General features: G+C 44.5%; 1 protein-coding gene across 1 annotated transcript; it reads right to left on the minus strand.

Moving 5' to 3' along the window:
* Positions 1–23,197: 23,197 nt before the first annotated feature.
* LOC138603189 (inactive phospholipase C-like protein 2) lies at positions 23,198–60,735 on the minus strand. The gene is made up of 3 exons (XM_069674892.1): positions 60,004–60,735; positions 24,472–26,958; positions 23,198–23,227 (listed from the first exon to the last, which is right to left on the minus strand). Exons 1-3 carry the CDS (start codon positions 60,304–60,306, stop codon positions 23,198–23,200), a joined length of 2,820 nt encoding a protein of 939 aa, XP_069530993.1. The 5' UTR covers positions 60,307–60,735.
* Positions 60,736–67,072: the final 6,337 nt, after the last annotated feature.

Genomic DNA, 67,072 nt, shown 5'->3' on the forward strand with positions numbered 1-67,072 from the left:
ACCAGGTTCTAATCTGGAACTTGGAGGCTGAAAAGGGCGTCATTCAGCAACAGATGGCGGAGGAGATCAACACCCTGCAGCACAACATCGTCGTGAAGGAGACCAATTATTGTAGAGAGCTGGAGGAGCTGAAAACTGGTCTTAGCATCCAGCTCGCACGCAATATGCAGCTTCAGAACGAACTGCAGGCGAACAGGGAGGACAACCAGCCGCCAAAACGAAAGAGGTCGAGGTGTGAGGAGCCTGAGGAAGACCAGCAATGCATGGAGACCAGCACCTGTGCATCTGCTGGAACCTCAGGAACACAACCGCAGCCTGTTGAGGAGGAGGCCAGAGTGTCTGCTGAGCAGCCACAAGAAGGAACGCCGAAGCAGCCTTCTTTGTGGAAGCAAGCCAGACACTTCCTTGGTTTGAGGAAGCCTGAGAGTTGGAAGAAAAAGTAGTCTTCCCCTCTCCCCCTCCACCCCCCCCCCCCCCCCCCCCTCCTTTCCTATCTCCCCTCCCCTCCCTTCCTAACCCCCCTCCCCTCCTCCTCCTTTCCTATCCCCCCCCCCCCCCCCCCAAACCACCAACCAATAGACCTTCTACACAGCAGACATGTTGACTTGCTGTAGTTTCAAGTCAGGATGTCTGCTGTCAAAAGGGTTTATTTCATAATGCGGGCATGGCGGTTGCAGTGGTTAGCACTGTGACCTCACAGGAAGAACCCGCCGCCCAGTGGGTAACTTTCTGTGTGGAGTTTGTATGTTCTCCCCATGCCTTCATGGGTTTTTCCCCGGGATGCTCCGGTTTCCTCCCACAATTCCAAAGACATGCAGCATAGGTTAATCGGCTACTCTAAATTGTCACTTAATTGGCATAAAATAAAATAAAAAATCATAAATATAATGTAAAATGTCACATTTCTTCATATATAATTGTATTTTGTGGTTGAAGTTGTTTTACATTAAAGTTATTAACAACATGTTAAATGTGTCTGTGCAAGTCAGTGGTAACCATCTTTACATGTGTCATGTCCTGTCTCTGTAAGTTTTGAGGTTTGCTCCAAACTTTAAAGAGAACAAAACAAAAACCTAAAATGAGTTCAAATATAACATTTTTGAAAGAAATATGTGTTTCTAACAGCTGAATGAAAGTGATGGAATAGTAATAAAAATTGCAAAGGTCATTTGAGCCATGTTGTTGCAACAGGACCTACATTACTGTGTCATATGAACCAGTCACTCATAATGGGTTCTGTAAAAGTATTATGAATATAGTTGAATTGAAATTTTGGAACTTCAAAGCAACATAGCCATTTCAATTCAATTCAAAACAAAGGATTTTGGAACTTCAAAGGAACATAGCCATTTCAATTCAATTCAAAACAAAGGATTTTGGAACTTCAAAGTACCATAGCCATTTCAATTCAATTCAAAACAAAGGATTTTGGAACTTCAAAGCAACATAGCCATGCCTTTGATGACATCATAAAGTTTACACAAAGTTTATATATAGGAGTGAAGCTGTGCAAGCAGTCATATCATTTCAAACCTTTCAATACCACTGTGAGAAAGAGAATTGATATAGACCTCAGATACCACTATCTTATCAGAGACATTCAGCAGATTTAGGCAGCATTCATTTGAGACTGAATAAAACCAGCCAAAAGATGCCGCAACCAAGAAACCAAAAAAGGAACAGGAGGCTCTTCAGACAGCAGGCTGCAGGTGGAGCACAGCAGCATATCCCGGGGGAGCTTGAAACCCTCCGTCGAGATGTGCGGCAGCTCACCGAACTGCTGGAAAGAGAGAGGGCTCATTGTCGCCGCGAGAAGGACCAGAGACTCCTCATCAGCAATGAGTTGGAGGATATCAAGCAGCAGTTGGTGAAACAGAAAACCCTGAAAGAGATGTACATCAACAGGGGAAAGGACACTAAGAGAGACCTGGAAAGGCTGGAAAAGTACAGCAAGGAGGAAACTCTCAGTGTAACCAAGATTGCCACAATGGTGAGGGACACCACTCGGCAAAAAAAGAAGAAACATCTTCATGTCGACTACGAGGAGCTGCAAGTGGCACACTTGGTAAGCACGGAGAGGTTCTCTGCAGAACTCCAGGGGGAGAGGGAGCAAATCGAGGTGCTCCAAAAAGAACTGGAGAAGACGGAGGTTTCTAACCATGAGCTCAGCCTCAGGTATGAAACCGACGTCCTTAGTTCCAGACAGCTGGTGGAGACTCTCAAGTTTGAGCTTCAACAGCAAGTTGAAGCTCACTCTGAAAGAGTGTCACAGGACCAGCATGTCATAAAGACCTTGCGAGCTGAACAGGACGCCCTCCGGCAGACAATGGCCGAGGAGATCAGTAACCTGCAGAAGACATCTTTCGAGAAAGAGAAACAGTTCTGGACCGAGCTGGAGGAGTTAAGAACTCAGCTCTGTGTTCATAAGCTCATCGAGAAAGATTATGAGGAGCTGCAGTCGGCACATAAAATCTGCCAAGAGAAGTTCTCAGCTGAGCTGCAGGAGGAGAAGAACAACACCAAGCTTCTCCAGGAACAACTGGAGAGCCTGAGAGTGTCGAAGCAGCAGCTCAGTCAGCGATACCAAACTGATGTGCTCGCTGTGAGACAGCAGGCTGAGAGCCATCAGCGAGAGCTTGAGACCCAAATCAAGTCTCTCATGAACAAGGACGCGGACGACCAGGTTCTAATCTGGAACTTGGAGGCTGAAAAGGGCGTCATTCAGCAACAGATGGCGGAGGAGATCAACACCCTGCAGCACAACATCGTCGTGAAGGAGACCAATTATTGTAGAGAGCTGGAGGAGCTGAAAACTGGTCTTAGCATCCAGCTCGCACGCAATATGCAGCTTCAGAACGAACTGCAGGCGAACAGGGAGGACAACCAGCCGCCAAAACGAAAGAGGTCGAGGTGTGAGGAGCCTGAGGAAGACCAGCAATGCATGGAGACCAGCACCTGTGCATCTGCTGGAACCTCAGGAACACAACCGCAGCCTGTTGAGGAGGAGGCCAGAGTGTCTGCTGAGCAGCCACAAGAAGGAACGCCGAAGCAGCCTTCTTTGTGGAAGCAAGCCAGACACTTCCTTGGTTTGAGGAAGCCTGAGAGTTGGAAGAAAAAGTAGTCTTCCCCTCTCCCCCTCCACCCCCCCCCCCCCCCCCCTCCTTTCCTATCTCCCCTCCCCTCCCTTCCTAACCCCCCTCCCCTCCTCCTCCTTTCCTATCTCCCCCTCCCCCCCCCCCCAAACCACCAACCAATAGACCTTCTACACAGCAGACATGTTGACTTGCTGTAGTTTCAAGTCAGGATGTCTGCTGTCAAAAGGGTTTATTTCATAATGCGGGCATGGCGGTTGCAGTGGTTAGCACTGTGACCTCACAGGAAGAACCCGCCGCCCAGTGGGTAACTTTCTGTGTGGAGTTTGTATGTTCTCCCCATGCCTTCATGGGTTTTTCCCCGGGATGCTCCGGTTTCCTCCCACAATTCCAAAGACATGCAGCATAGGTTAATCGGCTACTCTAAATTGTCACTTAATTGGCATAAAATAAAATAAAAAATCATAAATATAATGTAAAATGTCACATTTCTTCATATATAATTGTATTTTGTGGTTGAAGTTGTTTTACATTAAAGTTATTAACAACATGTTAAATGTGTCTGTGCAAGTCAGTGGTAACCATCTTTACATGTGTCATGTCCTGTCTCTGTAAGTTTTGAGGTTTGCTCCAAACTTTAAAGAGAACAAAACAAAAACCTAAAATGAGTTCAAATATAACATTTTTGAAAGAAATATGTGTTTCTAACAGCTGAATGAAAGTGATGGAATAGTAATAAAAATTGCAAAGGTCATTTGAGCCATGTTGTTGCAACAGGACCTACATTACTGTGTCATATGAACCAGTCACTCATAATGGGTTCTGTAAAAGTATTATGAATATAGTTGAATTGAAATTTTGGAACTTCAAAGCAACATAGCCATTTCAATTCAATTCAAAACAAAGGATTTTGGAACTTCAAAGGAACATAGCCATTTCAATTCAATTCAAAACAAAGGATTTTGGAACTTCAAAGTACCATAGCCATTTCAATTCAATTCAAAACAAAGGATTTTGGAACTTCAAAGCAACATAGCCATGCCTTTGATGACATCATAAAGTTTACACAAAGTTTATATATAGGAGTGAAGCTGTGCAGGCAGTCATATCATTTCAAACCTTTCAATACCACTGTGAGAAAGAGAATTGATATAGACCTCAGATACCACTATCTTATCAGAGACATTCAGCAGATTTAGGCAGCATTCATTTGAGACTGAATAAAACCAGCCAAAAGATGCCGCAACCAAGAAACCAAAAAAGGAACAGGAGGCTCTTCAGACAGCAGGCTGCAGGTGGAGCACAGCAGCATATCCCGGGGGAGCTTGAAACCCTCCGTCGAGATGTGCGGCAGCTCACCGAACTGCTGGAAAGAGAGAGGGCTCATTGTCGCCGCGAGAAGGACCAGAGACTCCTCATCAGCAATGAGTTGGAGGATATCAAGCAGCAGTTGGTGAAACAGAAAACCCTGAAAGAGATGTACATCAACAGGGGAAAGGACACTAAGAGAGACCTGGAAAGGCTGGAAAAGTACAGCAAGGAGGAAACTCTCAGTGTAACCAAGATTGCCACAATGGTGAGGGACACCACTCGGCAAAAAAAGAAGAAACATCTTCATGTCGACTACGAGGAGCTGCAAGTGGCACACTTGGTAAGCACGGAGAGGTTCTCTGCAGAACTCCAGGGGGAGAGGGAGCAAATCGAGGTGCTCCAAAAAGAACTGGAGAAGACGGAGGTTTCTAACCATGAGCTCAGCCTCAGGTATGAAACCGACGTCCTTAGTTCCAGACAGCTGGTGGAGACTCTCAAGTTTGAGCTTCAACAGCAAGTTGAAGCTCACTCTGAAAGAGTGTCACAGGACCAGCATGTCATAAAGACCTTGCGAGCTGAACAGGACGCCCTCCGGCAGACAATGGCCGAGGAGATCAGTAACCTGCAGAAGACATCTTTCGAGAAAGAGAAACAGTTCTGGACCGAGCTGGAGGAGTTAAGAACTCAGCTCTGTGTTCATAAGCTCATCGAGAAAGATTATGAGGAGCTGCAGTCGGCACATAAAATCTGCCAAGAGAAGTTCTCAGCTGAGCTGCAGGAGGAGAAGAACAACACCAAGCTTCTCCAGGAACAACTGGAGAGCCTGAGAGTGTCGAAGCAGCAGCTCAGTCAGCGATACCAAACTGATGTGCTCGCTGTGAGACAGCAGGCTGAGAGCCATCAGCGAGAGCTTGAGACCCAAATCAAGTCTCTCATGAACAAGGACGCGGACGACCAGGTTCTAATCTGGAACTTGGAGGCTGAAAAGGGCGTCATTCAGCAACAGATGGCGGAGGAGATCAACACCCTGCAGCACAACATCGTCGTGAAGGAGACCAATTATTGTAGAGAGCTGGAGGAGCTGAAAACTGGTCTTAGCATCCAGCTCGCACGCAATATGCAGCTTCAGAACGAACTGCAGGCGAACAGGGAGGACAACCAGCCGCCAAAACGAAAGAGGTCGAGGTGTGAGGAGCCTGAGGAAGACCAGCAATGCATGGAGACCAGCACCTGTGCATCTGCTGGAACCTCAGGAACACAACCGCAGCCTGTTGAGGAGGAGGCCAGAGTGTCTGCTGAGCAGCCACAAGAAGGAACGCCGAAGCAGCCTTCTTTGTGGAAGCAAGCCAGACACTTCCTTGGTTTGAGGAAGCCTGAGAGTTGGAAGAAAAAGTAGTCTTCCCCTCTCCCCCTCCACGCCCCCCCCCCCTCCTTTCCTATCTCCCCTCCCCTCCCTTCCTAACCCCCCTCCCCTCCTCCTCCTTTCCTATCCCCCCCCCCCCGCCCCCAAACCACCAACCAATAGACCTTCTACACAGCAGACATGTTGACTTGCTGTAGTTTCAAGTCAGGATGTCTGCTGTCAAAAGGGTTTATTTCATAATGCGGGCATGGCGGTTGCAGTGGTTAGCACTGTGACCTCACAGGAAGAACCCGCCGCCCAGTGGGTAACTTTCTGTGTGGAGTTTGTATGTTCTCCCCATGCCTTCATGGGTTTTTCCCCGGGATGCTCCGGTTTCCTCCCACAATTCCAAAGACATGCAGCATAGGTTAATCGGCTACTCTAAATTGTCACTTAATTGGCATAAAATAAAATAAAAAATCATAAATATAATGTAAAATGTCACATTTCTTCATATATAATTGTATTTTGTGGTTGAAGTTGTTTTACATTAAAGTTATTAACAACATGTTAAATGTGTCTGTGCAAGTCAGTGGTAACCATCTTTACATGTGTCATGTCCTGTCTCTGTAAGTTTTGAGGTTTGCTCCAAACTTTAAAGAGAACAAAACAAAAACCTAAAATGAGTTCAAATATAACATTTTTGAAAGAAATATGTGTTTCTAACAGCTGAATGAAAGTGATGGAATAGTAATAAAAATTGCAAAGGTCATTTGAGCCATGTTGTTGCAACAGGACCTACATTACTGTGTCATATGAACCAGTCACTCATAATGGGTTCTGTAAAAGTATTATGAATATAGTTGAATTGAAATTTTGGAACTTCAAAGCAACATAGCCATTTCAATTCAATTCAAAACAAAGAATTTTGGAACTTCAAAGGAACATAGCCATTTCAATTCAATTCAAAACAAAGGATTTTGGAACTTCAAAGTACCATAGCCATTTCAATTCAATTCAAAACAAAGGATTTTGGAACTTCAAAGCAACATAGCCATGCCTTTGATGACATCATAAAGTTTACACAAAGTTTATATATAGGAGTGAAGCTGTGCAGGCAGTCATATCATTTCAAACCTTTCAATACCACTGTGAGAAAGAGAATTGATATAGACCTCAGATACCACTATCTTATCAGAGACATTCAGCAGATTTAGGCAGCATTCATTTGAGACTGAATAAAACCAGCCAAAAGATGCCGCAACCAAGAAACCAAAAAAGGAACAGGAGGCTCTTCAGACAGCAGGCTGCAGGTGGAGCACAGCAGCATATCCCGGGGGAGCTTGAAACCCTCCGTCGAGATGTGCGGCAGCTCACCGAACTGCTGGAAAGAGAGAGGGCTCATTGTCGCCGCGAGAAGGACCAGAGACTCCTCATCAGCAATGAGTTGGAGGATATCAAGCAGCAGTTGGTGAAACAGAAAACCCTGAAAGAGATGTACATCAACAGGGGAAAGGACACTAAGAGAGACCTGGAAAGGCTGGAAAAGTACAGCAAGGAGGAAACTCTCAGTGTAACCAAGATTGCCACAATGGTGAGGGACACCACTCGGCAAAAAAAGAAGAAACATCTTCATGTCGACTACGAGGAGCTGCAAGTGGCACACTTGGTAAGCACGGAGAGGTTCTCTGCAGAACTCCAGGGGGAGAGGGAGCAAATCGAGGTGCTCCAAAAAGAACTGGAGAAGACGGAGGTTTCTAACCATGAGCTCAGCCTCAGGTATGAAACCGACGTCCTTAGTTCCAGACAGCTGGTGGAGACTCTCAAGTTTGAGCTTCAACAGCAAGTTGAAGCTCACTCTGAAAGAGTGTCACAGGACCAGCATGTCATAAAGACCTTGCGAGCTGAACAGGACGCCCTCCGGCAGACAATGGCCGAGGAGATCAGTAACCTGCAGAAGACATCTTTCGAGAAAGAGAAACAGTTCTGGACCGAGCTGGAGGAGTTAAGAACTCAGCTCTGTGTTCATAAGCTCATCGAGAAAGATTATGAGGAGCTGCAGTCGGCACATAAAATCTGCCAAGAGAAGTTCTCAGCTGAGCTGCAGGAGGAGAAGAACAACACCAAGCTTCTCCAGGAACAACTGGAGAGCCTGAGAGTGTCGAAGCAGCAGCTCAGTCAGCGATACCAAACTGATGTGCTCGCTGTGAGACAGCAGGCTGAGAGCCATCAGCGAGAGCTTGAGACCCAAATCAAGTCTCTCATGAACAAGGACGCGGACGACCAGGTTCTAATCTGGAACTTGGAGGCTGAAAAGGGCGTCATTCAGCAACAGATGGCGGAGGAGATCAACACCCTGCAGCACAACATCGTCGTGAAGGAGACCAATTATTGTAGAGAGCTGGAGGAGCTGAAAACTGGTCTTAGCATCCAGCTCGCACGCAATATGCAGCTTCAGAACGAACTGCAGGCGAACAGGGAGGACAACCAGCCGCCAAAACGAAAGAGGTCGAGGTGTGAGGAGCCTGAGGAAGACCAGCAATGCATGGAGACCAGCACCTGTGCATCTGCTGGAACCTCAGGAACACAACCGCAGCCTGTTGAGGAGGAGGCCAGAGTGTCTGCTGAGCAGCCACAAGAAGGAACGCCGAAGCAGCCTTCTTTGTGGAAGCAAGCCAGACACTTCCTTGGTTTGAGGAAGCCTGAGAGTTGGAAGAAAAAGTAGTCTTCCCCTCTCCCCCTCCACCACCCCCCCCCCCCCCCCCCTCCTTTCCTATCTCCCCTCCCCTCCCTTCCTAACCCCCCTCCCCTCCTCCTCCTTTCCTATCCCCCCCCCCCCCCCCCAAACCACCAACCAATAGACCTTCTACACAGCAGACATGTTGACTTGCTGTAGTTTCAAGTCAGGATGTCTGCTGTCAAAAGGGTTTATTTCATAATGCGGGCATGGCGGTTGCAGTGGTTAGCACTGTGACCTCACAGGAAGAACCCGCCGCCCAGTGGGTAACTTTCTGTGTGGAGTTTGTATGTTCTCCCCATGCCTTCATGGGTTTTTCCCCGGGATGCTCCGGTTTCCTCCCACAATTCCAAAGACATGCAGCATAGGTTAATCGGCTACTCTAAATTGTCACTTAATTGGCATAAAATAAAATAAAAAATCATAAATATAATGTAAAATGTCACATTTCTTCATATATAATTGTATTTTGTGGTTGAAGTTGTTTTACATTAAAGTTATTAACAACATGTTAAATGTGTCTGTGCAAGTCAGTGGTAACCATCTTTACATGTGTCATGTCCTGTCTCTGTAAGTTTTGAGGTTTGCTCCAAACTTTAAAGAGAACAAAACAAAAACCTAAAATGAGTTCAAATATAACATTTTTGAAAGAAATATGTGTTTCTAACAGCTGAATGAAAGTGATGGAATAGTAATAAAAATTGCAAAGGTCATTTGAGCCATGTTGTTGCAACAGGACCTACATTACTGTGTCATATGAACCAGTCACTCATAATGGGTTCTGTAAAAGTATTATGAATATAGTTGAATTGAAATTTTGGAACTTCAAAGCAACATAGCCATTTCAATTCAATTCAAAACAAAGGATTTTGGAACTTCAAAGGAACATAGCCATTTCAATTCAATTCAAAACAAAGGATTTTGGAACTTCAAAGTACCATAGCCATTTCAATTCAATTCAAAACAAAGGATTTTGGAACTTCAAAGCAACATAGCCATGCCTTTGATGACATCATAAAGTTTACACAAAGTTTATATATAGGAGTGAAGCTGTGCAAGCAGTCATATCATTTCAAACCTTTCAATACCACTGTGAGAAAGAGAATTGATATAGACCTCAGATACCACTATCTTATCAGAGACATTCAGCAGATTTAGGCAGCATTCATTTGAGACTGAATAAAACCAGCCAAAAGATGCCGCAACCAAGAAACCAAAAAAGGAACAGGAGGCTCTTCAGACAGCAGGCTGCAGGTGGAGCACAGCAGCATATCCCGGGGGAGCTTGAAACCCTCCGTCGAGATGTGCGGCAGCTCACCGAACTGCTGGAAAGAGAGAGGGCTCATTGTCGCCGCGAGAAGGACCAGAGACTCCTCATCAGCAATGAGTTGGAGGATATCAAGCAGCAGTTGGTGAAACAGAAAACCCTGAAAGAGATGTACATCAACAGGGGAAAGGACACTAAGAGAGACCTGGAAAGGCTGGAAAAGTACAGCAAGGAGGAAACTCTCAGTGTAACCAAGATTGCCACAATGGTGAGGGACACCACTCGGCAAAAAAAGAAGAAACATCTTCATGTCGACTACGAGGAGCTGCAAGTGGCACACTTGGTAAGCACGGAGAGGTTCTCTGCAGAACTCCAGGGGGAGAGGGAGCAAATCGAGGTGCTCCAAAAAGAACTGGAGAAGACGGAGGTTTCTAACCATGAGCTCAGCCTCAGGTATGAAACCGACGTCCTTAGTTCCAGACAGCTGGTGGAGACTCTCAAGTTTGAGCTTCAACAGCAAGTTGAAGCTCACTCTGAAAGAGTGTCACAGGACCAGCATGTCATAAAGACCTTGCGAGCTGAACAGGACGCCCTCCGGCAGACAATGGCCGAGGAGATCAGTAACCTGCAGAAGACATCTTTCGAGAAAGAGAAACAGTTCTGGACCGAGCTGGAGGAGTTAAGAACTCAGCTCTGTGTTCATAAGCTCATCGAGAAAGATTATGAGGAGCTGCAGTCGGCACATAAAATCTGCCAAGAGAAGTTCTCAGCTGAGCTGCAGGAGGAGAAGAACAACACCAAGCTTCTCCAGGAACAACTGGAGAGCCTGAGAGTGTCGAAGCAGCAGCTCAGTCAGCGATACCAAACTGATGTGCTCGCTGTGAGACAGCAGGCTGAGAGCCATCAGCGAGAGCTTGAGACCCAAATCAAGTCTCTCATGAACAAGGACGCGGACGACCAGGTTCTAATCTGGAACTTGGAGGCTGAAAAGGGCGTCATTCAGCAACAGATGGCGGAGGAGATCAACACCCTGCAGCACAACATCGTCGTGAAGGAGACCAATTATTGTAGAGAGCTGGAGGAGCTGAAAACTGGTCTTAGCATCCAGCTCGCACGCAATATGCAGCTTCAGAACGAACTGCAGGCGAACAGGGAGGACAACCAGCCGCCAAAACGAAAGAGGTCGAGGTGTGAGGAGCCTGAGGAAGACCAGCAATGCATGGAGACCAGCACCTGTGCATCTGCTGGAACCTCAGGAACACAACCGCAGCCTGTTGAGGAGGAGGCCAGAGTGTCTGCTGAGCAGCCACAAGAAGGAACGCCGAAGCAGCCTTCTTTGTGGAAGCAAGCCAGACACTTCCTTGGTTTGAGGAAGCCTGAGAGTTGGAAGAAAAAGTAGTCTTCCCCTCTCCCCCTCCACCCCCCCCCCCCCCTCCTTTCCTATCTCCCCTCCCCTCCCTTCCTAACCCCCCTCCCCTCCTCCTCCTTTCCTATCCCCCCCCCCCCCCCCAAACCACCAACCAATAGACCTTCTACACAGCAGACATGTTGACTTGCTGTAGTTTCAAGTCAGGATGTCTGCTGTCAAAAGGGTTTATTTCATAATGCGGGCATGGCGGTTGCAGTGGTTAGCACTGTGACCTCACAGGAAGAACCCGCCGCCCAGTGGGTAACTTTCTGTGTGGAGTTTGTATGTTCTCCCCATGCCTTCATGGGTTTTTCCCCGGGATGCTCCGGTTTCCTCCCACAATTCCAAAGACATGCAGCATAGGTTAATCGGCTACTCTAAATTGTCACTTAATTGGCATAAAATAAAATAAAAAATCATAAATATAATGTAAAATGTCACATTTCTTCATATATAATTGTATTTTGTGGTTGAAGTTGTTTTACATTAAAGTTATTAACAACATGTTAAATGTGTCTGTGCAAGTCAGTGGTAACCATCTTTACATGTGTCATGTCCTGTCTCTGTAAGTTTTGAGGTTTGCTCCAAACTTTAAAGAGAACAAAACAAAAACCTAAAATGAGTTCAAATATAACATTTTTGAAAGAAATATGTGTTTCTAACAGCTGAATGAAAGTGATGGAATAGTAATAAAAATTGCAAAGGTCATTTGAGCCATGTTGTTGCAACAGGACCTACATTACTGTGTCATATGAACCAGTCACTCATAATGGGTTCTGTAAAAGTATTATGAATATAGTTGAATTGAAATTTTGGAACTTCAAAGCAACATAGCCATTTCAATTCAATTCAAAACAAAGGATTTTGGAACTTCAAAGGAACATAGCCATTTCAATTCAATTCAAAACAAAGGATTTTGGAACTTCAAAGTACCATAGCCATTTCAATTCAATTCAAAACAAAGGATTTTGGAACTTCAAAGCAACATAGCCATGCCTTTGATGACATCATAAAGTTTACACAAAGTTTATATATAGGAGTGAAGCTGTGCAAGCAGTCATATCATTTCAAACCTTTCAATACCACTGTGAGAAAGAGAATTGATATAGACCTCAGATACCACTATCTTATCAGAGACATTCAGCAGATTTAGGCAGCATTCATTTGAGACTGAATAAAACCAGCCAAAAGATGCCGCAACCAAGAAACCAAAAAAGGAACAGGAGGCTCTTCAGACAGCAGGCTGCAGGTGGAGCACAGCAGCATATCCCGGGGGAGCTTGAAACCCTCCGTCGAGATGTGCGGCAGCTCACCGAACTGCTGGAAAGAGAGAGGGCTCATTGTCGCCGCGAGAAGGACCAGAGACTCCTCATCAGCAATGAGTTGGAGGATATCAAGCAGCAGTTGGTGAAACAGAAAACCCTGAAAGAGATGTACATCAACAGGGGAAAGGACACTAAGAGAGACCTGGAAAGGCTGGAAAAGTACAGCAAGGAGGAAACTCTCAGTGTAACCAAGATTGCCACAATGGTGAGGGACACCACTCGGCAAAAAAAGAAGAAACATCTTCATGTCGACTACGAGGAGCTGCAAGTGGCACACTTGGTAAGCACGGAGAGGTTCTCTGCAGAACTCCAGGGGGAGAGGGAGCAAATCGAGGTGCTCCAAAAAGAACTGGAGAAGACGGAGGTTTCTAACCATGAGCTCAGCCTCAGGTATGAAACCGACGTCCTTAGTTCCAGACAGCTGGTGGAGACTCTCAAGTTTGAGCTTCAACAGCAAGTTGAAGCTCACTCTGAAAGAGTGTCACAGGACCAGCATGTCATAAAGACCTTGCGAGCTGAACAGGACGCCCTCCGGCAGACAATGGCCGAGGAGATCAGTAACCTGCAGAAGACATCTTTCGAGAAAGAGAAACAGTTCTGGACCGAGCTGGAGGAGTTAAGAACTCAGCTCTGTGTTCATAAGCTCATCGAGAAAGATTATGAGGAGCTGCAGTCGGCACATAAAATCTGCCAAGAGAAGTTCTCAGCTGAGCTGCAGGAGGAGAAGAACAACACCAAGCTTCTCCAGGAACAACTGGAGAGCCTGAGAGTGTCGAAGCAGCAGCTCAGTCAGCGATACCAAACTGATGTGCTCGCTGTGAGACAGCAGGCTGAGAGCCATCAGCGAGAGCTTGAGACCCAAATCAAGTCTCTCATGAACAAGGACGCGGACGACCAGGTTCTAATCTGGAACTTGGAGGCTGAAAAGGGCGTCATTCAGCAACAGATGGCGGAGGAGATCAACACCCTGCAGCACAACATCGTCGTGAAGGAGACCAATTATTGTAGAGAGCTGGAGGAGCTGAAAACTGGTCTTAGCATCCAGCTCGCACGCAATATGCAGCTTCAGAACGAACTGCAGGCGAACAGGGAGGACAACCAGCCGCCAAAACGAAAGAGGTCGAGGTGTGAGGAGCCTGAGGAAGACCAGCAATGCATGGAGACCAGCACCTGTGCATCTGCTGGAACCTCAGGAACACAACCGCAGCCTGTTGAGGAGGAGGCCAGAGTGTCTGCTGAGCAGCCACAAGAAGGAACGCCGAAGCAGCCTTCTTTGTGGAAGCAAGCCAGACACTTCCTTGGTTTGAGGAAGCCTGAGAGTTGGAAGAAAAAGTAGTCTTCCCCTCTCCCCCTCCACCCCCCCCCCCCCTCCTTTCCTATCTCCCCTCCCCTCCCTTCCTAACCCCCCTCCCCTCCTCCTCCTTTCCTATCCCCCCCCCCCCCCCCCCAAACCACCAACCAATAGACCTTCTACACAGCAGACATGTTGACTTGCTGTAGTTTCAAGTCAGGATGTCTGCTGTCAAAAGGGTTTATTTCATAATGCGGGCATGGCGGTTGCAGTGGTTAGCACTGTGACCTCACAGGAAGAACCCGCCGCCCAGTGGGTAACTTTCTGTGTGGAGTTTGTATGTTCTCCCCATGCCTTCATGGGTTTTTCCCCGGGATGCTCCGGTTTCCTCCCACAATTCCAAAGACATGCAGCATAGGTTAATCGGCTACTCTAAATTGTCACTTAATTGGCATAAAATAAAATAAAAAATCATAAATATAATGTAAAATGTCACATTTCTTCATATATAATTGTATTTTGTGGTTGAAGTTGTTTTACATTAAAGTTATTAACAACATGTTAAATGTGTCTGTGCAAGTCAGTGGTAACCATCTTTACATGTGTCATGTCCTGTCTCTGTAAGTTTTGAGGTTTGCTCCAAACTTTAAAGAGAACAAAACAAAAACCTAAAATGAGTTCAAATATAACATTTTTGAAAGAAATATGTGTTTCTAACAGCTGAATGAAAGTGATGGAATAGTAATAAAAATTGCAAAGGTCATTTGAGCCATGTTGTTGCAACAGGACCTACATTACTGTGTCATATGAACCAGTCACTCATAATGGGTTCTGTAAAAGTATTATGAATATAGTTGAATTGAAATTTTGGAACTTCAAAGCAACATAGCCATTTCAATTCAATTCAAAACAAAGGATTTTGGAACTTCAAAGGAACATAGCCATTTCAATTCAATTCAAAACAAAGGATTTTGGAACTTCAAAGTACCATAGCCATTTCAATTCAATTCAAAACAAAGGATTTTGGAACTTCAAAGCAACATAGCCATGCCTTTGATGACATCATAAAGTTTACACAAAGTTTATATATAGGAGTGAAGCTGTGCAGGCAGTCATATCATTTCAAACCTTTCAATACCACTGTGAGAAAGAGAATTGATATAGACCTCAGATACCACTATCTTATCAGAGACATTCAGCAGATTTAGGCAGCATTCATTTGAGACTGAATAAAACCAGCCAAAAGATGCCGCAACCAAGAAACCAAAAAAGGAACAGGAGGCTCTTCAGACAGCAGGCTGCAGGTGGAGCACAGCAGCATATCCCGGGGGAGCTTGAAACCCTCCGTCGAGATGTGCGGCAGCTCACCGAACTGCTGGAAAGAGAGAGGGCTCATTGTCGCCGCGAGAAGGACCAGAGACTCCTCATCAGCAATGAGTTGGAGGATATCAAGCAGCAGTTGGTGAAACAGAAAACCCTGAAAGAGATGTACATCAACAGGGGAAAGGACACTAAGAGAGACCTGGAAAGGCTGGAAAAGTACAGCAAGGAGGAAACTCTCAGTGTAACCAAGATTGCCACAATGGTGAGGGACACCACTCGGCAAAAAAAGAAGAAACATCTTCATGTCGACTACGAGGAGCTGCAAGTGGCACACTTGGTAAGCACGGAGAGGTTCTCTGCAGAACTCCAGGGGGAGAGGGAGCAAATCGAGGTGCTCCAAAAAGAACTGGAGAAGACGGAGGTTTCTAACCATGAGCTCAGCCTCAGGTATGAAACCGACGTCCTTAGTTCCAGACAGCTGGTGGAGACTCTCAAGTTTGAGCTTCAACAGCAAGTTGAAGCTCACTCTGAAAGAGTGTCACAGGACCAGCATGTCATAAAGACCTTGCGAGCTGAACAGGACGCCCTCCGGCAGACAATGGCCGAGGAGATCAGTAACCTGCAGAAGACATCTTTCGAGAAAGAGAAACAGTTCTGGACCGAGCTGGAGGAGTTAAGAACTCAGCTCTGTGTTCATAAGCTCATCGAGAAAGATTATGAGGAGCTGCAGTCGGCACATAAAATCTGCCAAGAGAAGTTCTCAGCTGAGCTGCAGGAGGAGAAGAACAACACCAAGCTTCTCCAGGAACAACTGGAGAGCCTGAGAGTGTCGAAGCAGCAGCTCAGTCAGCGATACCAAACTGATGTGCTCGCTGTGAGACAGCAGGCTGAGAGCCATCAGCGAGAGCTTGAGACCCAAATCAAGTCTCTCATGAACAAGGACGCGGACGACCAGGTTCTAATCTGGAACTTGGAGGCTGAAAAGGGCGTCATTCAGCAACAGATGGCGGAGGAGATCAACACCCTGCAGCACAACATCGTCGTGAAGGAGACCAATTATTGTAGAGAGCTGGAGGAGCTGAAAACTGGTCTTAGCATCCAGCTCGCACGCAATATGCAGCTTCAGAACGAACTGCAGGCGAACAGGGAGGACAACCAGCCGCCAAAACGAAAGAGGTCGAGGTGTGAGGAGCCTGAGGAAGACCAGCAATGCATGGAGACCAGCACCTGTGCATCTGCTGGAACCTCAGGAACACAACCGCAGCCTGTTGAGGAGGAGGCCAGAGTGTCTGCTGAGCAGCCACAAGAAGGAACGCCGAAGCAGCCTTCTTTGTGGAAGCAAGCCAGACACTTCCTTGGTTTGAGGAAGCCTGAGAGTTGGAAGAAAAAGTAGTCTTCCCCTCTCCCCCTCCACCCCCCCCCCCCCCCCCCCTCCTTTCCTATCTCCCCTCCCCTCCCTTCCTAACCCCCCTCCCCTCCTCCTCCTTTCCTATCTCCCCCTCCCCCCCCCCCCAAACCACCAACCAATAGACCTTCTACACAGCAGACATGTTGACTTGCTGTAGTTTCAAGTCAGGATGTCTGCTGTCAAAAGGGTTTATTTCATAATGCGGGCATGGCGGTTGCAGTGGTTAGCACTGTGACCTCACAGGAAGAACCCGCCGCCCAGTGGGTAACTTTCTGTGTGGAGTTTGTATGTTCTCCCCATGCCTTCATGGGTTTTTCCCCGGGATGCTCCGGTTTCCTCCCACAATTCCAAAGACATGCAGCATAGGTTAATCGGCTACTCTAAATTGTCACTTAATTGGCATAAAATAAAATAAAAAATCATAAATATAATGTAAAATGTCACATTTCTTCATATATAATTGTATTTTGTGGTTGAAGTTGTTTTACATTAAAGTTATTAACAACATGTTAAATGTGTCTGTGCAAGTCAGTGGTAACCATCTTTACATGTGTCATGTCCTGTCTCTGTAAGTTTTGAGGTTTGCTCCAAACTTTAAAGAGAACAAAACAAAAACCTAAAATGAGTTCAAATATAACATTTTTGAAAGAAATATGTGTTTCTAACAGCTGAATGAAAGTGATGGAATAGTAATAAAAATTGCAAAGGTCATTTGAGCCATGTTGTTGCAACAGGACCTACATTACTGTGTCATATGAACCAGTCACTCATAATGGGTTCTGTAAAAGTATTATGAATATAGTTGAATTGAAATTTTGGAACTTCAAAGCAACATAGCCATTTCAATTCAATTCAAAACAAAGGATTTTGGAACTTCAAAGGAACATAGCCATTTCAATTCAATTCAAAACAAAGGATTTTGGAACTTCAAAGTACCATAGCCATTTCAATTCAATTCAAAACAAAGGATTTTGGAACTTCAAAGCAACATAGCCATGCCTTTGATGACATCATAAAGTTTACACAAAGTTTATATATAGGAGTGAAGCTGTGCAGGCAGTCATATCATTTCAAACCTTTCAATACCACTGTGAGAAAGAGAATTGATATAGACCTCAGATACCACTATCTTATCAGAGACATTCAGCAGATTTAGGCAGCATTCATTTGAGACTGAATAAAACCAGCCAAAAGATGCCGCAACCAAGAAACCAAAAAAGGAACAGGAGGCTCTTCAGACAGCAGGCTGCAGGTGGAGCACAGCAGCATATCCCGGGGGAGCTTGAAACCCTCCGTCGAGATGTGCGGCAGCTCACCGAACTGCTGGAAAGAGAGAGGGCTCATTGTCGCCGCGAGAAGGACCAGAGACTCCTCATCAGCAATGAGTTGGAGGATATCAAGCAGCAGTTGGTGAAACAGAAAACCCTGAAAGAGATGTACATCAACAGGGGAAAGGACACTAAGAGAGACCTGGAAAGGCTGGAAAAGTACAGCAAGGAGGAAACTCTCAGTGTAACCAAGATTGCCACAATGGTGAGGGACACCACTCGGCAAAAAAAGAAGAAACATCTTCATGTCGACTACGAGGAGCTGCAAGTGGCACACTTGGTAAGCACGGAGAGGTTCTCTGCAGAACTCCAGGGGGAGAGGGAGCAAATCGAGGTGCTCCAAAAAGAACTGGAGAAGACGGAGGTTTCTAACCATGAGCTCAGCCTCAGGTATGAAACCGACGTCCTTAGTTCCAGACAGCTGGTGGAGACTCTCAAGTTTGAGCTTCAACAGCAAGTTGAAGCTCACTCTGAAAGAGTGTCACAGGACCAGCATGTCATAAAGACCTTGCGAGCTGAACAGGACGCCCTCCGGCAGACAATGGCCGAGGAGATCAGTAACCTGCAGAAGACATCTTTCGAGAAAGAGAAACAGTTCTGGACCGAGCTGGAGGAGTTAAGAACTCAGCTCTGTGTTCATAAGCTCATCGAGAAAGATTATGAGGAGCTGCAGTCGGCACATAAAATCTGCCAAGAGAAGTTCTCAGCTGAGCTGCAGGAGGAGAAGAACAACACCAAGCTTCTCCAGGAACAACTGGAGAGCCTGAGAGTGTCGAAGCAGCAGCTCAGTCAGCGATACCAAACTGATGTGCTCGCTGTGAGACAGCAGGCTGAGAGCCATCAGCGAGAGCTTGAGACCCAAATCAAGTCTCTCATGAACAAGGACGCGGACGACCAGGTTCTAATCTGGAACTTGGAGGCTGAAAAGGGCGTCATTCAGCAACAGATGGCGGAGGAGATCAACACCCTGCAGCACAACATCGTCGTGAAGGAGACCAATTATTGTAGAGAGCTGGAGGAGCTGAAAACTGGTCTTAGCATCCAGCTCGCACGCAATATGCAGCTTCAGAACGAACTGCAGGCGAACAGGGAGGACAACCAGCCGCCAAAACGAAAGAGGTCGAGGTGTGAGGAGCCTGAGGAAGACCAGCAATGCATGGAGACCAGCACCTGTGCATCTGCTGGAACCTCAGGAACACAACCGCAGCCTGTTGAGGAGGAGGCCAGAGTGTCTGCTGAGCAGCCACAAGAAGGAACGCCGAAGCAGCCTTCTTTGTGGAAGCAAGCCAGACACTTCCTTGGTTTGAGGAAGCCTGAGAGTTGGAAGAAAAAGTAGTCTTCCCCCCCCCCCCCCCCTTTCCTATCTCCCCTCCCTTCCCTTCCTAACCCCCCTCCCCTCCTCCTCCTTTCCTATCTCCCCCTCCCCCCCCCCCCCCCAAACCACCAACCAATAGACCTTCTACACAGCAGACATGTTGACTTGCTGTAGTTTCAAGTCAGGATGTCTGCTGTCAAAAGGGTTTATTTCATAATGCGGGCATGGCGGTTGCAGTGGTTAGCACTGTGACCTCACAGGAAGAACCCGCCGCCCAGTGGGTAACTTTCTGTGTGGAGTTTGTATGTTCTCCCCATGCCTTCATGGGTTTTTCCCCGGGATGCTCCGGTTTCCTCCCACAATTCCAAAGACATGCAGCATAGGTTAATCGGCTACTCTAAATTGTCACTTAATTGGCATAAAATAAAATAAAAAATCATAAATATAATGTAAAATGTCACATTTCTTCATATATAATTGTATTTTGTGGTTGAAGTTGTTTTACATTAAAGTTATTAACAACATGTTAAATGTGTCTGTGCAAGTCAGTGGTAACCATCTTTACATGTGTCATGTCCTGTCTCTGTAAGTTTTGAGGTTTGCTCCAAACTTTAAAGAGAACAAAACAAAAACCTAAAATGAGTTCAAATATAACATTTTTGAAAGAAATATGTGTTTCTAACAGCTGAATGAAAGTGATGGAATAGTAATAAAAATTGCAAAGGTCATTTGAGCCATGTTGTTGCAACAGGACCTACATTACTGTGTCATATGAACCAGTCACTCATAATGGGTTCTGTAAAAGTATTATGAATATAGTTGAATTGAAATTTTGGAACTTCAAAGCAACATAGCCATTTCAATTCAATTCAAAACAAAGGATTTTGGAACTTCAAAGGAACATAGCCATTTCAATTCAATTCAAAACAAAGGATTTTGGAACTTCAAAGTACCATAGCCATTTCAATTCAATTCAAAACAAAGGATTTTGGAACTTCAAAGCAACATAGCCATGCCTTTGATGACATCATAAAGTTTACACAAAGTTTATATATAGGAGTGAAGCTGTGCAGGCAGTCATATCATTTCAAACCTTTCAATACCACTGTGAGAAAGAGAATTGATATAGACCTCAGATACCACTATCTTATCAGAGACATTCAGCAGATTTAGGCAGCATTCATTTGAGACTGAATAAAACCAGCTAAAAGATGCCGCAACCAAGAAACCAAAAAAGGAACAGGAGGCTCTTCAGACAGCAGGCTGCAGGTGGAGCACAGCAGCATATCCCGGGGGAGCTTGAAACCCTCCGTCGAGATGTGCGGCAGCTCACCGAACTGCTGGAAAGAGAGAGGGCTCATTGTCGCCGCGAGAAGGACCAGAGACTCCTCATCAGCAATGAGTTGGAGGATATCAAGCAGCAGTTGGTGAAACAGAAAACCCTGAAAGAGATGTACATCAACAGGGGAAAGGACACTAAGAGAGACCTGGAAAGGCTGGAAAAGTACAGCAAGGAGGAAACTCTCAGTGTAACCAAGATTGCCACAATGGTGAGGGACACCACTCGGCAAAAAAAGAAGAAACATCTTCATGTCGACTATGAGGAGCTGCAAGTGGCACACTTGGTAAGCACGGAGAGGTTCTCTGCAGAACTCCAGGGGGAGAGGGAGCAAATCGAGGTGCTCCAAAAAGAACTGGAGAAGATGGAGGTTTCTAACCATGAGCTCAGCCTCAGGTATGAAACCGACGTCCTTAGTTCCAGACAGCTGGTGGAGACTCTCAAGTTTGAGCTTCAACAGCAAGTTGAAGCTCACTCTGAAAGAGTGTCACAGGACCAGCATGTCATAAAGACCTTGCGAGCTGAACAGGACGCCCTCCGGCAGACAATGGCCGAGGAGATCAGTAACCTGCAGAAGACATCTTTCGAGAAAGAGAAACAGTTCTGGACCGAGCTGGAGGAGTTAAGAACTCAGCTCTGTGTTCATAAGCTCATCGAGAAAGATTATGAGGAGCTGCAGTCGGCACATAAAATCTGCCAAGAGAAGTTCTCAGCTGAGCTGCAGGAGGAGAAGAACAACACCAAGCTTCTCCAGGAACAACTGGAGAGCCTGAGAGTGTCGAAGCAGCAGCTCAGTCAGCGATACCAAACTGATGTGCTCGCTGTGAGACAGCAGGCTGAGAGCCATCAGCGAGAGCTTGAGACCCAAATCAAGTCTCTCATGAACAAGGACGCGGACGACCAGGTTCTAATCTGGAACTTGGAGGCTGAAAAGGGCGTCATTCAGCAACAGATGGCGGAGGAGATCAACACCCTGCAGCACAACATCGTCGTGAAGGAGACCAATTATTGTAGAGAGCTGGAGGAGCTGAAAACTGGTCTTAGCATCCAGCTCGCACGCAATATGCAGCTTCAGAACGAACTGCAGGCGAACAGGGAGGACAACCAGCCGCCAAAACGAAAGAGGTCGAGGTGTGAGGAGCCTGAGGAAGACCAGCAATGCATGGAGACCAGCACCTGTGCATCTGCTGGAACCTCAGGAACACAACCGCAGCCTGTTGAGGAGGAGGCCAGAGTGTCTGCTGAGCAGCCACAAGAAGGAACGCCGAAGCAGCCTTCTTTGTGGAAGCAAGCCAGACACTTCCTTGGTTTGAGGAAGCCTGAGAGTTGGAAGAAAAAGTAGTCTTCCCCTCTCCCCCTCCACCACCCCCCCCCCCCCCCCCTCCTTTCCTATCTCCCCTCCCCTCCCTTCCTAACCCCCCTCCCCTCCTCCTCCTTTCCTATCTCCCCCCCCCCCCAAACCACCAACCAATAGACCTTCTACACAGCAGACATGTTGACTTGCTGTAGTTTCAAGTCAGGATGTCTGCTGTCAAAAGGGTTTATTTCATAATGCGGGCATGGCGGTTGCAGTGGTTAGCACTGTGACCTCACAGGAAGAACCCGCCGCCCAGTGGGTAACTTTCTGTGTGGAGTTTGTATGTTCTCCCCATGCCTTCATGGGTTTTTCCCCGGGATGCTCCGGTTTCCTCCCACAATTCCAAAGACATGCAGCATAGGTTAATCGGCTACTCTAAATTGTCACTTAATTGGCATAAAATAAAATAAAAAATCATAAATATAATGTAAAATGTCACATTTCTTCATATATAATTGTATTTTGTGGTTGAAGTTGTTTTACATTAAAGTTATTAACAACATGTTAAATGTGTCTGTGCAAGTCAGTGGTAACCATCTTTACATGTGTCATGTCCTGTCTCTGTAAGTTTTGAGGTTTGCTCCAAACTTTAAAGAGAACAAAACAAAAACCTAAAATGAGTTCAAATATAACATTTTTGAAAGAAATATGTGTTTCTAACAGCTGAATGAAAGTGATGGAATAGTAATAAAAATTGCAAAGGTCATTTGAGCCATGTTGTTGCAACAGGACCTACATTACTGTGTCATATGAACCAGTCACTCATAATGGGTTCTGTAAAAGTATTATATAATATAGGCTACCTGCCACAGCACAGCTTGCTTGGAGCGCTGAATGTATTAATTATTTAAGTAGTTGTTTTTTTTATCTAATTATTTTATGTTTATTTAGTAACATGTAGGAAGCCTACGTTGATGTTTTAAATGGCATGTTTATGTTTAAGTACACATATCTTTGCACGTAAGTTTGTCTCTTGAACCTATGTGTTCTTTTAAAAAGAATAATAAAACATCATTTTTGGCCAATTTTGACAGCACTAGTAGAAGTTCATGTTTATTTTTGAATGTACAGCATTTCCAGTAATTTATTTTGCACTGTTCTACCAGAGGACTGTATTAAGAATTTTATCACTTTAGAAATGAATCAAGTTTTTTACTTGACTGTCAAAGCACTTGGGTTAATACTTTGGCAAATACATTTTTAAAAGCACAACAAATATAAATTGCACTTATTTATACTTTTTTTGAATAACTTTTTTTTTACTTTTCCGTGCTACTCACACACCTATTCCTCAGATAGAAAAAGCACTTTTTATTGATGTTCTGTTAAAGGAGCAATATCATTTTGTTACCCTTCAGGGACGACAAGAGGCTGCCACTTTAAACTGAGAACCAAACAACACATGACAAGTCATAGTCTATTGTGTCTCCCTGTATTGTACTTTGTAGACGGAACAAATGAGACAAGCTTTATATCACACTATTCGGTCATCACAAACAAATGATAAATGCACTAAAAGGCTTCTGCTTCTGGTCATCAGCCAAATACACACTGCTGTTACTAATCTTTATTTGCTCATGCAGGGGAGTTTTAAAGTAGTGCAGTAAGTGCCTAGCAACCCAGTCCTCTCCTCTCCTAGGCAGTAATTGTCCCTCATTAATGATTACACTATTCATAAACCTTATAAGTGTACAGCAATGTCACTTACTTACAATTCTCTTCTGTAACATTAATAGAGCACAATTAGCGACAAGCCTTTATCCACACCAGCAAGTGAAATTAGTCCAATCAGGAACACTTACATCAGTTCAGACTTACTGAAGCAACAAATTGTTATGTAGTTTACTTGATAACGCTGCACATAAAATATTGCATAATACAATGAGCAGATTTTTGCTACCCTTAAATGATCACAGGAAATAGAATTTGAATTTGGTGCTTCAATGATTCATACTGTTCAGCATCGGTTGCAATTGGCAGCAGCCTTTACTCACTTAGTTTTTTTTTTTTTAAATGTGTGATGAGTGACAGGCAACTTTCCCAAAACATTGACTTAATGCAAAGACACTGAATTTGTCTAGCACAGCCTTAAAAAGTTTTGTTGACAACAGACAATATTCAGAGCAGTGATATTGTACTCAGCAGAGGTGCCCATTAGCCCTGCTCTATTAGAGAAAAACAGAATGGGTTATCCAAATCTCACCAAAGCTATTTACAGACTGGGCACCAAACCATGCTGTATAATGTTCGAGGGCAATGAGTTCAACCAAATACAGAGCTGCATCAGTGTTACCATTGTTGCCCTATAAGATCTATATTGAACTTGGGTCACAAAAAGAATGATTAATAAAGTTATTTACCTGTTCTGCATAATCAGCATTAAAAAAACTCCACTACAGTGTAAAAAGGTGAAAAAAGTGAATGGAAAAGGTGTCACTCGACATTAGCTTTATGGAGCAGGCCAGACAATTCCATATAAAAGCCCATCCTCACAAAGCAGCTGCAGGCTATCAATAGGCAAAACATTCATTCAAAACTTCAGTTCTACACAACCCACTGCATACTAATAATACTGTAAATGGTTTTGAGATTATGTTTCATAAATAAGTGAAGTATGTATTTGCTTACCTGCACATTTTCTCTGAGGTCTGTGGCCTCCCTTAGGGGCTGCGTGGATGCTCTGAAGAGCTCGTCCACTACCTTGATCCCTGTGGTCTTGGTTGTGGTGTACTCCCGGGCCTTCCTACCCTTCCTGACAGATAGACCCCTCTTATGTGCCTTTCCTCCACCCCGCCTGTTGGTGATGGCTACATGGACAAACAGGGTGGTGTTTGGTAGAAACTCCCCCGTCAGAGATTGTAAGGGGACATGTCTATAGCCTGGCTGTAGGCACTCAAAAGGAATGGTGTACTGGCCAATGAACTCATCTCCAATGTAGTCGTCATCCAGCACGACAAAGCGCAGTACAGCAAGTTCTGGCAAATTGATCTGGAATTCAAAGCTCTCATCAAAAATAGGGTTGTCACCATTCTGGGACACTGTCTTGGTTCTTTGCTCAGCACAGTCAGCTGGGATGCCATGAATCTCCACATATATGTAAGGCTCAACCACATCACCCTTAGCAGCAGATCCGCGAGGCTTGGGTAGATTCTGCCCACTGATGACCTTGATGTGAAGAAGCTGGGCAGACACTCCTGGCAGAGAGTCCCGAGCGTTGGCACTGAAGTAGGACACCTCCTCCCTCATGATGGCTGGCCGCAAAACATATCCGCAGTTGCCATTCTGCCTGAACCAGCCTAGATTGAGGTCCATCATCAGGCCTGGAGTCTGATAGTTCATGGCAACAATCTGGCAGCCACACTTCCAGAAATCCTGGGGGTTCATATTGCTGGCATCGATTCTCATAGGTGTGGGATATACCCTGGAGAGAAAGCGCTTGTTGTAACAGACAAACTCCTCTGGGAACTCATTGGCAAACCTGTTTGCATCCACCTCATTGAAAGAGCAAATCTCCCAGTATTTTTGGTCCCTCTTAGAGATCTCAAAGTCCCTAAACTGGACTGACTTGCAGAGAGACACAAGATCAGAGAGCTCCCTACACAGTCTAAGTCTCTTGTAGCCTAAGCCATTTAGGTGGTCCTTCTCATCAGCTCCCACTCTTCTGGACATTTCCAGACCCTCCTCCTCATCTGTCACATCCCCTTCAGCCTCAGTACAGCTAGGCGGTAGCCTCTTACCTTTGAGGAGGATTTTACCTTTGAGTTTCTCGGGGGAGGGTAGGTAGCATTCTTCTTTGTTGGGTGGTTCAATGTACAGCTTGTCCCCAAGAATCTTTTTCATGTGCTGTGCCATGACTCTCTGCTGGGGGATGCAGCAATGGGTCACTAAGCAGAGAATCAGGGGATACTCAGAGCTCTCAAAAGCATATTGGTTTATTATGTCCATGACTTTTGAAAAAGCTAGATGTGAGGCTACCGAACTGCCTACATACACCACTGGTTCATTATCAGGGCCATCCCATACAATGACCTCAATGCTTCGACAGCCCATCCTTAAAGCTCTGATGTAGCTGCTGATGTCTGATGAGCCCCAGAAGTGGTCTTCCAAAAGGGAGGCATTATGTGACGAGTTTATGTAGTAGTGGGACAGAGGCTGGGTCATATCCTGGCACACACGTTTGTGCTGTGGGTCAAAGATATGGCATTCAGAGGAGAGGAGGTAGTGAGTAAAGCCATCAATGGAGAGGTAGGCTCTGTCCCTTCCTTCGGCTGATGGCTCAAATTTCTGAACAATATCCCTGCACATGTCCTCCGTTACTCCTTCCACACCCTGTTCCACTTCTACGAATAGCATTAGATCTTTACTGTCAAGATACTCCTTATTACTGGAAAACTGCACCAGGAGGAAGAAAATCTCTGGTCGTGTGCAGAGCTCACAGTAGGCCTCCACAAAGGTGTCCATATTAATTGCCTCTCCATATTGGTCTTTAGCTTTCTGGAGCTCCTTGAACTTCAGCTCAATCCTAGACTCTTTCATTCCAGGGTTGAGCCCCTTGATTATCTGGGTGGCCCTGAATAGATCTATGTGTCCTTCCTTTTCCATATCTGCCAGTTCAAATACTGAGCCAATCCAAGATGTTCGTAGACTCGGTTGACTAGGTTCCACCATATCCACGGTGTGTCGGCCATAGGAAACTAGATATCTGAGGCCCATCACCCATGTGCTGACAACATCAGCTGTACTGGCTACCAAATCTAAGGACTCATAGTTATCCCCATAGATGATTGAGAAGGCGCATTCATCAGGGAACTGATCTGAGAGACCATTGCTGCGCAGAACTGGAGTTTTCTTTCCCAAACGAACCTCCTTAATGCCCTTGATCTCCAGTTTAGCTTTCTCAGAGTCCTTTTTGGATGGCTCCCAGCGGAGCCAGTGCATGTCTGGATCCAGCAGGAAGTAGCGGTTGTACATGCGGGAGTTGGAGCGCACCTTCTTCATCTCACAACCCTCCATCATGAAGGCCATGCAAGCAGCTGTGCTGTTGATCTTGCGGTCATTTGGCATTGAGCTGAAGGACACAGTTTTCTTCCTCACCTGCCTCTGTTTGGAACCATCCTAAAAAGAGAATGAGAGAAGCATTTTTTCTGTTACACTTTGTATTTCAATTCAGGAAATGGCATTGAATACTACAGTGAGAGTATTATGTATAGAAGACAAGAAATAAGACAATACTGAGTTTCCTTTCATCACAGAGCAGCTTCGCCTAGGTGGTTATACAGAGAGACTTCTTAAAGAAAAATCCTGCCAAACACAAGCTGTAGTGCTGCTGAAACTTAAAGATGGAAATGACTCAGCAATACCATCATTAAACTGTGTTCAGCTGCTGAAGGATAAACATGACAATATTAATGGGCTGCAATTAAAACACCAACTTATCCACTGCTCAGTGAGAATTTCTCTCCTTTCTTTTCTCCCCTGCTGTGAGCAAACAGGTTTTTTATTGAAATGGTGCACTGGTGAATTTGCATTTTGCTGGGTCTTCATTGACATTTTATATTTAAAATGGTAAAAACAATGATTTTTGTATTTATAACATATTCATGACAGGACAATACCCACAGATAAATCAGACAATTCATAATGCACAGGAATGGATGGTGTGTGAGGTCTGTTCCTTTTTAAAATAGTACTGCTGACTTTAATCCTTGCTTTAATGACAGGGTACAAAACTGGAGATATGTATTTAGCTTAGCTCAAGCTAATGGTTTCATCTCTCAAACAGATCAGGTCTTTAGAACCAGCTTCAAGTTACCTTAAAACTGCAGAAAATGATGTGTTTAAATACTCATCCCGTATGCGACTTATCATAGATACATTTTTTACCCGCCTATGAAGAAGATATGGAAATGTTTGTTGAAACCATGTGGGGGCTCTCTCTACAACCAAGCCAATAGCCAAACTTGTGAAAGCAATAAAACAAAGGCTGGCAATCTGCTATGACATGGCTCAAGTTTTGCAGTTTCTAGGTCATGAACCTAGCTGACAGAAAGCAGACAGATCCTGCTGATCTATTTCCACACAGGGCTGTGGTTAGGGAGATAGCCTGAATGCAGATGGGCACGTTAAGGGCTGAGAAGCAGGGCTTGTTAAAAAACATATATCACAAAGAACCAAACCAATCTACAAAAATTCTGTTAAATATTAGATATTAGACACAAAGCCTTCAAGACATCCATTGTTAAAACTCCGACAGAAGACACATTATCTTTAAAAAAGAACGTCTGTGATCACGGTCACATGTCAGTGGTGATGTTTGATTACTTCCAACACTTCTTAGGTTAATTAAAACTAACCAAAGCCACCTTTGTACGTTTTCTTCATTGTTCCACATCTGTTAATTGTATTTATTTGGACGAAAAAAGCAGGAAAGGGCAGAGGACCCTGGGGGCTATGGAGGAGTGACAATGTCTTCCCCCTAACATTGCCTGTACAGGTTTGATGGATCTCCCCAGAGCATGGTTCAACTCCAGCCACAGTGAAACACCTCAAGGCCATCCATCTTCCCCTTGACGGTCAGAGGCAGATGACACCTGGCAACTCATCACGATTGATGAGTACCACTTAACGCAAAGCAGAAAAAAATGACATGATCATCACTCTCTGGTTATGCCCTTGTTTTATGCCCTCTATCACATTTCAGCCCATATAGGTACACATTAAAATCATTTTGAAATCTGTAATTCTTCAGAGATAGAAAAAAGAAAGACTGTATCCTTGGAGACGTGCCATTTCTTGAGGTACTCCTATCACAAGATACAAAGTGGATGCAGGCTGCACTGATGCAGGGGCGGAAGCTAACCAGCATCAGTGTGCAGAAGTACGCCATTGTTTGGTAATATCATGTATGTCTTTATTTATTACTTTTAGTTCTATATTTTTCTTTTTTTCATTGGTCTGTCTGTCCCAAGCCATCAGGTTTAACATGTTCCATGTACAAGAACAGACATTGGAACTAATGGTTGTCCTAAAAAAGACAATACATTCTCATCAGTATCTTACTGGACTTAGACAAGATGGTGTGCTGTGGCCTGACTGAAGCATTTATTTACTTGTGAAATACTTGTGTGCAATTGTTAAGAGAGATTCTGCCAAGACCCACAGGCACATGGTAATGCATGTACCCTTGCCAAGACTGAGGGTAAGAAGGTTCTGTTGGTTCAGCTGGAAGATAAAACAATTTAAAGTCTCTCACAGAGGTAACATAGGAGTGAAGACAGTTCACAGCATTGCAGTCCAACATAGTGTTCGTTATGGGATATAAATCTGGAGGCCATAATCACCTTAAACATTATGCTCTTTACTCCCACTAACCTGCTCTTTCTTCACCCTGAGACAGAAAACTGCAGTTTAATTTCTAGCCCATCTGAAAAAAAGTCCAAAAAGACAGTTGCTCTCTTCACTGGTTTTACTCCTCTGCTATTTGCAGACTTAACCAGATGGACATCTACATTGTCCAGGGTATTGGAGATATGTGAAGTAAGCTGAGAGATAACAGAGCGCAGACTGAGTAAGTGGCAGGAGGGAGAGATCTGTTCAGGTCTGATTGTTTCCAGACCTTCTTCAGGGAAGTGCTGTAGCCGCAGAGGGTCAAAGAGTGAGAGGGTAATCTTATGTCTCATTAACATGCTATTACAATTAGCCGGACAGCAAGGCAGGACAGCATGCTGTTACCCTCAGCTCCAGCCTCTCCTTTAAAACCAAGCAGGAAAAATGTGTCAATTAAACACAGCATTGAAAAAATTCCTCCTCTGTATTTTCCTACACACAGAGGTCCTTTGTCCCTCGATTGACCATGCTTCAGTTGCACTTTCTCAGCATTTTTTCACAGCCCCTGGGGTCTTTTCTGGTTCAGATGTCAGTATTTCTGTGTATGTGACTGTTTATGCGACTCGTGCGAGTGTGCTTGAATGCTTCTGGCTTGACCACCTGTTGCTACTGTTTGCTGCTGTTGCCACTGTGTTGTGGGGGTATTTTTGTAATACTTAACACTTTCCTCATTCCCTTTCCTGTGGTGACACTTTCTGTTCAGGGTTGGGTCGAACACTTCCTGACGGAAGGCTGAAGCTGCTGGGGACAGGACGGGCTGTGAGATGAGTCGAGTGACATCCTCTGAAGGGCAGTGGTATGTCACCTCACTCTCTCTGCTGTGACTATTGTCACACCCTGATGCAGGGTGCCAAAGGCAGTATGACAAAAGAACCTTTACTCGTGAGACATGGGCTCTCAGGTTGTGTGTTATAATGTAGTGCCCATCTGAGCAGCGTACACTAAAACAATAATTCTTTAAAATGGTATGGTAGGGTACAATTCACTCCCAACTTGTCAAATATGGTGACTTAGTCTGGAGCCTTTAGCTCTAATTATCCATCCAGTTAGTTAGACTTTGAATATTTCAAGTTCGCAATAATAATTAAGCAACACCCAGTTGGATTTATTTCTTTTAAGATGATCTTGAAGAGCGGAGGGTCAGTGTCCAGCCTGGGGCCACCGCAGTAAGGGCTGAGCCTCTATGCATGGAGCACGCCTTGACCACTGAGCTAAAACGGCGTCACCCAGTTGGTCTGTTGAAAAAAAGCTTGTTGTTGAACATTTCATATTTTATGACTGTTGGATGTGCATTCAAAAAAACATGGTTAATGTTGCAAAACTGTTGCAGTTTGGCTACGTTTAGGCTCCAAAACTACTTGGTTAGGTTTGTAGAGTATCTTGTTCCGTAACTAAAGCACTGTATTCATGTAACTTGCATATTTACGTTACGCAACATAAATTGTGTCACTAATAAAGAGGTCAATGTCAAAGAAGTCAACACTGCACACTTACACAGGATTGGAATCCCCGTCTCCTGCATTAAAGTCCCTTTTTTATTTGACCCTTACATCGCCCATGACTTTTGTGCACTTCAATAAACCTGACTTTAACACCACATCAAAACAATAAACTACAAGACAGCATCCTGAAGTGATGGCAGAGGGGTACCTACATCACATATTTTGACTTGCTGGGCCACTGACCATGATCCTTTACTTGAGGACTTGAAATTTGGAACAGGCGGTTATGTCATCTCTAAAACCCAAATGCATCTTGCTCCTTTACATCCCAGTCTGCTGTGTGTCCTAGAATGCAGCACAAATAGAACAACTGATGCCTGCTTCATCTCAAGAGAGGATAATGTACAGTATGTGAGTGGAACACAAGCACCCTGAAAAAAACGTCCTCTGCCTCCTTATTTCTGGTAATATCAGAGAGCACATAGAGTCAAACTAAGAAGCCCCCTTGCTCTGATGCTTATGATGCAAACTATACATGTCTCAGCAACTGGACTGTAAATGCCAGACCAATTGATCACATGAAGGATGAATCTCCTCTGAAGACCTTCCTGTGGGACTTTCACCATCGAGGCCCACTTCCTCCCCATCCCACCAAATCTCAAACCATCAAACCTCCTCGTCATGGCTGTGCTGGCTGCCTGCCACTCACTACTCCCTGCTCGTATCATATCTCAACTCTAAAACAGGTCTGCGGAAAGTAGTCAGACACGGCTCAGTTCCTCTCGCCCACTGAACTTGTGTCATTGGAGTGTGTGCAATGTGGATCGGTGAATAAGGCAACATGGGAGCGTGGGTAATAGGGAGTGAAGGCAGAACAGAGCAGAGCCCTCTTGATGACGTTCTCTCCCCCCATGTGAGTCACAGTATGTGTGCCTTGTTTGCCTGCATGTGTGCTGGGGGATCATAGGATCAATGTCTACATACATACTGAACACCCACACTGACAAGTAGGAACAGGGAAGCCACATTACACATCAAATGCAAGAGTGACACGGCAAAGACACATGCTTGTAAAGCGTAACCATCAAAGCACCCGCTTATAATCAAAGTCATCATAGTCGTGTTTCCAGACTGGAAGAAACACAGTTTGAGCGATGTTCGAGCGCTGCTCGGACAGAGACGAGCGGAATTTGGAGCTGAGATGACAGGGAGTCGTAGAAGTCACAGACTGAGTATAGCATTGCGCCGCAAAGGGGGGAGATTAGCGCTTCGACACAGGTTTTGTGTTCCCATCAATGCTGATCAGAGCCGAGGCGATAATAATGCCGATTGTAGCCTTTCCCATTAAGCAAAAAAGCCGGGTGTTAGCGGGTGGGTTATTTAACCAGCGGGAAAGCGGCTCGAGTCTAGCCTGTCCACCATTACCCCAAGGCACCACATTGCCTATTCCGTCTCGTCTCCAAGATAGTTAAACTGCCTTCTGATGTCCCCCATAGAGAGTTAAGGGGAAGACACCGTTCAGTTTAACAAACTACAACTGGGTGGAAAGAGGAATCCAGAAGAGGTGAAATGGATAGGGACATAAGACAGGGGCTGAGCAATTGAAAAGTGAGCTTAACTTAACCAAATTACTTTCATGTTTTTGCAATGCTGTGCAACATCAATGCCAATGAAGCAAATGAAATCATACTGAAAAACTACATTCTCATAAGGGCAAAGGAGAAAGAAAGAGGGGTAAATACAATGTCAGTCCCATTTTGCCTCGGCAACATCACATTGTTTTCTGTCATGCTAATAAAGCGCCTTGAATTGAATACAGATTTTGGAAATAGGAGCGGCGAGGGAGTGATGGGGAGAATAAGAAAAGATGGATGAGGGAGAGAGAGAGAATTCGGGCCTGTCACCGTTTGTCACTGTAATCTCTCGCGTGGGCGGCCGCTTTAATTCTCACAGCGGTGCTCTCAGCCGCACATTCTGCAACTCATCACACCATCTTAGTGCAAGTTTTGCAGAACACGAACATAATAGGCGAGAAAAATTGAAGGTCTGAGAGGGAGTGTGCATGAATGTTGGTGTTTGTTCCAGCGCACGAATGGATTTACATTTTTATCCAGGTGGTCCGTTGTGCACGACGCTCGCTGCGCCCGGAATGCAAAGCCCTGATTCTGCTTTAACACTCTTTCCATGCTCAGATAATAAGTGGAAATCCCCGAGAGAACTCTGAACGAGCCAAAGAGCAACAAACAGTTTCACTAATTACTGGCCCGCAGAGAGTGGAGGTCAATGCTATTGAGCTGTGGAAGCTCAGAAAAAAGCTTAGATAATTCAGTCTCTCAGCACTGTTGTTTCTATAGTCTCTATATTTGCTCTGTATCTGTCAGAAGGCCTCTGAAAAGGTTAGGCAGGTAGGTAGTTCACTTCTTCACCTCACATTGGAACACACACGTGCACGGACACACGCACCAGCGTCAGGTTCTCCTGTGGATTCTCCAACACGCCGCCCTCGTTCTCCCCAGCTGCTCTCCTTATGCTTTCTATCGGCTCTATCACCAATGGGGCCAATTATTTCCTGCAGAAACTATTTCATAAGCACAGTGCAGGTGAGTTTGTGCGTGTGCATGCTTGTTGCTAAGCATGAGGGTGAGAAAGAAAGAGAGAGAGTCTCTTCTGCAGGGTCAAGTCTAGTTGAAGATATGGGCACGGTCACGCTCATGTCTAATCAGCCCGTGGTCGTCGTCTTCTGTAGGCAAGGTGTCTCCTGTCAATCTCAGCCTCCACTCACTCTGGCTGATTGTGTGTCTGTCAGGTCCTGTTGGTAATCTGTGGAAGTTGTGTTAAATAACAACAGAGTAATCCTTGAAAAGGGAAGCGGGAGACACAGTAGGGGGTTGTTTGTCTCTGGATTCCCAAACAATCTCCTGCTGAATCTACTACGCTGTGCATGTTTCCCTGCTTTAGCTGAGGAGGTTTGAAGGTTGTAATGTCGGCGGATATATTCATGACTTCTCCTCCATTGACTATTCCGGCTCTGTACAAGCTCTGCGTTCCCATTCAGCTAATGTATTCTGACCCAGAACAGAGTCTCCCAAGATTACACGGCAATTCAATTCCCTCTAGGGCCGCCGATACATCTAAAAATGCATGCACCCATGGCACTGTCAGGAACTTTGGATGAAAACGTTCAGAAAACGGCATTCTGTTTCTGTCAGATGAAGATCTTTGTCTCCTAAAGCATCCTAAAAGCTGCACTTGGGACCTTTGCATATTTAACTTTTAGAGTCACTAAGACATAGACAGTTTGGAAGTTTTGAAAGAACTTAAGACTTAAGCCAAAAAGACAGAAGAGGTCAGGTCACTATTGCTTCGCTTCTGTGCAGAAAAAGCTTTGGCTGACCTGGGTCCAGTGTTTTGCTTGTTTTAGCACCCTGAATTTTGAACATATACCTGTGACTAACAGAATTTCTCGTTTCCTTCTAATTTAAATACAAGCACAAAAGTAAGACATTAAAACCCTGCAACTCCTACAGCTTTATGCTAACAAACTGATAGCTGTGTGCCAAGTCCCTCACAGCTTCCACTACCGGAGGCCCCTCATCGACTCTGATATAACTATGTTTTAATACTTCCCAATGGTCCGCACTGCTTTAATTAAGCAGTGTTGTCTGATCTGAGAGCATTCCTCTCATTACATTCATTACCACAGTGTTTTCTCATTTCCCCAAATGGCTTTCAGCCACAGGCGCCGGATCTTGGCTGTGTTTGCAGGAGATGTGAAGGGAGAGTGTGACAGCAAAGCGTGTTTGCCGAACTCCTGATGATGGCCGATGAAAGGATAACAGTTGACAATGTTGCTTTGACACCTGGGTCCTGTCATCAGTCCCCTCTTTTCTGTCTCGCACTTGTCCTTTCACTCTCTCTCTTGTTTGCTCTCCTACTCTGTCTTTCTCTCGGTTACTTAATCTATTTGGCTCCTGCATAAATTCATTTTTCCCTGTCTGTCTCTCTGTTTCTGTCCTTACACAAATCCCTTCATACCGCACCGATAAAGAGATGAGATTGATGCTTGGAAACAATTAAGGTTAGACTTGCCGTGTGCTGGATGTTCCACCCTGTGGGAAATGATCTATCACTTCCTCAATAACATCCGACAGAGGCAGCTGTTTTGAACCCGCTCAAAATGAATGAATCGTCTGCCTGAGCCCTGGAGGCGAGGCGAGGGGAATTCAGCCAGAGGAATTCTTTCGGGTACATGCAGGCACACAAACACACACTCACACAGGGTGGTTTTGGAAATTTGTCCACCATCCTCCCCCCCCCGTTTCTTCTGTGTGTCTATGTAAGGCTGCAGAACAGGAAGCGAGATTGATGCAGTGGCTCTTCTGTGCGAGGCGACCAGATGTGGCCTTTGTCAGATGCTCATCCAATGAAACTTCGCACAGGACCTCTCTGAGGACCACAGGCTGCATGTGGTCAGTGTGACGGAGACTGACATGTTTATCAGAGCCAGACAGGAGGAAGCCGAGGATGAGCGGGGAGCTGATTAACAACAAATGTCACCCTGCCTGTCCTGTGCCACACATCTCTGCGGCATTTACCCTCCACCTCAGACAAAACGCTCGTAAGAGATGACAGCATGCCGGAAGATTACGGGCAACTCTGCAACAAATAGAATAACTGAGATGTTATCTTTGCATTCTTAGAGCAGCAAATGTGGTCTGTAAAGCCCAAGAAAAATCGGGTATTATTAAAGAAGCCGATATAGGTTTTGCAAGTTTGACTATGAAGGTGGCTAGAAAGAATGGCTATAGATAAAACTATTACAGGACAACGATGCCACAAGTTCCCTGACGCTTTATCGTAGTTCCTCGGGACTTCCTGCATTCCCAAACATCCTCAATCCTTCAGTCTGTCAATGCGGCCACACAGCCATAACCTTGACTGCCGTCTGCATTGCAGTGAACGGCAAAAAGAGAGAGAAGTGCCCCCGCTTGCCACCAGAGAGCTGCGCTGCTGCTGCTGCTGCTGCTGCAGTACAGGACACCTCTGCTACACTCCACCCTCCCTACACCTCACCTCGCCTTTTTTTTTACCCTGAACAAGAGCAAAGAGAGGGGAAGACAGAATGTGGGGAAGCATCCTGCACCGTCCTCTGACAGATGTCCCTCGTGGTGCACACACACACAACACAGACTGCCCTTGATAACAATTCTGGCCTTTTCTCTCTGTCTCCTCTGAGGTGCACTGAAGAGGAGTTAAAAATCCAGAGAAAAGGGACAAACCACGAGAGCCGCACGAACAATTCTTATGACACACTCCTTGAAGAAGTTCTGCTTTCCGCACCTCCTCATGTACTCCCACACACACACACGCACACACACACACAGCTTCTTTGTAAAACCCACATCGTACCGTGGAGGTACACACCAGCCTCCATGTGCAGCACACTCACTCTCCAAACGCCCACCGTGTATGTATTTTAAACACCCAGAGCTGAGAAGCTATTTAGACGCTGGAGTAGAGAAAGAGAAGGAGGCTAAAACTGGCAGGTGTTCAGAGAAGTCCAGTCACCTGTGTAGGTGCAGAGGACTCTGTGTGGGTAGAAGAGCAGGAGAGCTTACTATAGCGCAGCACACATGGAGCCTTTGGTGAAGGCTATTGTTTTCTTCCAATCCTCCGTCTCTGCTCGGCGTTTGGCAAAAATAAGACAACATCTCCGAGCAGCCTTTGATCAATGATGCATTTTCTCTCTGACACATTCCACGCCTGCGTCCGTGAAGCCCACTCAACTCTATAAATAATCCCCGTGAGCCTGATCCTTGGCTGGGCTCCTTCTGTCTCGTCAAGAGGCTGGCAAACCGACTCACGGACTGTTTCAGTGCCAAAGGAAAAGAAAAAACAACAGCTCTGGTGTGATATCTGCACCCGCATATCTTCGATCTGCACAGCTCCTTCCCTGTGCACGTCTATTAGATAATCATTCTCTATTGCATAAATCTGTGAAGCACACGTGGACTATGAATGAATGTCTCACATTACCACTAAAAGGTTATTACATTGCCGGTTAGTGGAAATAAACTGAGTATGTTGCATGCAGATTTTAACATCACCACAATTATGGTCCTAAAAGTGTTTAGGGGTGCAAGATATTGGATTTTTTGCCGATATCCGATATGCCGAAATTTTCCAACCCTTTTTGCCAATTGCGATTTCGATACCGATATATCAGGCACATGTTTTTTTCCACCTAATTGCAGAGAACATCAAGTCTCCCCTGTAGTGCAATTGATATCATGCCTACTTTTATTGTAGTGGCCAAAAATTGCCACACAGCAGACATCTTGCACCCTTCTTCACGCTTCACGGAAGAGGCGTTGTACAAAAGGTCACGTGTCAGATCACTCACGTTTCTGAGCGCACCTGAATGCAGCATCCCACCGAAACAAGGCAGTGAGGGAGACATGCCCGGACTTGTTTATTACCACTACCATGGAGACATCAGTGATCGCCGACGGACTCTTTTTATCGTGTGTGCGTCCATGAATATGTAAGTTAGTTTTGCACTGGTGTTTATGTTACTCTCTCTTAGTGTCGGCTTTGGCCACTTGTGTATTTTCGGCGTGTTGTTAAGTCCGGTAAAATGACGAGAATGCGAGCTAACAGTTAGCTAGTTAAGAGTTCTGAAAGTTGTTTACTTCTATTCATTGGCTCGAGTTTCTGTGACTTTGTGGTATTTATTTGTATATTGTTGATAACTTGTGCTGAGTTAATGTCTGAGCATTATGTCAAGCTTCTTCAAGGAATCATCGAGCATTTAGGCATCATCAAAGCGTTGTTTTATCGGCGGAAAATATCCGCCGATGACGATATGTCATTTTCAAGTCAAAATCTGCAGATACCAATAACATGCCGATAATATCGTGCATCCCTAATTTTTATGATATGTAATTGCCACTTTTGCTTAAATAAAATTCTTCCATCACTGGTTCGGGCAGATTTGTAATAAACTAGTAAGAGCTGGGAGCAGAGCTCGGCTGAACTGCTGCAGAGATGAATGACACCTTCATTAGCTTTTCTCTCCCAGTGGTGGAGACAAATGTAGGACATGGCAGGAAGTGGGTGTGTTCATGTGTGTTTGTGTAAATGCAAACTGAAGGGAGGGTGGAGGACACCGGAGCAGAGCGGTTCAATGTGCCCACTTTGCAAGAGCGCGCTCCGGGTGAAGGTGACCTTTGTGTTTGCCCGCAGAGCCTGACTGGCAGGACTGCAGTGAGGACAATCAGATCCATCCTGCACGGTACTGAATCAAGTAATGATGGATCACCACAGGAGAGACATGGAGAGACATGGGTGCAAAACTGGGGGTCTCTGCAGGAAGACAGAAGGTGGTTTGCATGCAAGGGGAAAGTAGGAGGCACTACAGTTCCTATTTTTAGGTCTGGCCTCGCTCCTCTGCTATGAGGGGGGAAAGGATTCCCTTGGAGAGAAGTGAACAGCAGGAGGGGAGGTGAATATGATGAGGATGCGTAAAAAAAACATGCTGCTTTCCAGGCCTTGAAACAAACTGACCCAGTTTCACAAAAAAGCCCTGGCCGCAACATTAAACTGAACTTGTGACTGCTAGTCAGGTGAAGGTGATGTGTCACCTAAGACAAGCCTCATCTTTCATCCATGTCCCCTTTTCTGAGGCAAGATAGTTATTCTCAGCACAGCGGGGATCAAGTGAGCCCACTTTGGGTTTAATCTTTCCATTGAGATCCTCTTGGTTTAAAATGTTTGAGGGGATGTGGAACTCAATCTATGGTGTCATTGTGTTTAAAAACAACTAGAGGAGAGTGTCTCAAACACAGTCCTCTCTGGATTGGGTTTAATCAGGCCCTTCATGTCTATATGCATCTTAAAGAGTCAGGAAAACTTGTTCTTTTTTAATCACATAGCCTCTTCCTCTGTCTTTCGTAACCCACAAAGGTTTGCATGAGCTCTGACTTAAAAAGATATTCTTAGCACTACTACATGAGCCTACGTAGATTTACGTAAATCCCAACTGCAGCACACATATGCACACTCCCACACAGCTTGAGAGAGAAACTGAAATCCGTATCAAATGGAGGAAGCACCTATAATGAGTTGGATAAGTGAGTGAAGCGCCGTTGGGCTATTTTAGGCCTGTGCTGTGTTGTCTCTTCATGTGGTTGACTTAACAGCTCCCTGTGGAGCACAAAAAACCTTGTAAGGCTTCAACAGGCAGCGTCAGAAGCAGTAGTACCGGCAGCAGAACCACATCAGTGTTCAAGGGAGGAAGTGCCCGGGCTGGGCCCTCAGCCCCTGTCATTACCACTCTCTGTGGGGAGCCGTGGCACCCGGGCCACTCTGCACGCGCCTCTGCTGTGCGTGACGGTCGAGGAACCTCTTGCTTTTCATTCCAGCGCCCGTGTTAACAGGTTGGCGCTGCTGCAGCTCTGCAAATCTGCCTGCAGACAACTCTTTCTGCAAACAGAATCACTTCCCCAGCTTTCATGCATCCCCAATGCATTTACCATATTTAGTGTTAATACAAACATACATTATATAGAGGCCTTCCTTTCCAAAGCAGAAACTATGCCAAATGTAACAGCATTACTCACATCTCTCCACACACAACAAAGGCTTTTGTTGGGCTTTTGCTTAATTATGTAGGGAAAAAAAGTGAAGAGTGCGGCACTTGAGGTCCTTCAAAAGGGAAAAATAAAAACCCCACTGTGGAGTGGCTCCTTTGACGTACAACTGTGGAGTGTGTGGGTGTTACAAGGGCATGGAGGGGGGGGGGACCAGGGTCAGAACAGCTGTGGAGGGCCTCGGGTTGGGTGGATGCAGCGGGAGAGAACGACAACACAAAGCTCCAATAATTCAAATAAACAATTTCCCCCTGCAGAGAGAAATCCTGGCGTCGAATGAGCTTTCTAGAAGACCTCACAATTCTTCTACCAAGAGAAAAAAAATACGTCTGTGATGAACCCTAACACAAGTCGTGAATAAAACCCTGTGAGCTTGAGAAATAAATACACTTCCTGAGCAGAGGGATGGTTGTTCGAAATGAAAAATCTTCTGCAGCTTGGTAAACCTAGTCCACCGGATGGACACATGCAGCGAGGATCCTACAGGGCACTCCTCCCCTCATCCATCTGCTGTTCCCCCCACCCGACCCTTCCCTCCTCCTCTCCCTTCTTCCTTCCTATTGGCATTTCTTTTCCAGGACTAAACACACTCATCCAAAAGGGCTAAATATGACCAAGTTGCGATTTCCCTCCGCCTGTGCTTATTACCAGAAGTTGTTCAATCACCGGGTCGTGCAAGTGGAAGCTCCTTTGTCTCTTCCTGTACAAAGAGCTTATTGTGATTTAACATGCTGCATCTGTGAGCATCCTGACTGATTTACTACACTCATTAAGGACAACAGCAAGCTCTGCACTGCTCCGCTGTGCAGACTTAGTGTGCAGGAGGGATTTAACAGCATTGTAACACTGCAGAGAGGTGATAATAACGTGGAAAGTTTAACTACATGGATGTTATGAGGAAGAACTGATGCGCTTTTACATTTATGTTAATCTTCTTTTCCCTTTGGATCCGTGTTTACACTGAGAGGGCACCTGAAGGTCACCAACTTGCAGGCACACACACACTTTTACTTACATGCACACACACAACATGATGCAAATGCTCGGCAGCTAATCTGATCAAACATAACGGAGAGAGAGAAAAGAAACAGCCAGCTGCATAATGCAGTCTGATTGTCATCAGTGAGCAAACAGTGTTGTGGGAAGAAGACACAGGGGTTTTGCTTACTTTCGAGAAAAACAGGAAGCAAAACAGCACATAAACATGCATTTCATAGTTTCTCAGGTTAGAGTCGCAGAGCGTGCGTGCGTGCGGGCAAAACATTTTATCATAGCAGTGCATTTTATTGATCTGAGAAATGCTTCCCGAGCAGTGCCCACACCCCGAACAGCTCCATCTGCATCCTTCACACACTCATTTTTTCATCAGCGCCGTTGTCAATCAAAATGGAGTTGACAACGTTTGAACCCAGATTACAATCGACTGCCAATTTCTGCTGTATGAGTAATTGAAATCCATCAGCGCTGACCTTTCTTCAGGGGAGCTAGAAATAGCCGCATCCAGCAATTTTTATTTTATTCACAAACCTGTCTGTGACAGATAACACTGATATAAAGCAGGAAAGAGGAACAAGGCCTACACCAAATACAGAAAGTGCTCTCTCTTTTTTGCATAAATGTCAACACATTAATTAAAAGATATTGTCAGAAATGTAGGGAGATTCTGACATGATTTGCAAGGCTAATGGAGATCAGAAGAGGGGCAGCAGATAGCAGAACTCATCAGGTAATGGATGCAAAAGCTTTGTTCAAAATTCCACACGTTTGATGGAGTGAAGGCTTTGAGTCGGAATGATGGGTTTTCATTTTAATCTAATTAAGTTGTGTGATTTCGGGCGAGGTAGAATTTTAAAGCACATTTTGCAAGAGAGGAAAAAGCTGTATGTGGGTGTCTTTCCTCTGCTGTTTTCAAGGTCGTGCAAACAGCAGGGAAGCACGATTTGGGGAATCCCTGCATCTTCCTCAACCCATCAACCCCCACATTCAGACATCACACGGCAAGGTACAAAACACACACTGGTAACCTGTTATAAAGTATTAGGAAACTCAGGACACGTAAATATTTGGGATTAAATAAAGGGGTGCTAAAGTGGCCTGATCGGCTTTCCGCCGTCGTGAGAAGAGAGAAGCCTGTGGAGATCAAGTGTTTGGTTGTTTCTTTCTAGCAGCAGCTTAGCCTATTGACATTCATAGCACTATTAGTGTAACAGCTTAAGAGCTAACATGGTTTGTGCTGACTTAAAGCCAGCAGACCCACCTCTGTCCCAAAAATTGTGAAACTGGATTTAATACCTGCTTTTTCTTCTATAGTACAGTAGTAGTAGTCCATGGTAATGCTATTTGTAAATCTGTGTTTGACAAGTCTAATTATGCACTACAGTATAATGAGCAATAAATACATCTTACACAAGATGAATACTTGTCCAGTTTACTGCGCATTGTTTGTTATCAAGGCCAGGAACAACAGCACTAGCAGATAGAAGGAAACAAAGAGTCTCAGCGCTGGTTTGTCATTTTTAAGTAAAATGAGGTGAGCAACAGCTTCTTGGCTCTAGCTCATATTCTGACAGGTCGTTCTGTATCTGATTATCAAGATATGTGATAACAGCTGAGACATTAAGCTGCTCAGCTGAAGACCGCAGAACTTGCTGCTTCAAAAAAAAAGACAGTATCTGTTGTTATTTAGCAGCAGTTGTGCTTTTATTGAAGTCTGTGGGGGTTTTATCATCTGAACGTATTCCTGCTGCAGCAGTTACAATAGATACATTAATGGTATGGCCAAAGCAGCGCTGCAGAAGTCTGTTTGAACAGAGAATCTATGCAGGGAGGCACAAAGAGAACAACTTATCTCTGTTGGCACAGTAAGGCCAAAGGTTTTAATTACGTACAGTTGTTGTCCAGAACTGATGGTTTTCTCTGCTGAGGGAAAAATAAAAATTGATCGAGCAGCAATGATGGGGCTGATCCGCTAATGCTGAGCACAAGGGAGGAGGAGGGAGGAGGCCTCTTCCTGAGATACAATTAAACACAGATCCAATAAAAATAATCATATCGTTGTGTGAGGAACCTACCGGTTTGATTCGTTCTGTTGTCTCATGATTTGTAATTTGATAAGTTTCTTTGATCAGCTTATTGCCAAACAACACTTCCTTCATACTAGTTTTCTGTGATTGACTGTGTTGTACATCCTGTAAAGACTTCCTGTTTAGACTTCCTGTTTGTTGTTGACTAATAATACGTTGTTTCTTCCAGGCATAAAGCACAATGTTTCAACCTGACAGGCTTATACCTTACTGTACAAAAACATTCCTACTGTACCCTTTGGTGTAACACTCGCAGCTTCACTGTTGCTTCCAGTAAAAACTTCAGAAAACACTCTACATCTTGAACCTTTCTCAGAGTGTGTTTGGCTCGCTGCGTGGCTGCACCTACACACACAGTGAGGGCGGAGGACAGCTGTTGATTCAACTCTATGGTCAAAGCTTATGTTTGTGGTGCTGTTGAATTGTATTGCACGAACAGTGATAGTATTTTATCTAACCTCGCTGCTATAAACAAGACTTTTTATTAACTTAACTTTTAGTGAAAGTTGAATAAAGTACTCATATCACAGGTAAAAGCAAGGTGTACTATATTCTGTATGGACTGTAGCATGTTTATGTGTCCGCCTAAGTTTCCCTGTAATTCATTAACTTGAGATGCAGAGAGAAATGTACAAAGAGGTTAATAAAACGGCATGGTTGCCTAGCAACTCAGCGATGTCTTTCATTTGTTAATTTACACTCAAAGAAGGTCAGTGACTCAAGGACCGTGAGAGGAAGGAACACCTTCTATCAGACTCAAGAAGACAAGGACAGTGGAGAAACACGGACACAGAGAGAGAGTCAGTTAGGACGGTGATTCCTGAAAGCAAACTGTTACAGACCCTGATCTATATCTATACATGTCACAGTGTACGACACATAGGCTTTAAATACTGTTGTTAAAAGCACATAAAAGCAAAGGGAAGCTATTTACAGTTCAGTTTTACACTGCGTATTATATTCCAACAGCTTTAAACTGAACATTTTGGCACATTAAGCTTGAATGTTTGCAGCACATGCTCTATAAGCATAACGTTTACATGCATCGCCTGATTCCACAGGGTATAAAATTGACTCCATGGGGAATTAAAGTTGTTGTGGGGGATGAGAAGGAAAAAGAAGTGGGTGAGCTCACTAATAAATGGTAAAGAGCTGAAAACAGCTGTGCACACTCGCAGAGCCTCGCACATCCAGTTCCCGAGCAGTGCAGAGGTGGTCTGAAGGACACGAATCTCAGTGTATACTGCCGGTGCATGAGGAAAACAATGGACACGACGATATGAGTCATCCTCTTTTAACTCTGCCCAAACAGTGTGAAAACGCAGGGAGGAATCAATACACAGGACGATGGGAGTGTGAGAGAAGGTAGCTGAAGCTGTGGGTGTTTGCTCGTGTGCTTTCCAGCACAGTGGCTGAATCTTACAGTGTCAAAGGGCAGATTACAAAACACAGAGAGGGCAGAGATCAGTCTTGGTTTGGAAGCAGAACTCTGGAGATATAATAAAACGCAGTAAAAAAACAGTATCACACTTTTTTTTTGCACACTCTCTTGATGTTCCCGTCAATGTGCCAGGATTGATTTCAGTTTGAGCGCACACAGGTCTATCACATCTTTTCACATCAGTGAGGATGCAGGGAGGAAGGAGTGATTGACAGCCATCTTTAGAAGAGTTCAAAAGCAGCAAGGAGCTGCCATTAGTGTACTTACACACTCTCTCTCTCTCTTTCCTTTTAGCTGCAGAGTCAGCATGATGCAAGCACGATTCACTCGAGCCTTCACAATATCACATCAGTTGGTCAGAACAGAAGACATCCACCAACCTTTGTTTGGCCTTAAAACATGCACATTTTTCACTTTCTTGGACTTTTTGTTGCTGTTTGTACTTTAAACCAGGTCCAGCTGCCTGTTTGCCCCCCCCCCACACACACACACACACAACACCCCCATCACTTCTTCAGAACAAAGAAAACCTTATGAGCCATTACCAAACAGATGTCTTGCTTTCTCTCCGTCTCAGGCGCACAAACATGGACACACAAATAAAGCCGACTTGCCACTTTTTCTGGCTGATTGTTGAGCTTTCAGCTTCTGCTTTTTAAAGTGGGGAGAAAACAATTTCCAGCTGCACATCCTCTTTCACTTTCTGTCATGCTCTCAAACCAGACAAAGCAGCACTTTTTGTTGAGACATAAATAAACAGAGAAAAATATGCCAAACAAAGAGCTCACATCATGATGCCATTATGATCAAGGCTGCTTGAGTGTTTTGGTTAATTTAAAAAGCTCTGAGTAAGGAACCCCGCTCCTTCCTGGTGCAATGCATTTAACATTTTTCCATTTAGAAATAAAAAAAAAACCTCGGTCATATGACCGGCTGAGGCAAGACACGGCTTATGGGAATTGTTATGTGCTTATTTTCCACCACAGCTATCTTTGCCGATACAGTATCACACGCCGCAGCATGCATGACACAGATGAGCTCTAATCAACAGCAGAATGACTTTTTAATGGATGACTAAAGTGGAAAATCACTGGCGGATTCAGTCAGGTGTCACTCTCACTTTACCGTCAAGGAAAGGAGGGGCGTTGGTGAGTACATTGATGCAAAATTTAAGTCTGACTTGAGCCATGAAATTATGCATCTTGTCAATTAAACATGATGAGAACGTGAGGAAGTTTTAGAGAGATCTTGCTCATTTATACGCATCAGCACTCTCAGAGAGAAGATGAAGGCTTTTACTTTAATGGTTTTGGAAATTAGCCTGTAGTTGTCAATCAAATGCGCACTTATGCAGTATAACCTGCCACTATAAAAACATTAAAATGTAAGGCCGCTTTAATAAGAACGTCATTCTAAAGACAAGTGAGCTGGAAAAAGGCAGCAGCAGTTATCAATCTAAAATCAAAAAGCTAAAGTTAGCCTACTTAGCAAGCTAGCCAGAGCTAGCTGACAACAGTCACCTGTTGCTATTAAAGTTGTTGGCTAGTAATTAGAAGTCTGCTTTCCTTAATAAATCATTAAGAATATAGTCTTTAATCTGCCAATGTTATCAATGTAAACATTATGTGACATGCTAGAACAGAAAGCTAACAGGTTTAGCATCAGTAACGCAGGGGATCAAAGCTGTTCGAGAGTCTCAACAGCCCTGTTTTAAATATTTTAAGGTGGTGAGGAGCCACTTTTTGCTTCATGAGCTCCTCTAACGTGATTGAAACTGTATAAGAGGAGAACAAGACGCTGTTGCACTGAGAACTTTACCCATATAATCGACTTTGATGTTGTTTGTAGGCTATTAAGCTAATTAGTTAGCTATAGCTACCTGCTTCCTTTAACGGGATGCAATTACAGCTGACAGAACACGCCATTCTAACTGCTGTCTGTCCCTGTGAGTCAGCTGCACTGAAAAAACTATTGAATAGTGTGCAACAAAGATTTTTTACTAAATATACACGTCTTTCATATAGATTTTCCACTTAAAATACACTTGGTAGGAAAACTTGCACGCTATTTAATTGAAATAAAATTGCTGAAGGGTCTGCGGTCCTCGTATTTGTTCTTAAAAGCTGACCCTGCAGGCGTGTGGGGGCTACATGTGTGGACATACTTCACTTTACAGCCTGGGCTAAGTCAATAATGCATTGCCACAGACCTCTATTTCAATGTATTTTCAGTCAAGAGTTCCATCAATAGGGGATGTAGCTATTGACCTGATACCATAAGCACGCTAATGGACCTACATACATGACAGCAAAAACATACAGAGGTATCACACAAGCAAGGGCAGGCAAACACACAGCCTCATCTATGCTGGCGATCACAATTCCTGTCAGTCTGAGATCAATACTTAAAGCGGGGGAGGAGATTGTGGAGGTGCTTGGCACGAGCAGGGCGGGGAAGATGCTTATGACTGATAGCTGGCTGCCAGCTTCCTCTATCACCTCTGCGGCGTTGACTCTGGGAAATGTGATCCTCTTCCCTCTCCACCTCCGTCTGTCTCTCCTGTCTGGAATGGAGTCGACGGGGGAGGGGCCGAGCAGGAGAAGAGGGAGGAGAAGCACATCCTCTTACAAGGACAAACTCCTGGGAGGACGGGAAAGCATTTAACAACATTAGCAAACAATGCACGTGCATGTGTGTGCTCGAATGCCTGCTTGTGCTTGTCGCCCTGGGATGTGCAGTTTGGCCTTCACCTGTGTTCCACTCCAGTGCTCCTAACATCACTGTTTGATAAACTAGCCCTTAATCGGATTGCTGCGCAGTTATCTGCTAATCTAATGGCGCCAGGCCAGCCTTAAGATTTAGCTCACCATCACGTCAAACCTCCCGCACCACCTCCAACTTCTTCTCCTCCTCCTCTTCCCCATTTGTCTTCCTCTGCTGTGCAGCTGTACAGCTCTCTGCCTTGTAAACACCCCTCAGTCCCTCCAGCTTTCACCTTGACCTCTCCATGCAAGTTCCAGCTCGCTCTCCATCTTCGACACAGCCTGCACTGTGCTTTCTAATTCACCTTGTCCTGTTGTATTCTTCCCCTCTTTTAAGGAATACTCACAACAACCCACATTCCTTTCCTTGCATTCTCATTGAGCAGATCGGGAGTGGCGTTTTGAAGCGACAGAAACACTCTCTCTCACACACACACACACACGTGATGGGTCTATGGGTCTCTGGAGTCTGGAGAGTAAGTGGCAGGTAGGGGAGAGGCTGCACCACAGGGACTGGCGCTGTTGCCAGCACCATGCTTCTTCCACAGTAGAAACAACACGCATGCACACTAGTCCCTCCTCACAGCCACGAGCAATGTAAACAAAGACCGGCAAATTGTGAACTGCGCACCTGTTTCCAACACTTCAACACACACACGCACATGTGCGAGGCCGGAGGGAGTTCCATCAATGTCAGCATGACGTGTCAGCGCAGACAGTGTGAATACTAATTACATGAGGTGACGGGTAAAGATGGCTGACATGCATTAGACGTGTCTGCTTTGTTTTTGTCCTTAACTGCAATCAACGGATTCCTGGAAAACTTCCAAACTTTAACTGATAAAGTTTGTGATCTTTGCTCATCTGTAGTCAAACCCCTGAACACACGCGCATGCGCAAACACACACGCACACAGACAGACAGAACTGAGTCAATGTTTTCAGGAGTATCAGTTCTTCAAATGCTAAAAACAATGGGAGATTTAAAGTATAGAGGTGGTCTATTGGCCTTCAGTAGGCAGTCATGGCCTACTTTTCTTACCTGGTCAAATCCCAAGCCCTTAAAGTCCTTAATGAGTCACTCATGATTCATTTAAGTTTATTCTTATTGCCTGTTTTTTATCTTATTCTATTAAAGTCTTTTACTTATTTTTATTCTAGTTCTGTGTTAATTGTTCTGCACAAACAGATTCCTTGTACGTGTAAACCTACTTGGCAATAAACCTGATTCTGGGTAACAAACTCCACCGCACATTTGCTTTCCTGTTTGACTTTTATCCACATAAAAAGCTTGTAATTCAAAGATTAAACAAACAGTACAATAACATTAAGAGGAATTAAAAGGAATTAAGGTTGCACTTATTACCACAAACATGAAGCCAGAACTAATGTTTGCATGTGTCTATGACTCATGGGTGTCATGGTGAGAGAGGAGGACTTCTGAAGGTTTGGTTCCTATTTCGTTGTGAACATAATAAGCTACTCTGCAGCTTTGGTTAAACAATTACAAAAAAGTATGTGGCTTGAATAAAACTGTGAAAACTGAATTATAAAAAAGTGAAAATGGGTGAAATTTGGCAGAGAAATAAGAATCCTAAAAGCAAAAGCTTGCATGCAATCAGCACGCTGGTTCTGCATCAGCGAGTCCTTCACATGTGAAACTCAGGATGTAAAGAAAAAAAAAGGAAATGAAACAACAATCGTGCTGCAGCCTTGGTGCAAAATTCTTCTGATTTTTTCATTTTGCATATTTGACAACAGATCATTGGCGTGCTGATTCACTCGACTAGAGTTCACGCCGAATTCCTACGTTTTGTCCGAAAAACCAGCTCTTACACGTCCGTCACACTTTGAGAGAGTCTCTTGGGCGAACAGGGTCCGCCCAGTCGGCGCACAGGTAGCATTTTTCAGTTTGAAACACCTGGAGAGAAAGCTGCCTTTGTCTTTTCAAAGCTCTCTCAGTTAGAAGGACGATGCCTTCACTGTACTCAGGTTAGAAGAGGACAGGAAGACAGGAGGAGCATCCTTGTAGCTCCACTCAAGCATGTACATGCAATATGTATGGCTTCATATCTCTCCCTTCACATCCCTGTCTCTCTCTTCATCCTCCAGCTTCGTGACTGGGCTGCAGGGAGAAGGCTGCAGTTCTCATGTTCAGAATAACTGCCAGCTGAAGGTGCTAATAGCCGATAGCTGAAGAACAGGCAGTGCCCTCTCAGTTCTTCTATTTCTCTACACCTCCATCCCTCTGCCTTTTCATACTTCTCACCATCTCCGGCTCCTTCCTCCTCCTCCTCCTCCCTTTTCTTCTCTCTATTGGTGGGCAGCATTCAACCAAGAAGTCTGGTTATTGATCTGTATTTTATTCCCTTACTGCTGGTACAGCATGGGGCGTTTAACATCTAGGCCAAGCACAATAAGCAGCTCACAATGAGAAATACAGTATGTCCAATCAATGCAAGGAGCTCATCCAGCATTCACGAGGGAGGCAACACGGACAAGTCACCTCTGTGTTTCTTTACTTCTGACAGATGGGATGCAATTTGATTTAGCCTTATGAACAGGGATTTATTTTTTAATATATAAGTTTCTATGGGAATGTTATGTTTAAATAATGTATTATACTGGAATAAACCTGTAAGAAAGCAAGATATCTAATTAGTATAACGAACTGAATTGACATCTTTTCCAGATGAGGGCCATGTCACATCTTTACTTTCTCTGTTGAAAGTTGCGCACGCAAAACAGCCACCTGGAAGCGTCAGGTAAACAAAACATAGCAAAAAGACGGCGCCCGATAAAACACCACCCCGGCCCTTAAACTTCTAAAGTCTGGGACCATTTCGCCCTCAAGAAAGAAACTGCCTTTAAGATTTGTAAAGCGGAACTTGCTCATTATGAGAGCATGTCAGTAATGCCTGAGCATTTGAAGAGAAGGCACGCTGGACTTTTTATTTCTATTCTATTTCTTTCTATCTAATTTATGGCTGTTGCCCTGTTTCACTGTAAACTGGTTTTCAGCAGTCAGCGTGTTCTTGCAGCAGGAGACTGAACTTCAGGACGTGTGGAACATTACATCCAGTCCTGTGATAAAGAAAATGTGCCTCCCTCACACACAAACTATGCCGAGAATGAATTTAAATACTATCATTTCAAGTTTCCACTCAACACTGAAACACTATAATGATCCAACTCAACAGCTGTCCGTGTGTCAGACATAAAGCTTTAGGAACGGTTGTATATCCAATGTAAAGATCACACTCTGAATTAGTTTGATTGAGATTCTCCTGTTTATTTTTGGTGCCACCCACACAGACCCGCTGACAATCAGAGGCACACAGACTGACCTTAATACTCCCTGATTACCAGCCCCATGAGTGTCTGACCTTTCCGCACAGTCACACACTCAAAGTTACACTGCGTGAGCACACACGAACGGGGACACAAATAAAGTGGATTGAATGCACAACCTAAAGCAGTCTCTCTCTCTCTCCCTCCTCCTCCTCCTCATCAGCACCTCTTTGTCCGTCTATACAAGGTGTTCAAAGCGTGATCCTCTCACACACCTTGCCAAGGCTGTTGACAACTGGGTCACCCTGTGCTGAGAACTTGTACCCACTTCCTGACCTGCTCTGCACAGCCTAAAAGGAACCTGACATTATGCAACCACATTACTAGTGCACCCACAAAAAAAGAACAGCCTGGCACTAGGAAGTTATTACACTGCTAATTTAGCATGCTGTTCCACACTTACTGCCAACTGCATGCGCTTTTCAGATTTAAGATTGATTCATCTGCTTCCAGTTACTTTGTCTTTACTACAGTTGCAAAGAAACATGGTTTAAAACCTGCAAAATCCTACAACTCAAGACTGTAACATTTGAATTGTAGGACTGACAACACGGCTCATGAGTCATCTCTTATTTTGACAGCAATGACAGGTTCAGAGTTACATCAACTTGCAAAGATAGAACAAACTTTGACAAAAACACGGACTCCCTGCGATCACCGCAAAGATCCACAAAGTCAGACGATACACACCGGCACACGTGGGAACTTCTGTGATACTACCGCTCTGAAACAGATGTTGACTTTTCACCACTTGTTCTGTGAAGTTATCGACTCTTTCCTGACTCACTTTTTCCTCTTGCTGCGAGGGAAATGTGTGTTTGCTCCTCGCTGGGAGGCTCAGCATAGAAGGAATAAACATTCCTCTTCGCATTTAGTCCGCATCACCTGTCAGACTGTCAGGAGATGGTTGCGGGGGCACTGATAAGAGTCCTCAAGTGATAAGGTGTGATTGAGTCCTCAGGATTTAAACTTTAAATCGATGCATTGCACCTGGCAGCAAACATCTATTAACAGAATATTTAGTAACAAGTGAGTCTCTGAGTTCGCACAGTTGAGTCTGCAGGGTATGTCCGTGTATGCTAGACATTTGGAAAAGATCTTAAATGATCATTTGAACTATCTTTTGACTCTCAATGAAGTCCTTCTCTGTCATCACGGCCTCTTAGTTTCTTACTCTCATATTTTCCCCGCTCCGGGGGAGAGCTCACTGCGCAGTATCATATTTCACACTCTAAAGTCCACCTATCTCTCTCTCAAGCCTGCTGCACACTCAACGCAAAGAACACTAATAAACTCACTCAACAGTCAGACCAAAGCCCAGCCTGCTCCTCCTTCACACACACACACGCTGTATACTTCCAGAGAAAACATAAATATACAAACTGATGAACATTGAGCGGAGCTGAGGCCTGCTGGACCGCAGGCCCGGAGAAGACAGAGAGCTCTACCCAAACTCATTCTCCAGCCTTTCTCTGTCAGTAACTAGCAGTACACTCATGCATTATGGGACTGAAAACACACTCGACACTTGTACTATGCTCGCAGACACAGAGCTTTCCCTCACCAAGCTGAAAACACTGAATAAAGAATGAACAAGTAAAACCTGGAAGATGAAACTGTCAGTGTTTTCAGTTTAAGCTGCAGGGACACAAACTGATGCTGCGAAGGAAATGTTAGTGTGTGTGTTTATGCGTGTGTGCTTAGAGCACCGGTGGAATGTTTGAGTGACATGCCCGCGCTTGCACTGTAACCTGCAGAAAGAAGCCCTGGGGCAGCACACACTCAGTCACAGACAGCGGGATCAAGGACATTTCAGCACAAGGAACGGCGAGTGCAACATCTGTAAAGCAACGCAGGCAGATGGCCTCAGTAACATCTGTGCACGGACTGCGGTGAGCAGTAATATTAAGATAAGAATATGAAACACAGTGTGGATGCATTTAGTGTCATTTTTAAGGCAAATCCTGACCACATAAATTCACACACACAATGGACCATCATTGAATCAAACAAGAGAATCAAATTATCCTTCACACCCGCTTCCAATCACACACACACTCAGCACCTGTTCTAAAGCCCACATTTCCCACATCTTCTGCCATCTGTGCCAGAAAATGGCACCATCTGTGAATCCTTGGCTGAGCCGGAGTTCCAGAGGCCTCTAATAAACCAAGGTGGTAAAAAGACAGTATAGCACAGACCCTGATATCAGTGCTTTGTCAATAAGCTAAAAGGAACCACTGATCGCTCATCATTTAAAGGGCCAGTTCGCCGATTTTCAACCTCAGTCCTATCATGTTAATGCCATTATGGTCAGAAAAAAATTCAATTTCGCTCTGCGCCTTTATAGGACGCTATCCACTTCTCCAATGGGCCCTGGAAATCCTCCGACTGACTACGTAAAACGCGTCATCTGGCGGAGGCCAGGGAGCTCGCTGAACTACACTTCCTCAATCTAGGACGCCCGCCTCCGATGTCTCGTTCAAAATCGTCAGGTTTGAAATGTAGACTGCAGACCTGAAGATTTTTTAGACAATCCACCGGTATATTCTCGTCGTATTTCTGGATTCTGTACGGCTCTGAGCCATTGCCTGCAGCGATCAATGTCCTTGAATGGGAAAGGCTAGTATTTCACTCCAGCGCAATGCACGCTGGGTGTTGTAGGAATCTAGAATGGGCGAAACCACGAGCTGTTTGTACAGCTTTCTCCACAGCTACGGTGCCAATTTCAAAAGTTACTGCCTCTATCTCTTACAGAGAACACCAGCTTTGACTGACAGGGGCTTTTTTCCAGGGGGCGAATTTCTCCTTTAAGAAGCCCGAATGATTTTCAGAGTGATTCATGATGCATTGTGCACTTTGCATTATGCTTTTGCAATGCATTGAGTTCATTACCTTAAGAAGATTTTACAGCTACTCTGGCAGCTCAATGCAAATCTTCCTCCAAACGCAAATTAACATCCACTGTTTTTGTTCTGAATTACATCTACAAAGCATCTACAGTCGAGCTAACTGACCCAGATGATCAATATTTCTGACGTGTGTTCCTGCAGGAGAAACTTTGAGATGAAGGCCAACATGCAGAAAGTCACTCTGCTTTCTAGACAGCTCAACATGTATGTGACCGTTCTCTGACTATGTGCGCATCCGATGCAGCATAATGTCAAGCCTTATAATATCTATAATAACAGCCCTACATCTCACCTTCTCTGGCATGACTCATTACAGTTCTGCAGCCAAGCTCAGATGGTCAGAAGTTACATCACTTCCTTCCTCCTCCAATTTACCTTCTATTACATTTTCCTGCATCTTATTGTCTTCTCCCGGGAAGCAGCTCCAAAGGGTTTAGTCTTCTGTCACGATTAAGATGAATTTTCTTGTTTTAATGCTGCTGAACCCGCGACTGGCAAGAATGCCGCAAAATGCCCATTAACATTCACCACTGTCACTTCTGTTATTGGAGCGGCTGCGACTGAAAATGACAACACAAGTGCACAAGGACACAAACATCCATTATTGTGAACATTCTTTCCCTCTTCCGATCTCAAGCATACAAATAACTCCACCCGACCGCAGAGGGCAGCAGGAGGAGGAGGAGGAGGAGGGGGGAGGAGGAGCAGAAGAATGAAATGGTGCTGACGTGAAGACAGTGCGCTCCCTCTGGCAGACCGACCCGAACAGATTGACTGTCTGAGTAAATAAAGCGAGGCCGATGAGGACTTGGCGCTGGTCTTACCCGCTACCCTCCTTTTCTGCTCTTTTTAATTAAGTGGTATAATGAAAGAAACCCCGAAGAAGCAGAGCCGGCTCCATCTCTTATGTTTCCGACCCTTCTGTGGGATTACCTGGGGTAAACCGAGGATTCACGCTTCTCTCTGTAATATTACAGGCACTTGAAGCATAAGTGCTACACCCCGTGGATGAGAGTATCACAACAATAAACGTGACTCTAAATCTGAACTCATAGATGCACTGAAACAACGGATTGTTGGGCTGTTACGCAAAATGCATTCAAACAGCACTGTTGAGGAATGACTGTGCAACTTTTTATACTGGAGAAATGTTTTGATGATTGCAAATCGTTTCATCACCCTTAGTCACACAGTCCCCTTCTGACTGTACACTTACATCTGCTTCCTGTTATACCGCACATTAACCAGAAGACAAAACGTGATGGAGAGGAGGTGCAGTATGTTCTACAGGCAGTAAAACATGCCAGAGCAAAGCCAGGTGGAGCAGTCTCTCTCTTCATCCGACAGACCCCGTTCCTGCAGCCCAGATTAACCTTCGAAAAACATCCAGTGGGACTAATCTGAATATGACTCATCCATCACAACAGCTTTCCAGGGAGAGCAAAGATCCTTCTGTTTAACACTGTGTGGGAACATTGCCTTATCAAACCAATATCCTGCGCGGGCTTTTTCCCGAGATTTTCCCGAGGTCATGAGGGCCACATGAACATAAAAAGCACTGAGTCTCCGCTGTGGTGTAGCAAACGTTGCACAAGGATCCTCAAGATAAGGACTCACCCAGAACACTCCCTGTAGGTGACAGATCAAATCAAAAGTGCAGGGCCCAGTTTGACACGTGGGTAATTAAGGTTGTAGCTTGAGTCGTTATCCTTGAAGGGAACAAAGGTGGAAGGTTTACAAGGCGACTTTGGACAACCCCAACCCCGTGAACCAAGAGTTGGAAGGCCACAATCACAGAAGGAACTAAGAAATATGTGAGTAATCTGGGGCTGCAACGACTAATCGATTAAATCGATGATTAAAATAGTTGGCAACGAACGACAACGGCATGCGCTGTGAAAACACTGGGGGCAGCCAGCCAATGCCGTTGCTTGTGTAGTGTGTCACGTGATGAATTACAGGAAGTTAAAAAGCTCCGGTCTCCTTTGGGATAAACAATTATTTATCAATGAGGAGTATGCGTATGTTGTACAGTGCTGATGATGTGTCCTCCTCCGGTAGAAACGAGCGATTACAGTTCATTCATTCATTCAACATTAATTTAAAAACAAACGTAACAGACTGAAACTCTGTCTATTTTCTCTCCTCTCCGCTTTCTGATGGGCCCATAGCTGGGCCGGCTATCAGCGGAGGACAGTATAGTGGTAGTAAAGCTGTTAATAAGCTAACGCCACTGGTAAAGCTAATGTAACGCTAACTCTTGACGAAGCTAATGCCTGGCTACATTAAACATCACAACATGGAGAGAAAACTGACGGAGAGTATTTCTGTCTGTCAAGTTGTGTTTAAATTAACTTGTAATCGTGTGTTTGTCCGTCAGAACGGACACTAAGCTATTGCTAATTAGCTGAAAATCAGTCGGACAATGCAGTATAACATAACGTTATGTTTTTGAATATTTCATGCCATTGGTCCGAGACGGACTAAAGTGAATCTTTTATTTATTCACAACAGAAACATATCTGATTAAATATGTAATATATTAGTTAGTAACATTTCCCTGTTATACTCAGTTCATGGCTGCATCCCCAATGTCCTTTTTTATGTGAAATTATTAAGTGTTGTGTTTTGAATATAAAGCTAATACTAACATTGAGCCGCCCTAGAGTAATCTGTGTATCAACTCTGTTACTGGGCCCATTTATGGAAAGAAAAGAGACATTTATAAAATCAGAGAAAATTGAAATTATGAGCCAGCAAACCATAAAGCACACATTAACCGCAGCTCTTCGTTTAAACGTGCTCCCCCGAGGTGTTAAACACACTTCTTCTTGGAATGCATTTGGGGCTTTTGAGTTTCTCTCAGTGGGTGAGTGACCTTTATAAAACTGTGGATACGTTCGCACGCTGCTTTATTGTAAGCCGTGGATTCAAAGACAAAGAGGCCTATTTAAGATGTTTGTATTTTACAGATTGCTGCTTTGAGAGAATCAGCCCAGAGAGCAGGCGATGATTCAGCAGCCCCAGACGTCTATAATCACCACTTCAAATCTTCTGCTGCCTCCTTTTCCAAGCAGCGCAGATCTCCGAGTTCCAAAAATATCTAAGCATTCGGCACAGGGTGCTGCTGTGGTAGACATTTGAATAACTTAAAAAAAGACGAATGCACTTTACCGTAACTTTCTGGATTTCTACCCATTACTTCAAATGATATTTTTGGAGGGAGCTTTTAATCTACGTAAATCCTGTGGTCTGAGCGCTGAGGCGGGAATACACTGTGTTCCCAATTCTCATCATCACGCTCATCATCATCATCACGCTCATCATCATCATCTCTGATGACTAAATGTAATGAGTGTTATTAGTTCGGGCTTGTACTGTGGTGTGCTTGGTCTTTCAAAGGACCAGCCAAAACTCACATTAGCTAAACAGCAGCCAGGAGCAGAGGCGGCCTGCAGTGGGATCCAGGCTTGGACCGGGAATCTTGCTATTCTGGGAAATGCCAACAGTATATCCGCAGATAGTGGCCCATTTGATTTTGGAACAGCCCGTCTAATTAGGGGTTACATGGTCCTAAAATTGTCAGTAGGCTACCTATACTGGCAGTGGCACCTCCCCCAACTCCTTTAAGTGGACCCCCCTCCCACGTGAGGTCAAGCAGGAAATAATCTCATTAAATGAAGACAGAAGGAACACAGTTGGCAAAAAAGCTGAATATTTAAACGCAACTTTATTAAAAGAGCTTCATGCTAACAGTGCCATGGCTAGTGCAGACGGAAACTGCAGGTAGGGGGCAGTTATTTGAGACACTGTGCTCCTGCCTGTTGGATCCCCTACAGCTTCGTCTCTATCCACTTGTTAGACAGGTTTTAAGTCAACTTTGGAAACGTCACAAAGACTGTAAATTACTTGTTTCCACTCTTGTTTACATGTTAAGTGACAATTTGCTGGAAGGTATAAAATCCATTAAAATGTACATAACTTAGTTATAATAAGATCATGTTCACTGTCATTATGCAAGAATCCTCCAGGAAAGACCTGAGAGTATCCAGATAAAATTACTTTTCTGCTGCGGGATGAACCTGAATGCACCATGAAAAAGGACTATCCACCCATCACCCCGGGGCAGTTATGAAAGGTAATGAAGCCCGCTTGGTCAGCTTCAGTACTGGGACGGTACCGGTCTCTGGTGAGTCAGAGGCACGATGCGTGGCAGCTGTTATCAGGGTCAGAGTAGGTCAAACACAGTACTGAACTCCTTTTGCTTTTCATGGTCAGTAAGCGGAGGAGGATGATGTTCAGATCTGAAGGAGCATTTTAGTTCGTTCAACAAGCTCATACCCAAAGTCCAGGTACAGGTATCAGAACGGAAAATGTCAGACTGATGAATCACAACTCGCCTTCTTTCTTTAGGATGTTCTCCTCTTCACGTATTCAGGATTGCCCCCTCCCTAATCCAATCGTATGTCATTCTCTTAATAGGCATCTCGGCACACACTTGAGCAGATGAGTGTCACACTGGGGCATGCAGCCTCTAATCTATTACACGAGGTCAGGAGAGGATGAATTGATATTGTGCCACTCAAAGAGGCAGAGGGCCAAGGTGGATAGGGGAGAGGACCTAACGCAAGGCAGACCGATCTCCGTGTGATCTTCATTGATCTCCATTCCCCGTGGACATTAAATGTGTTACATCGCTGATTTCTTTTCTTCTTTCTGGAATACTTTTAACCCCTCTGCGACCTGCTCTCTCAGAATAAATGTTTGTTCTTTTCCTGCTCTTCAAATTGCAGAGAAGAGAGGGGGTGAAGCGTAAAAGGGAAGAAAGGAAATATATGGCGAATGTTTCGTGTTAGGATGCAGCACCCTCATCTTTAAATTCTAAAATCCTGTTTGCTGCTTCCCTTCTTGTGCTGGTTGTCAGTCCCCCCCCCAGCCAGCAGCCAGGCTGGAGCCAGCCTTGCAGCTGTCCACAGTCCAGCATTACATAACAAGGCTGCATCACAAACCCCCCTCCAGCCACTCTGCAGACTCTCCAGCATGACACTGTCACCCCGCTGAGGAAATGACAGGAGGACAAAGTAGGATGCCTGCTTCAGGGACACACGCGCATAAACCCTTCTATTCTAACATTTGCTTGTTGAGGGCCGAGTTAATGAGGTAACGCCGAGCTGTAATTGCTCATTTGCTTCCCTATTCCCATGGACCCGTAACCCCTTCACCTTTAAAACCTCCTATCAGACATACACACGCGCACACCCTCACAATGCAAACTGTGGCTGACGTGTGGGAGGGTGTGCTGAAGCTATACATGGACCACATCTCCAGAATGAATGACCCAGTTTCCCCACAGTGCTCGGCTCAAAGCGTGTGCGCCATTTCACGAGTGTAGATTAAGTATCAAATGGCACAAGACGTATACAAGGCTCTGTGACTGACTGAGCTTTTTATATACACGTTAATGCTCAAACCTGTTCTACAAGGCTGTCATGTGATCAACGTAAGACTGCAACAACACTTGCTAACAGGATGTTGCTGAAGGACTTCTTGAAACTCCTACAGAGAAGGAGAGGACCAATTCGGATCCATTAAAGTTCCAGCAAAAAGCAATGGTTTTATTAGAGTTCAATACCAGCAGGAGTGTTTTCTAGAACACTGACTGCTGTCTGAAGTGCAGCTGAATCATAAAAAAGGAATCCCCCATCTGTGCACAATTTAACAGCATACAGTTTCCCTGTATCAGTTTGGGCAGCTGATCACTCAGCAGGATCCTCACCGACTTCCCTCCGGCCTCGGCTACAATTTCTGAGTTTGTGCATCCCCAATAACTTGCGATACATGATAATTCACTATACTTCTATGCTAGCAGAGCTCAGCAGGATCACTTTCTAGCATCATGAGAGCACAGTAATCAGAGACAGGGTTGTGATCAATCACATTTGGACAGTAACGTCCCCTCCAGCTTTCCCGTCTCGTTTCGCTCATGAGCTACACAGTGGTTTTGTGTGTGGGGGGGGGGGAGGAATTCAGGGCTTTGGAGCCATATGACATTTCAAAGTTTCTTTTTATGAGGAACAAATGTTTTTGTAGTAAATACCAAGGAAAAGCCTCAGGATGAAAACAGCAAACAGTTGCGCCTTTACTCGGGTTCCACTGAGTCGACAACATTCAACCAGAGTCTGAGGGGGGCACCGTCACTGTGTTTGCCCACATCCACAGGGAATCCAGTACCAGGGGTAACTAAGAATTAGCCAGTGTTTTGTGTCAGTTGCTAAGCAAACTAGATCTGGTCTGACAGAATGTAACTCTCAAGTGTGTCCCACCTACGCAATACTTCTATCTCCACCAAGGACCCCATGAGGAAGTCTGTCATCGCACCCTGTAGTAAAAACAAGGCATCATTGTGCACTAAAGGCACAACATGAAGAAATGTTCATCATATAACAAACCATGGCATCTTGCCTGTGCCAGTGTGTGGTGGCATACAGTTAATTAACCTCCAGTAATGGGATCACTAATAAAGGCAGGGCCAACATTAAAAATGTTAAAATTGTATCATGAATTACTGAAAAAGCAAAGGAGAGAGATGACCTGCCTCTAGCCCACATATTAGGTTTATATCAGGTTAGATTTCTCAGGCTTCTCCTGCTTCTAAAAGCCATCAAAGACGCAGTCTGAAGAGCTCAGGACCTCAGTAAAAACAGTTTTTCAAGACACAACTTCATGTCAAAGTGCCTGAGTTTGACACAATGCAGGGACATCCACACGTGAAGGGCTCTCACAGGAGATGTTCTCTCTGTATCTAAGTGTTAGCCTACATTTAAGCCTTTGTAATTCATGATTCGTGATTATACTGTGGTTGTGTAACTGAGGACATAATGACCCCTATGTATCCTCTCCTTGTGCTAAACGTGTATTGAGTGTTGCTAAAAACAAACAAAAAAGCAGCTTGAGTCCTTCTGGGGTACTCTGTGAAACTCTCCGGACCCCTCGAAGTTTCTGGACCACAGTTTACTTTCTGGCTTTATCACATTTGTGTTTGTAAGCGACAATGTGTCACTGCCACTTTGAATCCCCTTGTGTCACCTTGAGAATCATATTTTAAAGGAGAATTAAGTGTTTCAACCACCAACCTTCATGATGCCGCAAGGTGGGTTTCCAGCTCCGTGGATTCTCTCGGCTGAATTATCACGGCTGCCACTCCCGATCCTTGGACTGCCGTGCTCCCTGTACCGTCCATTGGTGTAAACTCCCTCGGCCCCGTAGCCCTGGGCAGCGGCTGACACCTCCAAGTACGCCCGGGTACCGGTCGGCGTCAGCGCGGCCGCATCTCCGGTGATTCCCGCTATGTTGGTCGCGCCCTGGGCCGGCTGGACGCTGATGGCAGGATCCAGAAAATGTCCCGACACAGCATCTGAAGCGTGTACCCCTGCCATGATCCGCCGGTGTTACAGCAAAGCCCACCCCTCCACAATGTAAAAACAGCCCATTCTCTCACAGCACGGTGAACTTGTTGACGTCCAGGGCGGCTCGTCTTATTCTCCGGTTCACTGCTGGTCCATCATCCAGAGAGGAGTGTGGATCCGGGCAGCGGACGGTCACACTGAGCCGTCCTGCTGAAATAATGAGCAGACGGTGGTGTACCCCGCACGCGACCTCGTCCGATTAGCTTTTGAGAGGCATGTGCTCAAAAACACTGGAAATGCTGACCAGTGCCGAGGGTTTCCTGCTGCTTTGTCCGTTCACAGCTTGCACTTTCGTCTCCTTGTCCTCAAAAATCTGTTTTGCTCACCACGTCCGCTTCTGTGGACTCTCCTCTCTGCGCAGCGCCTCGCGCCCTCTACACTTCTGCTCTGCTTGCAAACGCCAGAGCCTCCCCTCTACATGCATCCGCGGGACAAATTCAAGACTGTGTGAGCGCAACCGCAATAAGCCCCAAAACGCATGCACACATGAGCGCGTGCATTGACAATTGATCCAGCGTCTTGCGCGCGCAATCACAGTTTGATTCAGGGGTGCGCGCGTTCTGTGTCCCGACTACTTAAAGCTACATTGGAAGGATAAGGCCAAGTTGTATGCACATTCGGCTCAGTAAGTTTTAGAGGTAATAACGATATTAAACATAAACATTTACTAGATGTGAAAAAACACAGAGCTAAACTCCCAAACTCTTTCTCTATTAATGAGCAGAATGTGGGCTCTCCATAAGAGGGAGCTAGGGAGCCAATATAGTTTAAAATGATACAAAAATCAAGCAGATATATATATATATATATATATATATATATATATAAAATAAAAAAAATACACTTAAAAAGTTGTAAACGTTGTAAATGTTCTTCTTTTTTCTTCTCCTTATAGTTTAGTGGACATGTTTTCTGAGCTTCAGTGACCTCATGAAAAAGAACACGCATTATTTTGGATGTCCATGATTGCAGGTCTGAAACCGCCGGTGCTGTAGCTTTTTTAACTACTTGTTACTGTCTGAGTCAGTAGATTAGATTAAACCTAGTACTTACAGTCCATGTTTGTCTTGCTGACAAGAATACTATAAACTCTCTGACAACCACTCTGTTTGTTTGTGTCCCACAAGCACATGAGTGTCCAAGCTGTGTGCCTGTCTCTCTCTCTCTCTCTGTCTGCTTTCTCCTCACTTTCCTCTCTTTTCACTCATCCTTCTGTATGAGGAACCAACAGCTGTCATGGGACTTCTCTTTCTGTATCGATTCCTCTTTCCATATCTTTTAGAGCTGACGCTTCATCCGCCAGAAGATTCAGTTTCTTCTCTTGCCTCACAGTCTCTGTGTTTGTTACATTTCTTTAATTTCTTTGTGATTGTGCTTGAGCCTTTGTGTCTTTTATACACCCTGAAGTTGCTCGACAACCATATTCCTCTTATTTTAACAGTCTACCTATTACTGTATTTTTGTCATCCTAAATGTCTATGCTGGTCCGTCATACAGAACATAATTTGCATCCTGGATTATGGATGTAATATGCTGAAGATTGTAAAGCCGGCTGAGAAAAAGAAAATGTTTTTTGTATTGGGCTTTATAAACAAACTCGTTCGACTTGTGTTGAGCCTGGAGAACTTTGTCTCCTGGTTTCATGAAGCTGATATTCTTTTCATCATTACACGTCCATTGTAGCTTTGATGAGGGAATCCTGCTCTCATTATAAATACCTTTATAGAGAAGATCTGAGAAAGCATAGATCTTATGTAACGACAACTTAATCTAAATGAGAAAAGAAGGGGCGACTAACTGTTATAATGAACGGTAAACAACTTTATATGCTAATAGTAATGCTAATACAGGACACATACGTTGACCGTTCTGTTATTTCATAGATCACTCTGCAGCAAAGATGTTCTTCCTTCACCCTGCTGCTCTTCTTCTTGGATATTGATTTGAAGGCAGTCAGCAGGAGGAGAAAAAGAGTGGAGACTGTAAATATTAGTCGCACTCATTTCCTGTCACACTGGAAAAACTGCAGATGTGCAACATCATTGCATGCGGTCCAACCCTGGTGCTCCTGTTTCACATATAATCGAGCACCTGTGAACCACCTGAGGCCAGGCCGGATTAAACTACAACAATGGAGGATGTAAAATTCCCCGTCAGGCCAGCTCACATCATCAGACGGGACATGACCAGTAAGCCGGGATAATGCAGCCCCATTTATAACCCACTGAGGACGCAAATCAAATCACAGCCCACTTTTATGAAAGGAATCGTGTAGAGCGGAGAGCGCGAGCTCGGCGTCTTCTCACAATCGTCAAATGTGGGAGGACTAATCAGAGACAAAGCGACGACTTTACATCAAGGACAGACTTGATTTTATAGTCAGATTGTTATGTCAATGCAAACAATGTGGAAAATCTGTTGAGGAAATAGCAACACCCACATGACACACAGCAGATTACTGAATACGGTGTATAATCATCGGATGCATTGAGTCAGAGGGTGGGACAGGCCACAGGAAGTAACCGTCTTGTTCAAGTGTGCTAGTGTTTCTACTTTGATATTTTCACAGTCCTTGGCGCTGATAAGTGGCTGAATCTGCAGCCAAAACACAGCCTCTTGAAAAAACAGTCAGTGATATGAATGAGCAGGTCTTACAGACATATTTAGCCACTGCTGGAGCTCAGACACCCCTCTCTAGTCAGAATGAGAAGTGAATGAAATCTATGAATACTTACTGAGACTGTAAATGTCTAGGAAGAGGAGACTGGAGAGATTCCTTCCCCCCTTCCTTTCCTCACACTCTCTCTCACTACGCACCCTTCTTTCCCTCGTGATCTCTCAGGGTCGTCTATTATGCATTCTCAGAAATAATTCAACAAAAAGTTCTGCTTTTAAAAGCCTCTTCGCCTGGCCCAGCTGTCTCACTTTAATGTGAATTGGCCTCTGACGACCCGTCCCCAAACATCAACTGATGTAAAACTAGTTCACATGAGTCCACAACATGTGGCTACAACGGGGGACGAAGACAAGGGGCCTCTCACTGATCCACAGCGTGTTCAGTGCGCTGCTAAGCACTACTTTATTCAGGGAAGACATCAGGGCCTGATGAATGACCCCATCGATGATGGAAACAGCATGGCATAATTCTTGTCAGTGTGAGAGTCAAAAGAAACAGCAAGTGACAGAGAAAGGGCGTATATCAGCACTTTTGAGCACTAATTTGCTTTTCTAAAATAACACGTTTTTTTCCATTGAGGTTTGCTATAGCTTCCTGTGGCAGGATGTCAGCCATAGCTCTGTCAGTAAGGCACTGCTCCCTCCTGCTGCAGCAGCTGTCGCATGCAGACTAATGGATCTCCATCGCCATACCAACAGGCCTCTAACAGACAGCATATTGATGCAAGCTGACTATTGATCAAGTCTCCTTATCCCAGCTGGCAACAGGGGTCAACCGGTCAAACACTTGTCAAGATTTATTACTTGACAAGGTTTGTGTAGAAACCCACGTGTTTGTCGGTTTATCTAACACCTTTGTTTCAAATGTACAGCGTCAGCAACAGTCAGTTCCCTTTGTCAAAATATTAAGAAAAATACTGAAAAAAATGCGAAACCACAATAACAAGAATCTTCTCACAGGTACATGTGTGATCTGAACATTTGAATAATGGTTTTGCTCACAGCCGCGGAACAGAGGGCGTGTCTTTCTGAGCTCTGTCACCGCACTTCCTGTGGCTGTCCATGTGATCATCAAAGCAAAAGGAACAGAAACTGTGTATGTAATCCTTCCCATAAAGGATTTCTTAAGTGGTGTAGTTTAAATTCCTGCATTAACAAATAGTCTTTAAAATACATTCAAAAAAAAGATTATCTTAAACAAGTTGTAGGTGCAGATGACTAAATGTACAATGCAAGCACTATTTATTCCGTATCTAACTACTGAACAAAACAAAAGCATACAAACAATCACGATCGAAGTCACCACAATAAGCACCGGTGGCTTTACTTCAGCTGTGAGCAAAAGGACTGTAGATCTGCTTTAGTTAAATACTTTATGGTTCAGCAGATTCATCAAAAGCTACTATGGAAACAGCACTACACAACTCCAGCTAATGTAGCTAGCAGCAGCCTGCTAACATTAGCTTGAGGCACACAGCACATGAAGCAACTTACTTTCAACTTGCGACTCTTTGTAGAATGGTCCGACTCGAGTGTCAGTGAAGGTGGTGGGCAGGCAAGTAAGCAGACTTCTGGGTCCCAGAGGTGAGTATTTTAATTACAGTGAAGAATTAATTCCACGTGTATCAAAACAACAAAACAGTGCTTGTATTAGCGGCATCACAGCCTCACTTTTCTCTGCTGCAGAGAGCACCCTTCAGCTGCCTTTATAAGGCCTTCAATTAACATGATGACCTTCGCAGGTTGTACCATCACCCAGGAGGGTGGACTTTTACATTATGCTTAAGATAAGGGACTCAAACTGCATTCTGAATTAATCAGCAGCTTATTTACTTTTCTAAACAGGCCTTTAAACAAGTCAGGAATTTCTACCAGATTAATCAAGGATGCAAGAAATGAAGAAAATGAAATATTCTTCAGAAAACAAAATCCCTACACATGGTTTGACCTGTCCATGATGACATCACCAACACCATAAAACACAGGAAATTCTGGGCCAGTGGTCCTCAGCCAAAGTCCTGCATGCAAGGTCTGAACAAAGGAACAAACATTTAGAATTCGTAAACCTGAAACGTAATCAAAGTGACTCAAACCAACTTATGACTGTGTGTGTTTGCTTTAACTTACTCAAGTGCTTTGATGTAAACTGTAACATGATGCTTACACAAGCAAACCCTGGATAGAAAGTGCTGCAATGTTACAATAGCAAAAGTAAATTATAGCAAAATTAACAAAAGTTGAAAAATATGTAATTTGAAAATGTAAATATAGGGGACAAGAGGTAAGTTAGGGAAGAGGCCACACCCACCTTATACGCTAACTTACGTAGTCCTTATCGTCCATCTTTGGCAACACAAAGTCTCCTCCACGTTAGCCTTCTCATTGCTGGAATTAGCAGTCTGTGATCGTCCAGACATCATCCACTCCCCTTTGTCTCTTATGGATAACAAAAGTAATGTGGTCCATATTCAACTGATTAGCACAAACTTAGTGTATTTCACTGCAAGGATTCATCGCTTTTTGTAACTCCTAGACTAGAGTTGTTGTGTCCCGATATGTATATATCACAATATCACAAAATTAATTGGTAGAGTAATGGCTTAGGGGAGGGGCTTGCTCCCGTTGATTTACAGTATGGTCACACAGTAAGTGCCTTTAACTCTGCTTATGATGAGCGTCTGTAACGGGCACTTTAAATTACTTATTTACTCACAAGCCTTCAGCTTCATGCAAAGATGACGGTTAAGGCTAAGTGCAGCAGGTCAAAGGTCAAGTGTGTAGATTTCAGGTGGAGAAAGGAAGATGGGGTGTACAGTAGGTCAGGCTCTTGAAAGCCATCTTTAAGTGGTTACACCTGCAAATATTCCAATTTATGAATGCTAGAGAAAATAATCACAACATCTTGACTATTTTCATGCTTTACATGGGCTGCATTTCCAGTTGTAAAATGACATCAGATTTCAAGGTTGAAGTGAATCAGAATTAAGAACGACCTTTTACGAGTGTTTCTTTTCTAGAGGCTTCTGGTGACATTTATTTTAAAGAACACTTACCATTTCCTGCCATCCAAAGCCATACCACACGCAGCTTCTTTTGAGAATCATTACTGACACGTCACACCAAAAACTTCCATTCATTACCTGGCTCCCTGTTTGATCTGTTGGACTTTACTGACACCTGGTGGTGAAAGGGCTTCGATACCAACTACATACACGCATATGTGACTTTTTAAGAGGACACATTTTGAGCGTGGTCACACTGTCTGCTGCTCAACAAAATGTCAAAAGGTGGATGGCAAATTTTCCACCCTGGGCTGGCCAGATCTTCATATCTATTTCTAAATCCCAGAGGCTTCAGTGGATCAGATAATAGTGTCAATAACAGAATCATTAGGGAAATAATCACAAGCAGTGTCATGATAACATAAGTAAGGCTGTGAAATATACATTAAACTATTATATACCGCAAGATAGAATCCAGGCTGAAGAGCTAAAAAAGGAGAGCAAATAATTATGTTTTGAATAAAATATTAAAATTCAGCAACATGATTAGAAACCTCATTTCCCGCCTGACATCCTGACTCAACTGATTGGGATCTTCAAATCTGACAAATTCGCCCAATCAACTGCACTGAAACACCATGTCTAGGAGAAAAAGGAAAAATAAACTGTGCACACTGAACAATTAACAATTTGTACTTCTAATTTAGATAAGAGTATGCGATTCTAGTTCTTAAAAATGTATAGAATGAGCACAGCCTACAGACCATGACCTCTGACCTCCTCTTAATCAAAACAAAGTTGCTGTTCTTCAATGGTTCTCACACTATACCCACATATTAACAAAATAAAAAAAGAGACATTTCATCATATATAATCTTTTATCTTTATCATACTATTATTAACTATATTTTATGTTTTTCATTCATTATAGTATCTCATGTATTTTCTACAAACCATGTTCAATCCTCTCTCCATCTCAATCATCAACCTTGGCTTCGACAAACGTCATTAAGTGAATGCCAATGAGGAAATTGTATATTTGAAATAATGTGGTCATT

This window comes from Semicossyphus pulcher, unplaced genomic scaffold (genome assembly GCF_022749685.1).
Source record: "Semicossyphus pulcher isolate SPU_LCO1_2020_fin unplaced genomic scaffold, fSemPul1.0.p SCAF_23, whole genome shotgun sequence".
Lineage (NCBI taxonomy): Eukaryota > Metazoa > Chordata > Actinopteri > Labriformes > Labridae > Semicossyphus > Semicossyphus pulcher.

Bases quoted from the DNA above. Each gene is read 5' to 3' on its own strand.
- LOC138603189 (XM_069674892.1), bottom strand. From the start codon at position 60,306: ATGGCAGGGGTACACGCTTCAGATGCTGTGTCGGGACATTTTCTGGAT. The intron at 26,959-60,003 runs GTTGGTGGTTGA...TTCTCTTTTTAG, and splicing joins CACCTTGCGGCATCATGAAG to GATGGTTCCAAACAGAGGCA. The intron at 23,228-24,471 runs GTAAGCAAATAC...TTTGGTTCTCAG, and splicing joins ACCTCAGAGAAAATGTGCAG to TTTAAAGTGGCAGCCTCTTG.